General features: G+C 50.0%; 1 protein-coding gene across 2 annotated transcripts; it reads left to right on the top strand.

Moving 5' to 3' along the window:
- Positions 1–32,823: 32,823 nt before the first annotated feature.
- Znf362 (zinc finger protein 362) lies at positions 32,824–65,634 on the top strand. Of its 2 annotated transcripts, XM_059254997.1 has the most exons (9): positions 32,825–32,952; positions 44,334–44,458; positions 48,928–48,991; positions 49,132–49,378; positions 52,532–52,859; positions 53,585–53,809; positions 61,272–61,350; positions 61,475–61,633; positions 63,846–65,634. In XM_059254997.1, the coding sequence occupies exons 2-9, from the start codon at positions 44,421–44,423 to the stop codon at positions 63,960–63,962; spliced, it is 1,257 nt and encodes a 418-aa protein (XP_059110980.1). In that variant the 5' UTR covers positions 32,825–32,952; positions 44,334–44,420; the 3' UTR covers positions 63,963–65,634. The 2 variants fall into 2 exon arrangements, with proteins under 2 accessions (XP_059110981.1, XP_059110980.1); XM_059254998.1 differs by lacking the exon at positions 44,334–44,458 and having other exon boundaries at positions 32,824–32,952.
- Positions 65,635–70,501: the final 4,867 nt, after the last annotated feature.

Below are 70,501 nucleotides of genomic sequence, written 5' to 3'. Positions count from 1 at the left end.
TTTCTCATTTCAAGGATGGTGTGAGGTGGATGCTGGATGTGACATCTGTGAGGCTCCTGCTACGGGCAATGCGGAGCCTCTGTGTGTGACTCTGGACCAACCCCTCAACTGCCAACCCCTCAGCTTTTGCTCCCTGTATACCAAGAGATAATGACTAATTTCCCCATGTGCCGTTGTGATGATTACCTAAGTGCTCGTTCAAATCACATGCTCAGGACAATGGCTGACACACAGGCCAGCTCAGTAAGCCGTACCCATTGTCATCTTTTTCTCTACACTCAAAGCTGTTGACTTGTGTCGGCCGTCTGTTGTTTGAATGCAGCAGCGGAACCCAGGTTGCTGGAACACAGTTCCCCGGAGCCCTAAAGTGACCCGAAGGCCAGCTCTGTTAAGGCTCTGCCACCTGACAAGCTTGGGCTCAGCTTCTAGCTGTGTGACCCTGAGCAACTTTCTTCATCTCCCTACACGTCCATTTCCTCATCTGTGAAACCAAGAAACAATACCTCCCGTGAAAGAGTGTCTGCGAAAGATTCACCTGGCACCAAGCCCAGCGTATAGCAGATTTTTTTTTTTCTTGCCAAGGGCCACATCAGAAGAAGGAATGTTAGGGAATTGGCTTTGGTCCACTTAAAATCTCACAGAATAAAGAAGTCTTTGTGACTTAAAGACCCCCGTCTCCTGCTTGTACTGTCCAGATCCCAGACCATCCAGGGGCCTTTGAACTCACTCAGTTTTGGCAGGAAGTGGACCCTTCCACAGCAGAGAGTTAGCCTTCCCTGCAGGCTCCCTGCTGGAAGACCAGAAGGAATGGGGGAGGGGGCCCCACCAAGCGAGCACTGTGGCCTGGATGCTGGTCCTCACTTGTCCATGTTGGCTCCCTGTGTGACCTTGACTAAGGCCTGGGTCTCTCAGGATTCCACTGGCCTCATCTGTCCAGTGGGGCCAGACTCCATGACCTCGGCAGTCTCTCCTGCGGAGAGGCATTCTGGGATGCAGGAAGCAGGACTCCTGGCTGCTGGGGAGATCAAAGGATGTTCTCCCAGAGGAGGCCTTGCAGCTGCCTGCCCTCTGAGTAGCTCTTGGCTTCCTGCTCTGAATTGCCTGCTGTGCAGCCCTGGGAACAGCAGAGGTCTCCGCTGACGTCAGATGTTGGGTTTCCTCAACCTTCTTGCCCCAGTCCTGGGTCATGGGTTTGAGATTCTTGTTTGCATTTTCTCTTGTGCTGTTGAGTTCTAGGCACACCTACCTGAACCTTAGGGGACCAAAGATTTCCTCTTTACCTTCGAAAACCGCTCCTTTGATCTCCGTGGTTAATGATCTCATCTATATTCTGACTGGCCACTGAGACCAAATAGTGTCTACCAAGTCTGGCTTCTCATCGGTGTGAGAGTTCTGTAGACAGGTTTATTAGATTGGTTACATGACATGGGCTGGGTAGTCAAACAGTAGAGATATTCGAATTCTGGAGAGGTTGAGGACACTGTAGCTTCCCAGTCCATGAAGCTGGATGTCTCAGCAGTCCTGATCTGGTGCTGAAAGCCTGAAAGAGTCCTAGAGAAGCCCTGGTCTACCTTGGAAAGCCGGAAGAGCTGAGTTCTGATACCAGCAAGGCATCACAATAGAGGAGCTGCATGCATCAACAAGGATTGAAGGTGAGCGGCAGAAAGCAGCACCCACCCCCTACCCCCTACCCCCCACCCCCCCACCCCCGCCACCAGACATCTTTACATTTGGACCATTGCCAGAAGGGAATGCCCACTCTGAGAGAAGGTCCTACTCCTATCAGTTAATCCTTCCTAGAAATGCCCTCCCAGACCCTCCCTGAGGCCTGTCTCTTAGTTGATTCCAGATTCAGTCAAGTTGACAATCGTCCCTCCATCCTGGATCTCAGCTGGCTCTTCTCTCCTGGGTCTGGCCAGCAAGTCTATATTTTTGTCCCTGCTGGGCTAGAGACAGGCCTGGCATCTGAGGAAGGCATTATCTGAGGGAACAGAGACCAGGAAGGCACGGTATCCTTTGGAAGGTCTCCACCAAGCTCTAGGCTGAGCCTGGTTCGGGACCTGCCTCCTGTACCTTGTTAAAAAGATAAATCAGCAGTACCTGCTAAAGGAAGGACAGGAAGGCAGACTTCATTCAGGACCATCACCATGGATATGGACCACTTTAGAGGGAGCTGCGATAGGGAAGAAGTTTAGACTCAGCCACAAGTGCAGTGGGAACAAGAGGGAATTTGTGGGCCGGGGCAGGGTGGCATCAGAGGGTAGAAAATGACTGAGAGGAAGTATCGGGGGAAGTTGGAGCTTAAACTGATCTAACAGGCTTCTTCCTGGAGACAGGCCAGGATGGTCAGACATCAGCTCAGAGAGAGGGGACGATGGGGGCTGGTAGGATATCAAGGATGATCAGATATCCAGGATGGGACTTGTTGCCAACCTGCCTTAGCCGGGTGCCTGTGAAACTGGATCTACAAGGGAACGTGAAGACAGGTCCAGGAGGGGCATCAGGAGCCTGACTGAAGTTTGGGCAAGCCAAGAATCTTCCTCAGCCCTTCCAGACTCTCCTCACTCACTCAATTATTTAGGGTGCTTGGGTATGCACAAGACAGAGATCTGCCTTGAAGATGCTTAGAGCCGAGGAGAGCCACCGATGTATGAGAGGACGTTATGCCCAGTTACCACAGCAGTGTCAACAGGCAGGCTGGCCCGCGAGTCCTGACTATGCCACTTTCTGCTTTGGAACAGAGCAAGTGAGCTCACCTCTTGCCGCTTCTACTTCCTTATCTACAGGGCAGGGTTTAGAATAACCCCTCATTCCTGGCATCTTTGAAGTCAGTGAGTGAGGTAGAGACCTCAGCCCTCAGGAAGAAAATTGGCACGTGGCATGAGCCAAGACAGAGACACACACATGTACAATGCAAGTCCATGAAACAGTTTCTTTTTACTACATGTGAAATGCTGTGATGGTTTTGATTCTAGTTTAGTCTGTTCTAGAATAATCTATTATTTAAAAAATATATATCGAGGGCTAGAGACACAGCTAAGTGATAGAACACTTGTGTAGCATGTATAAGGAAGGCCCTAGGCTCAATTCTTGGGAGAGAGAGAGAGGAAAAGGAAGGAGGAAGGGAGAGAGGGAGGGAGGGAGGGATGTAAATTTCTTCCATAGTACAGCATGGTGTCACGTGTACTAGCACTCAGGAAGCTGAGGCAGGAGGCTCATGAGTTTGAGACTAGTCTGGGCTACACAGCAAACAAAAACAAAGTGCTGAGTTTACCAATCATTTGGTGACTCCTCTCCTTGCTGTAAGTTGGGTTTGAGTGTAAAACTTAGTAAGGTTGGCCTGGAGAAGCAGCTCAGCAGGGGCAGTGCTTGGTGGACGAACCCAAGGATCTGCGTTTGGATCCCACACTCATGTTACAAGCCCACACGTGCATGGAACTCCAGGGACCTGGGGCTGAGAACAGGAGGGTTGTTGGGGCTTACCAACTTCCCAGCCTAGCCAAAAAAAAAAAAAAAAAATGTCCCAGGGAGAGACCCTGACTCAAGAGAATAAGACGGAGAGTGAGAGGGGACATCTAAATCCCTCCTCTGTTCTCTGTGTGCACACACAAGGCACACCCACAAGTGCACGCATGCACGCATGCACGCACACACACACACACACACACACACACACACACACACAAATATAGTAAATAGAGTGTTTTCTTTGTAAACACAGTCAAATCCTAACACACACATAAAATGTTGGGCATGGGGGCTCAATGGTTAAGAACACTTGCCACTCTTGTAGAGGACTGAGGTTCCCAGCACCCATCTGTAACTCCCATCCCAGGGCTTCTAGTGTCCCCTCCTGGCATCTGCAGGCACTGTACCCATGTGGTGCCCTTACATATGTGCTTGGCAAACATTCATACACAGAATATAAATAAATCTTTAAGAAAAAAGTGGGGCGTGGTTGTGCATGCCTGCAACCCATGGAAAAGGCATATCTAGAGAGCTTGTTAGCCAGACATTCCGGGTAAAACGGTAAGCTTCTAGATCAACAAGAGATCCTGTCTCCAGGTAATAAGGTGAATATTCTTTCTTGCAAGAACAGGGTATAACACAAAACTAAGTTCATGGTACAGTATATGTAACCCTTTCCAGAATCTCAGTCATTTTCACTCTGCTGCAACAGAATACCCGAAACTGGATAATTTATTATTTTTTTCTGTTTTTGCTTTCATCTAAATAGATTTTTTCCATACATTATGGTCTGATTATGGTTTATCCCTCCTCCTCTTCCTCCCAATTCCTCCCTATCTCCCTTTCCATCCAGATTCATATCCTTTCTTTCTCTCCTTAGACTACAAACAGGCATCTAAAGAACAATGGTAAAATAACATAAAATGAAAACAAGCAAATTGGAATATGACAAAACAACCAAACAAGTAAAAGAGACAAAGAAAAAGCACAAGGAACACATGCAGACACAGAGACACGCGTGCTCACACACATGGAAATCCTACCAAACCCCCAAACCAGGAGACACGGTACATACACAAAGGACCTGTAAGGTAGAAAAGGTACCCTGACAACGTGATGAGACAAAGAACCTCCAGAGATGCCATTGAGTTCGTTTTGCGTTGGCCCATCTACTGCTGGGTGTGTGGCCTGCCCTTAAGAGTGGCTTGTTTCCTCAGTGAGACTTTGAGAAAACTAGTTTTTGATTTGCAGGTGGCTTTCATCTCACATAGCTTCTGGGTTGGGGATGGGGCCATGTCTCGGCTTCTCCTTTCAGGTCCACTTCCCCTTTCAGACCTGGGCAGGCCCTGGGCATGCTGTCTTGTGAGTTCATGTGTGTTCCAACCCTGGTGTTTCTAGAAGGCCTTAATCCCACAGTAATTAGTGTTCTCTGTCCCCTCTGGCTCTCCCACTCATCCCACATTCTTTTCTCCCGGGTTCCCTGGGCCCTGAGGGGAGGGATTTGATGGAGACACCCCTTTTAGGACCGAATGTTCGAAGGTCTCTCAGTCTCTGTGTATTGTCTGGCTGTGGAGAGCCACCAACAGCCTTGGCAATAGCCTGGGTTGTTTGGGGGATTCTGTGGAACCCATTTGGCCAAAAAAACTGGATTAGATGCAACCTAGTCCCTGTACAGGAAGCTTCATTTGTACAGTTGGGGCTCTGTCTTATTTGATGATTATTATTTGGTGGTTTCATTTAGATTCCCTTCATATATGTGTATTTTAGGAAGCTTCTACTGTATCAGGTTTCCATGACTCCTCAAATAGCCCTCGGTGTTAGCTGTCACTCCCTGTATTCTTGCCATCAGTATTTCTTGTCTCCCCATCCCGGTTTGGTCCTCCCATTCTAGCACCCCCCATCTACCCATAACTGCTTATTCTATCTTCTCTTCCTAGAGAGATCTATCCCTCCACTCTAGCCCCTTACTCTCTACCTAAACTCTGTGGTTATATGGATTGTAGCTTGCTTATCAATGACTTAACAGCTAACATCCACATATAAGTGAATATATTCCATATTTGTCTTTCTGGGTCTGAGTTACCTTATTCAGGATGTTTTTTTCTAGTTCTTTCCATTTACCTGCATATTTCATTATTTCATTTTGTATGGTTCAGTAATGTTTGATTTTTTTTAATCCATTCATCCACTGGCAGACATCTAGGTTGTTTCCAATTTTAAGCTATTATGAATAGAGCAGTGATATACATGGCTGAGCAGGTCCTTCTGTATTAGGATGAAGTGTCCTTTAGTATATTCCCAAGAGTGGTATAGCTGGATCTTGAGGTAGATGGGTTTCCATCTTTCTGATGAACCACCACACTGGTTTCCATAGTTACTGTACAAGCTTACATTCCCACCAACAATGGATGAGTGTTCCCCTTACTTCACATCCTCACCGGCATGATCTCTCATTTGGTTTTGTTGTTGTTTGTTAGTTTTGTTATGTCGGGATCTTGGCCATTCTGATTGGTATAAGATAGAATCTCAAAGTAGTTTTGATTTTCATTTTCCTAATGACTAAGCAAGTTGAACATTTCTTTAAGTGTTTCTCAGACATTTGAGTTTCCTCTTTTGAGAACTCTTTGCTTAGAGATGTACCCCATTTTAAAATTGAGTTATTTGTTTTCTCAATACCCAGTTTATTTAAATATGTATTTTGGATATTAGCCTTCTATTGGTGTAGTTGGTAAAAAGTCTTTTTCTATTCTGTAGGCTGCCTCTTTGTCCTAATGATGGTGTTCTGTAGCTTGAGTTTTCCTGCCTGGCCCACAGTCAGGACAAATCTCTGTCACCTGCCAGTCCCACAGACACTCAGACCCAACCAAGCAAACACAGAGACTTATATTGGTTACAAACTGTATGGCCGTGGCAGGCTTCTTGCTAACTGTTCTTATATCTTAAATTAATCCATTTCCATTAATCTATACCTTGCCACGTAGCTCGTGGCTTACCGGCATCTTCACATGCTGTTTGTCCTGGTGGCGGCTGGCAGTGTCTCTCTGACTCAGCCACTTCCCAGCTTTATTTTCCTCCTTGTCCCGCCTACACTTCCTGCCTAGCCAATGGCCAATCAGTGTTTTATTTATTGACTAATTAGCAACACATTTGCCATACAGAACATCCCACAGGACTTCCTTTTTTTTGGGGGGGGGGAAGGAAAGGGTTTATTTCTTCTTACAACTCTTCAGGTCACACTTTATCACCAAGGGAATTCAGGGCAGGAATTTGAGGTGGGAACCTGGGGGGCCAGACTGAAACAGAGATCACAGAGGAGGGCTGCACCTTCTATTGGTGTAGTTGGTAAAAAGTCTTTTTCTATTCTGTAGGCTGCCTCTTTGTCCTAATGATGGTGTTCTTTGTCCTACAGAAGATTTTCAGTTTCACGAGGCCTCATTTATTATTTGTTGTTCTTAGTGCCTGTGCTAATGGTGTTCAGTTCAGAAAGTTTTTTCCTGTGCCAGTGAGTTCAAGACTATTCCCTTCCTTCTCTTTTATCAGATTCAGTGTATTTGGCCTTATATTGAGGTTTTTGATCCATTAGGTGTTGAGTTTTATGCAGGGTAGTAAGTATGGATCTGTTTGCATTCTTCTACATGCAGCGATTTGACCAGCACCACCTGTTGAGGGTGGTGTCTTTTTTCTAGTGTGTGTGTTTCTGGCTTCTTTATAAAAAAGCATCAGGTGTCCATAGGTATGTGGACTTATTTCTGGATCTTCAATTCTATTCCATTGATCAGTGTGTCTGTTTTTGTGGCAATACCGTGATGTTTACTACTATAGCTCTGTGGTACAATTTGAGATTGGGGTTGGTGATACCTCCAGCAGCTCTTTTATCATTCAGGAATGTTTTAACTATCCTTGGGTTTTTGTGTTCTGTGAATAATTGTGTGGGAACTTTGATGGGGATTGCTTTGGATCTACAGCTTGCCTTCAGTACGACAGTCATTTTTACTATATTAATTCTACTGACCCGTGAGTATGGGAGATCTTTTGATTTTCTGATATCTTCTTCAATTTCTTTCTTCAGTGTCTTCAGGTTATTATTATTATTTTTAATAGAAGCGTTTCACTTGCTTGGTTAGAGTTACCCCAAGATATTTTATATTATTTGAGGCTATTGTGAAAGGTATTGTTTCCCTTATTTCTTTCTCAGTCCATTTGTCGTGTGTGTATAGGAAGGCTGCTGATTTCTGAGTGTTAATTTTGTACCCTGCTACTTTGCTGAAGGTGTTTATTAGCTACAGGAGTTTCTTAATGGAATTTTGGGGGTCGCTTATGTATACTGTTGTATCATCTGCAAATAAAGATAATTTGCCTTCTCCCCTTCCTGCTTGTATTCCCTTGATCTCCTCAGTTGTCTTATTGCTCTAGCTAATACTTCAAGTACTGTATCGGATAGGAATGGAGAGAGTGCACCAACTTGTCTTATTCCTCTTTTGAGTGGAATTGTTTCGAGTTTTCTTCATTTAAGTTGATGTTGGGTATGGGCTTTCTGTAACTGCCTTTATTATGTTGAGGTATGTCCTGTGTATCTCTAATCTCTCTAGGACTTTTATTATGAAGGGGTGTTAGATTTTTGTCAAAAGCTTTTTTTTTTAAGATTTATTTATTTATTATGTATACAGTGTTCTGCCTGCATGTTTGTCTGCATGCCAGAAGAAGGCACCAGATCTCATTATAGATGGTTGTGAGCCACCATGTGGTTGCTGGGCATTGAACTCAGGACCTCTGGCAGAGAAGCCAGTGCTCTGGTTGCAGGTTTTTAAAGTATGTCCTTGCTGCGTGGTGGTGGTCCACACCTTTAATCCCAGCACTCAGGAGGCAGAGGCAGGTGGATCTCTGTGAGTTCGAGGCCAGCCTGGTCTACAGAGCAATTTCCAGGAAAAGCTCCAAAGCTACACAGAGAAACCCTGTCTCAAATTAATTAATTAATTAATCAATCAATCACTCAATTAATTATGTCCTTATTCTCTGGATTTCCTTGGTATCTGTGGCTATATCCCCCTTTTGGTTTCTGATTTGTTAATTTGGATCTTCTCTCTGCCTTTTAGTTAAAATTTGGCTGAGGGTTTGCCAATCTTACTGATTTTTCTCAAAGAATCAATTCATTGTTTTATTGATTCTTCATATTTTTTTGCTTGTTTGTTTTTTTCTATTTTATTGATGTCATCCCTGAGTTTGGTTATTTCTTGCCTTATGATGCCCTTCCTCTCTTCCTCCCTTTCTTTCTTCCTTCCTTCCTTTTTTTTTTTTTTTTTTTAAAGAGAAAGCATCATTTTCCTTTTATATTTACCTGTAATCTCTGGAATTTCACTGGCTTCTCCATGCCTCCCTACAACATAATATTTTTATAAGCATTTTATACGATGCACCCTGATCATACTTGCTTCACATTTCTCCCAGGTCCACCCTCCCATCCTTGTGACCTCCCCCCACCCCACCCCGCAAAAAGAAAAGAAAAGGAAAGAAAAACATACACCAGGTCCAATTTGTGTTGCCCCTATACTCACTGGAGCATGCTCAAACTCCCAGTGCCAGCCCCTTAAAGAAAACTGAGCCCTTTGCCCACCCCCATGGCCGCCAAAAGCCATCAACTGTGAAGAGCAGCCCTTCAGTATCTTTATCACAATTTTTTTTGTTGTTTTGTTTTTTGAGACAAGGTTTCTCTGTGTAGCTTTGCGCCTTTCCTGGAACTCACTTGGTAGTCCAGGCTGGCCTCGAACTCACAGAGATCCGCCTGCCTCTGCCTCCCGAGTGCTGGGATTAAAGGCGTGCGCCACCACCGCCCAGCCTATCACAATTTTTAAGGACTCTCTTTAATCACTTCTTGTCTGGATTGTTTTGTTTGTTTGTTTTGTTGTTTTGGGCCGGGGATGGGGGCAGGGATATCGTCACAGGAGCCTTCAATGTCTCTCATTCTCAGTTATGAGTCTGCAGTCATTGATATCACGGCAAAAGAAGCTTCCTGGTCCGTAACAGTCGGCCGAAGCATCGATCATGGACTTCCACACCGTTTCCTTCGGAAGCACTGACCACAGACATCAACATGGACCCCAGCGGCAGCACAGATCACGGACACCAACCTGGCTTCATGCTGCAGCACAGATCGTGGAGGTCTTTTGAGGAGGCATAATCCAGAAAATGAACTGTTCTTCATCTCAGACATCTTGTTGCTCAGAGCCAGGGTGATTGTGGGACTAGGCAGCATGTTCGGGGACAGTTCCTGCAGAAGCATCAGGCTACTGCACACTACCCTACTCTCAGCACGGGCTGCCCTGCCGGTACCCCTGGCATGACCATCATGTGTGCAGCCGGTGGGCAGCCCCGCCGCTTCATGCTCTCCTCCCCTCAGCAGGGCGAGCAGTGCCAGCAGCAGCAGCAGCAGCAGCAGTCTCCAGAATGGCGGAGGACCAGCCCCACTGGACATGCTCCTTTGTCCAACATGGCTGCACTCCCATACCTGCTGCCCCTGTGGAATCTCCAGTCCCACTTCTCTCCAGCACATGTGCCACTCCAGCTGTGTGTGTGTGTGTGTGTGTGTGTGTGTGTGTGTGTGTGTGTGTGTGTGCGCGCGCGCGCGCTCTGTCTGCAGGCCAGAAGAAGGCATCAGATCTCATTACAGATGGCTGTGAGCCACCATGTGGTTGCTGGGAATTGAACTCAGGATTTCTGGATGAGCAGCCAGTGCTCTTAACCACGGAGATTTGCCTCTTTTTAGTTGTTCTGGTGTGGAAGATTCCTTTACATTGTGTGAATATCTGTTGCTGTGATTGGTATAATAAAGAAGCTGACTGGCCAATAGCTGGACAGGATGAGATTAGGCAGGAGAACCAGACTAAGGACACTGGGAAGAAGGGCAAAGAGAGAGGAGTTGCCAGCCAGACACAGAGAGGGAACAGGAGGTGAGAGATAAAAGAGAGGAAATGCCACATGGCAGACTGTAGATGAATAGAAATGGGTTAATTTAAGTGTAAGCTAGTTAGTAATAAGCCTGAGCTATCAGCTGAGCATTTATAATTAATAATAAGTCTTTGAGTGGTTATTTGGACAGTGGCTGGCAGAACAGAGCTGACAGAGGTCCCAACGAAAAACTTCGCCTACATTTTGGAGATACTGCATGCTCTGCAGGCTCAGCCTTCCCAACCACATATCCCCTGGAAGCCTCCTTGGGTCTCTCAGGCTCCTCTGAGTGGTCCTGTGACCCCACAGGTGTCACCAGCTCCTGCTGTCTTGAATCCAGGAATCAAGACTCCTGGTGTTATCTCTTGGGTCTTTCAGGTGGGATGTTAACCTCCTTGTGTGCGGGTTGATATGGGACTTGAGTTGTAGTGGTGTTTCTTTTATGAACTTGAGTGACTTTGTGTTTGGTGCATTGGTGTTAAAAATTGCAATATCCTTTTGGTGGATTTTTCCATTGTAGTATCCTTCCCCATCTCTTCTGATTCGTTTTGGTTTGAAGCCTATTTTATCAGATATTAAAATGGCTACACTATCTTCCTTTTTAAGTCCGTTTGCTTAGAATATATTTTTATATCCTTTTACCCTGAGGTGATATCTCTCTTTGATGTTAAGGTGTGTTTCTTGGATGCAGCAGAAGGATGGATCTTGTTTTTTTAAACCAGTCTCTTATTCTGTGTCTTTTTATTGGGGGATTGATGTTATCAGTGAGCAGTGTTTATTGATTTTTGTTATTTTTGTCAAGGTGGTGTGGGCCCCCCCTCAATTCTTTCGATTTGCTGGTCTGATATTGTTTATTCCTTGTCTTTCATGAGTGTGGTTAGCCTCGTTAGGTTGAAGTTTTCCTTCTAGCACCTTCTGTAGTGCTGGATTTGTTGAAAGTTATTGCTCAAATTTGTTTTTTTATGTATTTCTTTTTCCTTATATTGTGGTTGGGTAGTCTAGGCTGGCATCTGTGGCCTCGTAGGGTTTGTAGAACATCTGTCCAGGTCCTTCTGGCTTTAAAGTATCCATTGAGAGGTCAGGTGTAATTCTAATAGGTCTTCCTATACTTGTTACTTGGTCTTTTTTCTCTTGCAGCTCTTAATATCTTTCATTATTCTGTACATTTAGTGTTTTGGTTATTATGTGACATGGGGAATTTCTTTTCTGGTCCAGTTCTATTTGGTGCTCTATATGTTTCTTGTACATAGGCATCTCCTTCTTTAGGTTGGGGAATTTTTTTTCTGTGATTTCAACATAAAATATTTTCTGTGAGTCTGACCTAGGTTTCTTCTCCTTCCTCTATTCCTGTTACTTATAGGTTTGCTCTTTTTATAGAATCCCAGATTTCCTGGATGTTTTGTGCCTGGGTTTTTTAGACTTAACATTTTCTTTGACTATGGTATCTATTTCTTTTGTCTTCAGTTACTGAGATTCTCTTCCAGCTCTTATATTCTGTTGGTAAGGTTTGCCTCTGCAGTTCCTGTATGAGTTTCCTTTTTAGTTTTCCCTTAGTTTGGGTTTTCTTTATTGATTCTATTTCCATTTGCACGTCTTGAGCTATTTTCTCATTTCATTCCACTGCTCACTTGTGTTTTCATGTATTTCTTTAATAGATTTATTCATTTCTGCTTTCAGGACCTCTAACATACTCATACAGGCTCTTTTGAGGTCTTTATTTTATGCTTCACAGCTATGCTGCATGTCTTAGGACCTGCTGTGGCGGGCTTTCTGGGCTCTAATGGAGACATAATGTCCTGGGTGTTCTTAGTTGTGTTTTTACACTGGTGTTTAGGCAACTGGGTTTGGGATGATTGTCGTTCTAGGTGCTGCTGTCTTGTCTTGTCTTTGTTGGATGTGTGTTCCATCCCTTTGTTTCTGTTGCACTCTCTGAATCTTCAGGAGAGTGTGGTGGCTATAGGTTACCTGGTAGGTGTCTTTGTTAGGGTTTTATTGCTGTGAAGAGATGCCATGGCAACTCTTATAAAGGAAAACATTTAATCGGGTGGCTTACAGTCCAGAGGTTCAGTCCATTATCATGGCAGGAAGCATGGCAGCATGCAGGTAGACATGGTGCTGAAGAGGTATCTGAGAGTTCTGCATCCAGATGGGCGGGCAGCAGGAAGAGGGAGAGACACTGGGGGGGCTGGCTTGGACTTCTGAAACTCCAAAGCATATCCCCAGTGACACGCTTCCTCCAACAAAGCCATACCTACTTCAACAAGGTCACACCTCCCAATAGTGCCACTCCGGGTGAGTTTATCAGGGCCATTTTCTTTCAAACCACCACAGTAGGGAATGCCTCTGAGATCCTGCCAGGTTTGGTCACTGGGGGTTCCAGTTAGAATGAGTTTCTTGGTATTGAGAGATGACACTTGGGGAGGGAGATGGGGTAGAAGTGAAATGGAGGGATATGCTGAGGGGATCCATGGAAAGATGAAGGCAGGGTGTGCCACCAGGACCGGTTCCCCTGGCTTATCTGCTTCCCTGCCCAGTGTGTTCCCAGAGAGTGGCTGCGGAAGTTGGCAGCTGAGACAACGGGATGGGGTGGTGAGGAAGGCTGCAGGGGAAGAGCTGCATGGTCTCCTGGAGATGGGAAGAGAGAAGAAGAGAAGGTCGCTGCAGGTGGGCTGCTACAGAGCTGGGGATGAGACCGGGGGACTGGATGTGGAGGAGAGGAGGGAAAGAAAAGGTCTGAAAACAGCCTACCTGCTTCCCTAGCTTTATCAATTCCCATGACTGGGTAATCTATAATGGGCATGAAGTTACTGGCTCACAGCTCTAATGCATGGGAAGTCTGATATTTGTAGTCATATTTTTCTTTGGGCCATCAGCTCACAAATAATGACACAGAGACTTATTATTAATTATGAAAGCTTAGCCATTAGCTTTGGCTTTTCCCATTACCTCTTAAAACTTAAATTAGCCCATATTTTCATTAATCTATATTCTACCTCATGGCTTTTACTTCTCTTCCATTCTGTGTGTCTGACTCATCCCACATCTCCATGGCATCTCCTGTGTGCCTCAATTATCTCCTCTTCCTCTCTCTGCCTGGAAGTCCCACCTATCTCTCCCACCTAGCTACTGACTGTTCAGCTTTTAACTACACAGTCACATCTTCACACAGTGTACAAATATTCCACAACTTTTCCCCCTTTTTGTCTAAATAAAAAGGAAAGGTTTTAACTCTAACATAGTAAAACATTCACAATAAAAACAATTATCAGGTAAGGATTACATTCACAATGTCCAGTCCATTTGTATTTGGCAAATTTGGAGAAATTATTATCTATTTTACCTTGATGAATCCAATGTTTCATACCTAAACCATTTTTATCATAACTTGTATTACCATCCTAAAAATATCCTTTTAGACCTTAAACCATCCTCTTAGATAAAACAGCTTCAGCTTTTATGTCTCTCAACCTTTATAAACGTTACATCTCTTATGTGAGTTTTTTTGGCATCCATGAAAGCAGTCTTGAAGCGTGATGATATAGTGGAAGGGGAGTGCAGGGAGACTGAACTGCCTCTTTTATAACAGTGCCCCCACAACCCTGGAAGCCCCTGTGACCTCATCACTTCTCAAAAGTCTCACCTCTTCATACTGGTTACAATGGCAATTGAAGTCCAACTTGAATTTTAGAGGGGACATTTGAATGATAGACCCCAACCCATGCCAGGATCATTTATTATCTATATTTTTAAAAGTATGATTCCTGTTTTTTAATAAATAAATAAGTCCTTTAACTAAAAATATAAAACAAAACAGAATTCCCCTTGAAACGGGACTTTCAGTCTCTGGATCTGTGGAAAGTCGGCTTGAGTTGTGTTCCCTTAGCTAGACCAATCACGTTAGCTGAAGAGAAGTGGAGTGTAGTGATTGGCTCCCTTGGCTTGGGAAAACTGGATCACACAGCTAGAGCAAAGGGAGAGAGATACTACGGACTCTCATCCCTTAATCATATGAAGTCCTAGACCCAGGTAATTATGGCTAAATGAGGTCACAAGGATGGGGTCCGAATCCCACAGGACTGATGTGAGTGGGGCTGTCTCTGACTCTTTTACCTGCTCTTGGGACTCTTTACTTCTGTTTTAAGGTATCTATTGCTGTGAAGAGGCACCATGACCATGGCAACTCTTATAAAGGAAAAATATTTAGTTGGGGTGGCTTACCTTTCAGAGGTTTAATCCATTATCTTCATAGTGCAACATGGTGGCATGCAGGCAGGCCTGGTGCTAGAGAAATACCCAAGTGCCCTACATTTTTACTTGCAGGCGACAGGAAGTGGTCTGAGACACTGGGCATGGCTTGAGCATATATGAGACCTCAAAGCCTGTCTCCACACTGACACACTTCCATCAACAAGACCACATCTACTTCAACAAGGCCACACCTCCTAATAGTGTCATTCCATTCAAGGGCCATTTTTTTCAAACCACCACATCCTCCTACTGGGTTCCCTCATCCAGCCTGATATGAGGGGTTGTGCATAGTCTTATTGCATCTTGTTATGCCATGTTTGGTTGATATCCCTGGGATGTCTGCTCTTTTCTCAAGGGAAAAGGAGGAGCAGTGGATCTGGGGGAGGGGAGGTGAGGGGAATGAGAGGAGTAGAGGGGGGATGGGAGGAGTGGAGGGGGGATAGGAAGACTGGAGGGGAGATGGGAGGAGTGGAGGGGAGATGGGAGGATTGGAGGGGAGATGGGAGGAGTGGAGGGGAGATGGGAGGAGTGGAGGGGAAATTGCAGTCAGAATGTACTGTATGGAGATATGGAGATGACTAAATAGAAAGAAAGGGGGGAAGAAGAGAGTGTGTGTTACCTACCCCTCACCTGCCTCTGTGCACAAAGAGAAGGGGGAAATGAAGAAATAATGGGACAACTTTCCTCACAGGCTGCAGAGACGCTGCCTCAGAATCCAACCCTGTGGCACCTTGATATTGAGTTTCCATCCTCCAGACCTGTGGACTGGAACACTTGCTGTCTAATCTACTTGGTCTATAGGTTTTTGTTACGACAGCCCGAACAGATGGATATAGACGTGGTTTCCCAAAGTGCATGGGTCACCTGAGGGCAGGAGTGGGGTGGGGTGGGGTGGGGGCAGGGGGGGTGGAGGTGGCACAGGTGTGCTGGCTTAGGGCTGGGAGGATCGCTGGGAGCCAGGCGACACTCTCAACTCCAAATTTGTGGCTGCAACACTATCACCAAATGCTGCCGGTGGGGGAGTACCTACAGGAATATGGGTAAGGTGAGGCAGTACCACACTCCAATAGGGGTCTGTAGAGGAGGTGGCTCTCACTTGCTTTCCCCTCCCCCAGTGCTCCTGCACATGGGCTCCCACAGTGACTCCACACACTTCTGGGGTCCTTTAGGTCATTTACCCACGGTGTCGGTGCATATACACACAGTGTGCTCACACACACACTGGTTCACACTGGAAAATCAGGAGAGTGCTCAAAAGACTGTTGGGAATGTGTGCAGAGGTGCTAACTCGAAGGGGTTTACACTGGTCAAATCAAGGACAGCTTGAAATCAAAATTAATAATGACAGGGCCAGGGAGATGGCTCAGGGAGTGACACGAAGTTTGACACTCAGAATTCCTCATAAACCTGACACACAGAAAAAACTGGAGGTGGTGGCACACACCTGTAATCCTAGCATCGGGAGACAGAGACTGGCAAACCCTTGAGGCTTGATGGTCAATCACCCTAGTGAGAGATCCTTCTCAGAAAAAAAAGAAACGAAGAGAAAGAAAGGAAAGGAAAGGAGAGAGAGAGAAGAAAAGAGAAGAGAAGAGAAGAGAAGAGAAGAGAAGAGAAGAGAAGAGAAGAGAAGAGAAGAGAAGGAGGAGAAGGAGAAAGAAAAAGGAAAAGGAAAAAACAGGACCTGAGAGATGGCTCGTCAGGTTAAGGTACCTGTGGCCATGCCTGACCTCCTGCGCCCCATCTCCAGAACCCACTCGGTAGAAAGAAAGACCAGTCCCGGCACACAGTCCTCTAACCTCCACATGTGTACTGCGGCATGCATAACCTCCCAACAGAAACAAGTAAATTTAATTTTAAAGGTGGACAGCATCTGAGGAAGGACACTGTAGTTGTCCTCAGTCTGCCTGCCACACACTGACATGGACACACATACCTGAACATACATATTCACGCACACACATACACAAACACACACACACACACACACACACACACACACACAGAGAGAGAGAGAGAGAGAGAGAGAGAGAGAGAGAGAGAGAGAGAAACAAATACACAGTGACAGCAATGAATTAGAAGCTACTGTAAAAAATAAATAAAGATCTATAGGCCCACACTGGTAGAAAAAAAGTAAATAAAAGGAGGGGAAGAGTCCTCTATGTAGTGGCACACAGCAGTCACAAGACTGAGGGACAGGATGACAAGTGTGAGGTCAGCCTGGACTCCACAGCAAGACCCTGTGTCAAAACAAACTAACTAGTCAATCAAGGAGCAAGAAATGTTTTTCCCTTGCAATGAAATTCCAACTACTAACTACAGAAAGACTGAGTCAGAACGTCTCCAATGGACAAGAGAACTCATAGGTGACAGTCTAGCACGGGACAAGATATCAGAGAGGCCTCAGAGGGTCACTCCGTGTTACTAGCTGCAGAGGAGAACATGGTGGCTTTAGAGAGGACTCCGCCCTCATCAAGGGGCCAAAGTCAATATGACCTGTCGGGTCAGACAGGTCCACGGCGTCACGGCTGTGCCGAAGGGGAGGCTGCGCTTGGGAGTCCTCTCATGTCTACACAGCCATACTGGATCCACGGTGCTTTCTAAGAGTTTAGAAAACGGTCTTATTTCGGTGTGAGTGTGTGTGTGTGTGTGTGTGTGTGTGTGTGTTGTATGTGTGTGTGTGTTTATGTGTGTGTGTGGTGTATGTGTGTGTGTGTGTTTGTGTGTGTGTGTGTGTGGTGTATGTGTGTGTGTGTGTTTGTGTGTGTGTGTGTGTGTGGTGTTTGTCTGTGAGTGCTTGCACGAGTTGCCAGAAGAAGCCAGATTTCCTGCTCTAACTCTCCACCATATTCCCTTGGGACAGGGACTCACACTGAACTTCTTAGGTTTTTGGCAATCCCATTGTCTCCATCCTCCACAGCCCTGGGGTTAAAAGCATGGGTTGCCAGGCTCAGCTTTTTCTGTGGGTGCTGAGGATTCAAACTTAGGTCCTCCTGCTTCTGCAGCAGGAGCTTTACACATGGAGCCATCTCTTCCGGTCTCAGATTTGAAAATCTAACAAAATGGACTGAACTTCACTTGCTTTTGATGCCCAGCATGTGCTGAGAATTTGGTGATCGAACAGCTATCCTTGGAAACATGAAGCAATTGCTACAAACGCGTGGGACGCTCACAGCCCACACAATTTAGCAAAGGTTTCAGTTGTTTTCCTTCTGCAGTGTAGGTCGTAGGGATGGAGCCCAACGCCCAGTACGTGCTAGGCAATGCTACTCTATTGAGCTATACCCCAGTCACCACTGGTAAATTTTTTTTTGTTTTTTGTTTTTCGTTTTGTTTTGTTTTGTTTCTCGAAACAGGGTTTCTCTGTGTGGTTTTGGTGCCTGTCCTGGATCTTGCTCTGTAGACCAAGCTGGCCTTGAACTCACAGAGATCCGCCTGGCTCTGCCTCCCGAGTGCTGGGATTAAAGGTGTGCACCACTGCCGCCTGCCTAAATTGTAATTACTTATTTAGTAAATGCTGTACTCAAAGTGCAGGTGTGAGTTTAGCTTGGTATCTTTTTGCATCCCATAAGTCCCAGCAGCCAAGGCTCATGCAAGAGTCATACAAAGTTGAGGCACTGTATGTTTCTTTTCATAGTGACACTCTAGCATTAAAAACAAAAACAAAAACAAACAAAGAAAAAAAGCCAGGCAGTGGCGCAGGCCTTTAATCCCAGCACTTGGGAGGCAGAGGCAGGTGGATCTCTGAGTTGGAGGCCAACCTGGTCTACAGAGTGAGTTCCAGGACAGCCAGGGCTACACGGAAAAAACCTGTCCGGAAAAACTAACCTCCGCCCCCCAAAATCATGAGGCTATGATAAGCCCAGATTCATAGTCAACTGTGGTGGCATATGCGGATTCTACAAAAAAGCCTGTGTGCTTTTCATCTGCTTTGTGACATGGCTCAGTTGTCTTCTTTCAGGCAAGCCAGCTCGGGTGCAGACTGTCCCCAGCCCCTGTGGGGTTATGCATCTCTGTGTGTAAGGTGGACACTGGAAAACAGGCAAGCAGAATGTTGACCAAGAGACTGAGGATTCTAGCGTCTGTGTGACCTGGAGTTTTTCTCTCCCACAGGTGACAATGTGGGGCACTTGGGGGACGCTCATTCATGCTTTTCAGTTTTACTTCACTGATGGGAAACGCTGCAGAATACAGTTGGAAGAGTGAAAAGCCTTCCACAGACAAAAAACGATGTCTCTGCACGGAACTGAGCCTGCAGCAGCGAACTCTGGTGTGTGGAAAGTTAACCTCGCGTTTGAAGTGCGGTGTCGTCTGAAGGGAGGGCCCTTCGAGTTTGCGGATTTGCGCTCTGCCAAACCAGATGGCTTTTTCCACCCACTGAGCTGTCTTTTTTTTTTTCAAGAGGGAAGTTTCAGGGGAGGTCAATCAGACACAAAAATATTCGGGATCCACTGCAATCAGTCGTTTCAGTAAAACAGCAAGCTTTGACGAAATTGCTCCTTGGGGGTTGGTTCCAGCGGTCCGCTGGCTACGTACTGGATGGCAACGCGAAGGAAGTGAGCATTTACACAATAAGAACAATCAGCCGGCAAAGAAGGGAGCCGCAGAAAAACAGCAGTGCTAGTCCTAGGCTGTCAGAAGAGATACGGGGGAAGTCCTGATAGGCACAGGCATCTTCAAGAACTGGATCCTCTTAGAGACTAGGGAGGATCAATTAATCCAGGCTGACCTCAATTAATACCAGTATGCAGCCATTTTTAATGTTCTTGCAAAAGAGAAACACAACAGTCTTTTTAATCTATTTACATGTGTGCGAGTTTTGAGGTAAGAGGACTACTTATAGGAGTAGGTTCTCTCCCGCAGCCAGGTTGATCCTTGGGATTGAAATAAAGTTTTCAGGCTTGGTGGTGATACTTTTGCCCACTGAGCCATCTGACTGGTGTGTGTGTGTGTGTGTGTGTGTGTGTGTGTGTGTGTGTGTGTTATTGGGGTTTTTTTGTCATTTTTTTTAACCATATAATAGAAATAGTTGATGAATTTGTGGTGTACATTAAATTAATTTTTTTTTTCTTTTTGGAGACAGGGTTTCTCTGTGTAGTTTTGGTGCCTCTCCTGGATCTCGCTCTGTAAACCAGGCTGGCCTCAAACTCACAGAGATCTGCCTGGCTCTGCCTCCTGAGTGCTGGGATTAAAGGTGTGTGCCACCACTGCCTGCCTATTAATTAATTTATGTGTATATGCATTCATGGGGGGGTTGCACGTGTGTGGGTACACAAACACTTGTGTGTGTTTGTGCATGTTTATAGAGCTAGAGGTTGACATCAGGTTCATGTATTGTTTTATTTACTGAGACAGTATCTCCCACAGAACCCAGAACTCACTAATTATTTGAATCTTAGGTAGTTTTTCAATAAAAAACAAAACAAAACAAAACAAAAACACCAGAGCCAGATACAGGGTGAAAGCTGAAAGATCAGAGAAACAGAGCAGGCCACAACCACCACCTATTACCTCACCAACTCCACGAATCCGCTAACTGAAATCCTCTGAGTCCTCACCCAAAAAGGTCTCAGCTGAACTGCTTTAGTTTCTGTCTCCTCACGCCTTATATACCTTTCTCTGCCCTGCCGTCACTTCCTGGGATTAAAGGCGTGTGTGCTTCCCAGTACTGAGATTAAAGGTGTGTGCCACCACTGCCTGGCTCTGTTTCCAGTGTGGCCTTGAACTCATAGTGATCCGGACAGATCTCTACCCCCCCAAGAGATAGGATTAAGGGTGTGTGCCACCACTGTCAGGCCTGTATGTCTAATCTAGTTGCTGGCTCTGCCCTCTGGTCCTCAGGCAAGCTTTATTAGTGTACACAATATATTGCCACATTTCCTCTTTTTTTTCTCTAAAATAATAAAAGAAAGTTATAACTAAATAAGAAAACTATATCCAATAAGTACAATAAATATATACAATATGTACAATCAAGAGTTACATTAACAATGTTCAGTCCATAAACATTTGACAAATTCAGACAAAATGCTCCATTATTTATCCTGTTTTGGTGAGTGCAAAATGTTATTCCTAATTCACTTTCTATCCTAACTTGTATTACCAACCGAAAACTATCTTTTGATGTCTTTCAAACTTATACACTTTACACATCTTTAGTGAGTTTCTTTTCTGAGTTTGTTAACAAGGAAAACTATAACTATAACTGTCTAATCTTCAACTCCCTCAGAGACCCGAGAAGGAAATAATATTAACTGAGTAAGCAGGAAGTGTAAACAAGCAACTTCCCAAAAAAACCATGAGAAATGACAGAAATAGCCAGCTGCCTGGACAGTCACCACAGGTTTCTCTGCAATGTTGGGGCATCCATCTTTGGGCTACAGGCCTAGCATATCTGACAGACTCATCTGTGAAGCATGATTTTCTAAAGGGCTGTCCTACCTTGTCTTGGTAAGGTTCATCAGTCCTTTCTTTTGTGTCCTACTTGTCCATTTGGACAGCATACTGTCAGCAGTAGAGGCGAGGGCACTTTCTTGCCCAGTGGCTAACTTGCCACAAAGAAAGTAAACTCCACAAGGAGTTTCTTTGATGCCCACCATTTTCTCTGAAGCAGATTGGTGCTGCCAGGAGCAGAGATGTCTCATTGTCATTTAAAAAAATCTGTTATTAAAACATCTTAAATGCCATATTCTGTAGATCTCTAAAGTGTTTGAAGATGACCTGTTTATCTAAAAAAATATTTCTGTTTGACCTTTCAAAAACTGTACCAACAAGGTATAAATGGAGGCAGAACTTTCTGTCCAGTACACTTGATTATACCTGGTGGTTGCTTCCCAAATTACTACACAGAGACGTATGTTAGTTATGCTTGACTACTGGCTCAGGCTTATTACTAACTAGCTCTTACAACTTAACCCATTTTTAATAATCCATGTACTGTCTCAAGGCTTATTGCCTTTACCTCTATCCCATTTTGTATGTCTGACTAACTCTCTGTCTGGCTTGCCCCTCTTCTCTCTGTATCTTTGTTTGACTTTCCTGCCCAGCTTCATTCTGCCTGGCTATTGGCCAAATCAGCTTTTATTATCAACCAATGAGAGCAACACACATTCACAGCAACAAGGTTGGGAATCATAAATCTGGGTGGGTAAACCATTTGCTGTGCAAGTATGAGGAGCTGAGTTCAAATCCCCAGAACCCAGGTGAAGTTGTATGGAGTGGCATGTGTCTATAGACTCAGCACACTCCTGTGGGAGACAGGAAGGGGAGACAGGAAAATCCCAGGAGCTCATGGACTGGTTTTCCTGGCATATACATGAGCAAATAGTAGGAAACACAGTGGATATCTAAGGCTGTCTTTTGACCTCCATACTGAGGCTCCATGCTGTGGCTCAAGTGTGCCCACACCCACACACACAAACATACACACACCATACACATGTGAGCACACACACATCATAAAATTGTAAAAAAAAAAAAATCACAAATCTGTTATTTTGTGTGTGTTAAAAATATTTTACTTTCTGCTGCTGTTACTGGCACCTCTGTGTTTCTTCTGTAGCCATTTGTCATTCATGTAACTTCATGATTAGTTCTGAAAATATTGGTGTCATATAGAAGAGAGAATATACTAACAAATTCTTTGACCTGGGTATTGAATGCCTTAGAACAGTCACCAAGGATGCAGCTTTTGCCCAATACCTATGAAAAGTGTACAGTCCGCTTCACTTCTGAGCACAAGGACACACCAGACAACAAACTGAAGGACATTTATGAAGTGACTGGCCTAGAGAACCTTCAAAAGGTCAAGTTCGAGAAAGACAGAAAAATGTCAAGTTGAAGGAAGATGGAAAAGGTCGGTGACTGTTTCAGATTAAAGGCGGCCAGAGAGAGTTCAGGAGTAAACGTGGACACACCGTCTCGGATTATACTCTCAACAGGAGACCGATCGTTAGCCAGGGCTTCGCTGGGGAGACTGACAACATCGGAGTGTGGGCTGTGGTTTAAACAACAGCGCTGCAGCCCGGCTCTGACTCCCATTTTCTGTGATTGTATTTTTGTTTCTTCTGGGAACTTTGTTCTTAGGGAACACAGTCTGAAATAGTTAGTGGAAAGTAGGCACGATGCTTTCCTATGCATATTTTTATGTGAAAAATATGTGTTTAGAGAAAGTTGGAGTGAATGAGGCCAAACCCGGATAAAAGACACTCGGGGGTTCTTATGCTAGCTTGCAACTTTTCTATAAAATCGGAGTTACCTTAACGTGAACGTTTAACTCTTCCACAAACGAAAGAAAACAAAGCAATCCAAACCCCAAACAGACTGTCCTCGGTGGTGTGTGACACTGAGCCGCTTTTGTTTGGGTCTACAAGGGGAGGGGGGACAGGCTGGCTACAGTGGGTTCTGCGGTTATTCCCCAAAGATATGTGTTCACATCCTGCCTCCCAGAACTGGAAAAAAAAAAGTGAATTTATTTGGTAAAAGGATCTTTGCAAATGGAATGAAGGTGATCTTTTAAGACATGTTTTATTTATTATTAGCGTGTGTCTATAGGAGTACTCGATATATGAGTGCAGGCATGTACATAACAGACCACATGAGGTCAAAGGTCAACTCTCAGGCGTTGATTCTCCTCTTCTATCCTGGGGCTTGAACTCAGGCCTCCAGGCTACCAGTAAATGCTTTTACCCACTGGGCTGTCTTTGTGGCAGGAGTTTAGGGAATCTTAAGATGAACTCATTTGGGTTGGTACATAGCTCAGTGGCAGAGTATTTGTCCAGCATACGCAAAGCCCTGGGTTCAACCTCTAGTACCATGAGAAAGAAAAACAAACAAAAATCATTCTGAATTTCCCATTTGAATCCTAACCCGCTGACTGGAGTCCCTAAGAGTAAAAAAAATGGAGTAGGGCCATGAGAAGACGAAGATCAGAGCTGAGCCCACGCGAGGGCTAAAGGACTCTCTTCTAGAGCCAGAGGCTTGAGACGGGCTTATAGACACCTGCATTTGGACTCCTGGCCTCCAGAAGTGAGAGAATAAGTCCCCGTTGTTTCCAGCTACCACTATGGTAACTTACTGTAACAGCCCTCAGACGCTAACCCAGCCACCCAAAGGGAAATTTGAATGTAGCCAAAACAAGGGAGGAGGCCAGTGGCATGGCTGCACTCTGGGGCAGCTGCGGTGCTTCTGGGCCCGCGGCTTTGGGCGGCTCCAAAGGAAAAGCCAGGAAAGATGGCGATGGCTACTGGGCTGGCCTGTGTCCCGGGATCCACTAGTCCCCACTAGAGTCATTCCTGTGGGCCATAGAGAAACCCAGAAAAGTGGTTCTCTCCACAGAGGGTGCCCAGCTAGGAGGAGTGGCCTGCCTTGGAACCCTCCCCTCCTCTTCCTCCTCCTGGGTAAGCCTCTAGTATTTCTGCATTCCTGGAAGTTTCTGTTGTCACTTTGGGTTAATGACATTCTGCCTTCCCCAATGGGCAGGCCACAGGCAGAACATTTATTTCAGCTGTGAAGATACCTACCTTTGGGCTCCTACTTCTTTTGGCCCTGGCCTCTTCTCTTCCCACAGCCCTGAAGGGACCATAGGGCACTCCAAACGCTGCCCGTGGCCGCAGCTGACCAGTCCAAAGGTGGTCCCTGACTGAGGCCGGCCAACGACAGCAGATGCCCTTAGGTGTGGCTCTGAACTGCAGTTTTCAGGGAGAGAGAGAGACAAGTTTATCTGAATCGTGGGCCTGGAGAGTTCAGTTCATGGTCTGATGGACCCGTTGCTTTTGGACCACATCACAGCAGGGCGGGACAGCACTTCTCACTCCGTGGGCAGGATGCGAAAAGAGATGGTGGGACCAAGGTCTCCACATCCCCCCTCAAGAGCACGCACCCAACTGCAGAAGACCCCTCACTAGGCCTCACCTCTTCAAGTTCCCACCCTCCCCAAGAACGCTGGATGGGACCGAGCGTTCACCGAGGGCCCGGGGGCCAGTCCACATCCAAATGGGAACAGTGAGACCCTCGCTTTGTTCGTAGCTTTGCTGTTCACCCCCCTCCTCCTTTTTGGATTTCGCTTTTTTGCCACCATAAGAGATTTCTGTCTTTTGCAACATGAAAGATGCAAAAAGATGGTGTGTGGGCTGAATGAAACCCAGCACCGTCCACAGTAGCTAGGGAAGGTGGCCGTGAAGCCACCCTGGTGGCCTCAGCTCACTCTGCAGGTCGGGGAGCTGAGGCCGAGAGTGAGGAGTTGACCTCCCCAGGCCACAAGCATTTGCGCAGGGGACCTCCAACACAGGGGCTCACTTGCCTGCCACCGTGAATCTCTTTTTAAGGACTTCCTCTAACTCGGGGATTTGTGTGTAACTTAGGGTGGCTGGCTTTATTTTTCTCTGCCTCGGTTTCCCTATCCTGTCCCTATGGGCTTTCCATTCCTGGTAGAAGGGAGCCAGATGTGAGCACGCAGGCTGTTTTTAGTTCTCTGGGGACAAAGGCCATTATTATTTAATTACTGTGAGTGGTAATTAGAAGGGAAAGTAATTGCCTGTCCTTTCATTATGGCACTTGTACCCTTCTCCGCTCACAGCCCCAGGCCAGCCATAAAAGGGAGCCGGCAAGCTCGGCTGGGAGGGTTCCTCCAGAGGACATGGCCCAGCTCTGGAGAAAGCTGTGAAGGATACTGCCAGGGGTCTCACCTCCCAAAGGTGGTTTGTGGGTGACCCACCCTTCCTATGCCCAGGAGTTCCTCCAATCCCCTAGGCATAGGGGGCCCTGAGCATGTCCAGGGCACAGGCATAGGTACTCCCTTCTCTGGGCAAGATCCTTCCACCAGAAGCCCAATAGATGCCTTGCTTACAGCTGATGCTTGGCATATGGTGGTGTGTTCTAATCCCCACTGCCTGCTGATTACTGCACCCATTTACAGACGAGAAAACTAGTATCTCAGGGCTGGAGGAAGAGCTCCCTTGGCAGAATATTTACCTAGAGGCACAACATAGCTTGCCTTGACTCACTCAGGGATTTAACAGTGTTGGGACTTAGTGTCCCATGTCCTGCCCTGTCTGGATGAGGCTCTGGCCTGTCGCTGGCTCTGCTCTGTTGGTCTGCCTTCTCCCCTGCCACTCATCTCAATCCCCAATCCCAGCCCTACTGATGTCGGAGACAGGAGGATGGCTAAAATGAGAGCTTTGCCTCTGGGCAAGTGAGAACTGAACTGAACTACAGAGCTGGAGTTATGGACTCCTGGTGGCTTCTGGCGATCATTGCAGGCTGCAGGTGGCAGCCACCACTAACCAGTGAGAGCATTCCTCCAGTTCCAGCCCTGACTCCTCAGCCTTCCAGATCTGGGTAATAGTCAACTAGAATTTCTTACCTGTGCCTTGGTAGAAATCCAGTAGTGTGCTCAAGATGTCTTCAATTTCCAATGATTTACAAAGTCCTGATCACTTCTAGCTCCTACTCTCCGCACCCAGCCCATCTCCACCTGTCTTTAATCTCAGCTCAACCTTCCCACTCCACTCCCCAGTGCCAAGCCAGGCCACCTGATGCCACCTGAACATAGTGTGTGGCTCATTTCGCTAACTATTCAAGGTGACAGGTGCCGCTTTCAGGGCAAGGGGCAACAAGCTGAAGAAGAGATCTGCTCTCTCTTAGAGGTCACTGAGCCACAGACTCCAGGACACTGCTCCCCTCAGTCTCCCCTTTTCCCAGTCACCCCATTAAGTCAATGTTGGCTCACAGATTTCAGCTCATTCATTCTGAGCACCTTTCACACTCACTGTTTTGATACGTATCACATTCTTATGAAACGAATGAGCACAGAAGCATTGAATGTGTGATCCGAGGGTAAGTCCAATTGCTAGTGATCTGGAGGCAGAATTACGGATGGAATAGTTGTGCAAGAAGAGGAGAGGCCTGTGAAGCTATGGGAGCAACCTGAAGGTGGTATAGGCTGCCCTTAGGATGCAGCTATGGGCCGAGATACGGTGGGTAAGCAAAGGTTCCCTAGGTCAAGAGATTGTGGGTGTGGTCAGGTGGAGCATCCGTTCTGAGCGGAGCAGGGCTGCACGTGGAAAGCCTTGCTGTAAAAGGAAATGATATGCTTTGCTCGGGTTTGGTAATTGTAGATGAAGACAAAGAGATCAGTAGGGGCCAAGGTGTGAGATTTTCAAGGCCCATCATGTAAATCAATGTAGATCTTTTCTCGTTCACCTCGCAGACAACTGTGATTTATCCCAAGTTCTGAAGATGTGCCTGCCTAATGAGGGGCTGGAGGGGGTGGGCTTGTGGGTGAAGAGCCTGCCACATGTGATGCTTGACAGCCTTAACTGTCAACTCAGCACAAGCTCCAATCACAGGGAAGAGGTTCGCAGTGGGAGGCGGTCCGTGTTGAGTTGGCCCATGGGCATGTCTGTGGGAGGTGTCTTGACGGCCTTAAATGATGAGGAAGGACCCACCTCAACGTCGGTGGCACTTTCACCTACCCTGTTTCCGTCCAAGCTGATTCCTTTGCTGATATTAAAACTGGCTTCTTCGGGCTTCCAAAGTGGACTGAAGGCCAGAAGCTCTCCAGGAATCTCCTAGGCCTGGTTTATCAGGCTCACTCACAGGAGTGTGGGTGAGGGGCCCATTGGTGATCCCCAAACAGCCACATCACGGAAAAGCCCTTCTCAACCAAGGGTGATGCTCTTAAAAAAAAATTAAATTAAATTAAAAAAAAAAAAAGGCTTTATTGGAGTGCCCACTCCAGTTAGCTAGCCATCACCTCTTATGAACTCTAGGTGGCACCTCCCAAGGCCAGATGCAGCTCAGGCAGGATTGCAGGTATCTTGGAGGGGTTAGGCAGGAGTGGGTCTCCTTTATCTATTTCCTTATTTCTATAAAACTGAAGCTCTAAGCCCTCACCTCCCAGGGCCCACATGAAGCATCCCTCCCTTGGTATCATGTCACAGTAGCCTTACTCAGTCTCTTCCCTGTGACAAGCTCTTCCTTGCTCTGGGCCTCCACGTGCCATTCCCTCACCTAGAATCACTGTTCTCTTCCTGGTTTCAGTTTAAACCTCTTTTCCTCTGGAAAGTTCTCCATGACCTCTTATCCTGTCCCCCAGGCACTTCGGATCTCTCCTCTGTAGCGCTCATGGGCCCTAAACATAACCAAGTAAAGGAATTCTTTGCTAAACCCTATGTCTGGGAACAGACTTTTGAAGAGTTCACTCACATCACAAATACCTACCTCTCTTTCTCACAGGGAACTCTACCTCCCAGCTTCCATTGTGGTTGGGCAGGCCATGTGACTAGTCTTGGCCAATGGATGGTGAGCAGTGATGAGTCACTCCTAGGCAAGAGCAGTAGAAAACCGATGCACATGGTCATTGAGACAGTCTTAAGTTCCAGTGGGTACTGTTCAAAGATGTCAGTGACTGGCCAGTCTAAGGTCCTAGGTGAGTAGGGCAGAGGATCCATGTGGGTCTGTGGTACAAGCCAGCAGCAAACTGCTGTTATTTTCTACACCTGAGGTTTGGAGTTCCTTGCTACTGCAACACATTCTGGCTAGTACTGTGTTCTATCTGAATGTGGACCAGGGTTTGTCTTCTGCTGCCTTGGCAGAACCTCAGTCCCTGAATGAGACACCTGAGTAGGCCCTTCACGAATGTGTTCTGAATTATTGAAGATGTAAAACATGTTTCCTTCTTCAAACAGTTTACTGTGGCCTGGTATGAGGGCACATGCTTTTAATCCTAGCACTCAGGAGACCGAGGCAGGCAGGTTTCTGTGAGTTTGAGGCCAGCCTGATCTACATAAAGAGTTCCAGGTTAGCTAGGGTTATACAGTGAGATCCTGTCATTTTTTTTTTCTCTTAGACTCAGACTCAAGGAACAAATATATCTACACAGTAGATAGAATGTAGTTAGGCAGTACACTGTCCACATTTGAGAAATGGGGGAATCCACCTCAGCCACAGAGGGCTTCCTAAGGGAGAGTAAGGAGACTTGCAGAATCAGAGAGAATGTGCATAGGTTTGCCTCCCCCCCTCATCATTCACCCATCGGTTCAGTGAGCATTTATTCTGATGTACCACAGGCAGTTGGCTAACAGGGTGTCTAGTGGCCCATGGAGGTCTGTAGAACCAGGGGAAGCTCTTCTTCCCACGCAGGAGATCTACAGTGACTTCATAGAGAAGATGCTATCTGAGCATAGGCTTAACAAATAGGTGTTTACCAGACAGAAGAAATGAAAAAAGGGGTTGGGATCCCAGACAGATGGAGGAGTGTGAGCAGAGGCGGAGAGGTGAACAGTGTGGTGAGGGACAGAGAATCACCTACCTGGGCTTAGCGGGAGGAGATTGAAGGCCAGTGGCAAAGAGCTGAGAATCCTCATTCCTGGCTTCCAGGTGTCTTGCCACATCATATACATTCAGGCCACACTAATAGCATTCTGGAAGGTCCTGGATAGATTTTATTTTGTCAATTTTGTGTACAAGTGTGTCTGCGTGCGGGTTTATACATATGAGAGTGCAGTTGCCCACAGAGTCCAGAAGAGGGCAGCAGATTCTCTGGAGCTAGAGTTACAGGCAGCTGTGAGCCTCCCATTGTTGATCCTCTTAACAGCTGAGCTACCTGCCCAGCACCCCTCCCCCATAGCTTTTAAATGTCTCAACTGCAATCTGAAGGATGAGTTGAAGGTAGTGAGGGAGGGTGCTGTGGAAAGACAGTTGAGTGAGTGAGTCCCAGATGGAGGGAATCACATATGAAAAGGGATATGGCAAGGGTGGAATGGCAGCTTGTGTTGGCTGAAGCAGCTTTCTAGGTGGTCAGAGAGGAGGCTGGCAGGGCAAGGATGAGCCAGGCAACATGACCTGCACTCCACAGATCTCCTCTAAAGGCCCCAGCTCAGCAGTCAATGCCTTTAGTCTTCTGTATCCTTGATTGTTGGCCCTAATACCAGGGATATTCTTAGGGTCAGTGATGATGACACAGTCACTTTTGAAGTCCCCTAGAATGTTCAGCGCAGTGGCGAGTTGTACCTTTCAGCAATGCCGCAATCAGTACACTCAGGATTTCGTTTTCTTTTTTGACTTAATATTTATTTATTTGAGATAGGGTCTCACTGTGTAGCTCTGGTTGGCCTGGAATTTGCTATGTAGATCAAACTCACAGAGGTCCTTCTGTCTCTGACTCAGAATACTGGGATTAAAGTCATGCAACACCACACCCAGTTAGACGTTATTTTTAAAGGATTTTTTATATTTACCAAAATTTTGAGCATATGGTAGAAAATCTCCCTTTATAGACTTTTATATACTCTCCCCGTTAGTACCATATTATGACTAGGTGATACAATTTTCCACAGTTATTGGTAGATACTTCTATTGACATAATTAACTAGAATCTATAGTCTATTTAGAGATCTGCTCCCGTACCTCACCTAGGCCAATCACATTACATTTAGATGTCATGGCTCTTCAGGCTCTGCCAGGCTAGGAGTTTCAGACTCTCCTTGTTTTTTTTTTTTCTTAGTTAGATGTATTTATTTATGTATGTGAGTGGTGTTCTACTTGCATGTATGCCTGCATGACAAAAGAGGGCACCCGATCTCATTATAGGTGGTTGTGAGCCACCATGTGGTTGCTGGGAATTGAGCTCAGGACCTCTGGAAGAACAGTCAGTGCTCTTAACCACTGAGCCATTTATCCAGCCCCCCTTGGTTTTTTTCCTTTGTTTGTTTTTTGTTTTTGTTTGTTTGTTTTTAATGATCTTGACAGGTCTGAGAAGTAAGATATTTTGTATTTCACCACTAGTGGACTGTCTGATATTTTTTCTCATAGGAAGAAATACTACAGAGGTAACTATTTTTAAAAAGATTTCTCTCTGTGTCTCTCTCTTTCTCTGATTCTGTCTCTGTCTCTCTGTCTCTGTCTGTCTGTGTGTGTGTGTGTGTGTGTGTGTGTGTGTGTGTGTGCGCGTGCTCACGCATGCACACAGGCACCCATGGCCAGGGAGGCCAGGAGAGAGCGTCAGATCCCCTGGAACTGGAGTTACAGCCATTGGTGAGCTGCTGAACATGGGTGCTGGAATCTGAACTTCAGTCCTCTGAAAAAGGAGCAAGCCCTCTTAACTGGGGAGTCATCTCTCCAACCCCTAAAGTGTTGCTTTTTAAAAAAAGAATGTTTACTATTTTTAATTATGTTTGGGGGGCAGTGTGTATACACATCAGAGTGCAGGTTCTGAAAGAGTCCAGAAGAGGGCATCAGATCCCCTGGAGCTGAAGTTCCAGGCAGTTTTGAGCTACCCGACATGGGTGGTAGAAACCACTCGGGTCCTCTCCAAGAGCAGTCTGTACTCTTACCTGCTGAGTCATCTCCCTGGCCCCCAAAGGTGTTGCTTTTATCACACGTCAAGTGTACACACTACCAGCATGATTCATGACTGCTGATGTGGCCTTCATTGATGATTCATGACTGCTAATGTGGCCTTCATCCCTCGGCTGAGGTGGCAGTGGGCAGACTTTTCCACTCTGACGTCACATTTCCCTGCCCTTCTCATACTGTGCTCCTTAGAAGGAAGTCCCTGTGAAACCCACACCTGTGTACCCCACCTCCCCCCCCCCCCCCCCAGCACTCATTCTCCCGCATGGGTGATTTGTCTCATCGCTCTGGTTACTTGCTGGTGTTTCCTCATAGAACGTCTCAACAACGGGCTAGTAATTTTTTCACCCTTGTTTTGGACACCAGAAGGCCTTCCTCTCTCCTCCACCAGGCTCGCCCCAGATCCATGTTCTGAAAACAGCCCCCATCTCTCCCGGTGAGTGGCCTTTTCTGTATACTCAATACCGTATCATTCCAGCTAATTCGTGTCACGTGCTTATTGTGCCTCTGCCTAATGCCAGGAACTAATGCTCGAGAAGGAACTAACGACCTCTGTGGGTCCCACCCTCCAGCTGTCTCAGCGTGTGACATCCTGTGCTAGACTGGAATCTCCAGGAGGGCAGGGACTTTGTCCTGTCTTCAGAACTGTGCTCCCAGCCAACCAACAGTGTCTCTCTACATTTTTACTTCCTAGAAGACAGGATGGTTTATGTGTCCATCTTTCCCTGGGGTGCTTCCTCAGGGCGGAGGCAGCCTTGATCTTCTAGGCCTGCAGGTGGATGACAGATTGTATTCAGAAATCTAAGCCGGTTTGGAGTCAGGAATGTCCGCCTCTTCAGGTAGAAGTGAAGTTTAGAAGTTGACACAGCCCGCGAGGCCGAATCAAGAGGACTTGGTGACTGATTGGCTGGGGAGGGTGAGGCGGGAGGAGGAGTCACGCAGATGGCTCTGAGGTCTGGAGCTGGGGGACAGCCGGTGCCACCTCTGATAGACTTGGAGAACTGCTGTCAGCCCCAGGCCGCCCCACGGCTGCGGCTCAGGCCTAGGGCTAGGAAGCGGTGTCCTGGCCTGTGCAAACTTCTGCACCTCCCGCCCCACCCCCGCCCCCATGGCCTTGTTCTTCAAAAATAAATAACATTCATCTTAGTCTGCATTTTGAGCACGGCCGTTGGTCACTAGGTGTGGGGGGCCACCGTGGGGGGCCGCACCAGCCTGCGGTTTCTCAGGGAGGGACACCCCCAGCCCCCACCCTGGGGGCAGCCTAGCTTGCCAGTCCCGGATCCCCAGGCCACCGCCACTCGGGAGCGGAGCCTGGGCGGGACAATGGCCGCGGCCGCCCGGGCCCCGGGAGCCCCCGTGCTGGGGAAGGGGCTGTCCTAGGGCCGGGCGCCGGTGCCCTCCCCGCGCGGCTCGGGCGGGCGGAGGGGGGCGCGGAGTTCCTTTGTGGCTCAGCCTCCGGCGCGGCGCGGCGCGGGCAGGGGGCGCCGCGCAACTTTGCTTGGCGGCGGCAGCGGCGGCGGCGGCGGCGGGCGAGAGCGAGACGAGGCCCCGGGGCCGAGCGGGGGCCCCCAGCGCGCGGCCCGTCCCCGCCCCGCCGGCCCCCTCCCCTCGCCGTCGCCAGCGCCGGGCGCTGCCCACTCGCCAGAGCCCCGGGGCCGGGCGGGCTGCGCAGCCGAGAGGCGGGGGGCCGGACGCGGCTCGCTCGCGGGGCCCAGCGCACCGGGGCCGCGCGGCTGCACACCCGGCCTCCGCCGCCGCCGCCGTCGCGGCGCCTGCAGAACCCAGAAGTGAACAGCAGGCGACCCGGAAGGTTTGCGCGCCGCTCCGCACCGAGCCCTAGCCGCGCGCCGCTGCCGGAGCCGGGAGCCCCCAGCCCGGCCCTGCTCGGGCCGCCGGGCTCGGGGCTGCGGCCACATCCCGGAGCTCCGCCAGCACTGCCAGGTCCGTGCGGGCCCGGGGCGCGCGGGGGAGCGGGCCCGCCCGCGGGAAAGTTGCGCCGAGTTGCGGGGCGGGGGCCGGGCCGGCGCGAGCGCTGTCAGCGCGGGGCGGCCGCGCTGCGAGGGCCCGGGGGTCGCCGGTGCCTTGGGCCCGGCCCGGGGCTGCCGCGGCGGCGGCGGCGGCGGCGGCTGCGCGCGCGGGGTAGGCAGCGTCTCCCGCGGCGTGTCTGGGGCTAGTCTCCGAGTGTGTGCGTGTGTGTTTTCCTAAGCCGGGCTATTCAAACCTGCTGCAATTCTCCGGTAAACAATGATTCATGGGGCTTAATGCAAATAAACGGATTGCAAACGGCGCGGTTCGCACACTTTGCAGCCGGCCCGGTGGAGCGGCCAGTGCCGGATTTCTCCGTTTTTTTGCAGATCTGCAGAATATGGCGTCCCTGTCCTGTTTTAAAAATAAGCCAGGCTGCCATTTTTGTTTTTCTTTTGTCTGAAGATTTTAATAAAACTGTCTGAGAATGTGGGAGAGGCGGCTGGAAGCAGAGGGGGCACCCGAAGGGTTGGCTTTTTTCCTTTTCTTTAGAGAGAGCCGGGAGCCTTTCGGGGAGGTGAGACACAATACAATTACACTTTAAAGGAAAAATAAGGGGGAGAGAGGCTGCCGGGTGATTTGGGGGGAGGGGGCTGGGAATTTAAAGTTAACTCTGAAAGTTTTCTTTTCTTTTTTTTTTTTGCTTTTTTTTTTTAAAGATTTTTTTTTTCTTCCCCCGAGGGCTGTGAGATGCCGCGAAAGGATGTGGGGGCCCATTTCTCTGTTTCTTCTCCTTGCTAGCCGCCTTTGCAGGGTTTTTGGGAAAAGTTAACTGCCGGTTTCCCCAGAGCTGCGTGGGTGGGGGTGGGGAGTGTGTGTGTGTGTGTGTGTGTGTGTGTGTGTGTGTGTGTGTAGGGTTGAGGTGAGAGTTTTTGGGAGGAGTCGTTTGGATGAGGCTCTCTATCCAAGGGGCATTGTAAGGAACTATACTCTTAACCCCAGATTTGGGGGAGGTGGCTGGCACTGGGGGTTTAGAGTGGACCCAGGGTTTGGAGCTAAGACCTCTGTCATGACGACATGACCCTTCTCTCTCACCACCCTGTCCTCCAGCAGGGTGGCTCCCTTAGGAGTTGTGTGTGTTGGGGGTGGAGGGAGGCTTGTCCCTTCATGGGTGGCCAGAGCCCCTTGTGGACAGGAAGTTTTGGTAGGCCCCCTCTTGGGGCAAGTCTGGTTGACTGCAGTTGAAGAACCCTCTTTAGGTATGGGTGGCCTTCTTGGCCTCCAGAGATGGCTTCTGTTGATGAATGTTCTTGGTGGTGGGTTTTTGGCTGGGTACAGGCCTGCAGCTCCTGTGGGTCCCAATACACACAGGGGTAGCTGGTTGCCTGGCCCCTGTAACATGGGCCTCTCCTCTGTGTTCTTAACCCCTTTCTGTCACCCCACCTGCCACTTTGAAGTCTTACTGATTGGACATCAGTTGAGTTTCTGAAGTGTCCGGCTGGACAGGTCCGAACCTGCTGGCTCTGCTGGCAGCGGAGTGGTCTGAGGCCAGGCCTATGACATCCGAACCTGGGCTTTTCCCCTTTTGGGAGAATCTGCCCTAGGAGGATCCTGGGCTGTGCTCAGAGCCTCTGTGCTTATCTAGTGCTCTTCCCCCCCCCCCCCCCCCCCCCGCCCCATTTCCTGGAGGGAAAGCGCTCAAGTCTCCCTCTAGATCTGTGTCCTGGCTCTAGTAGACTGTGTGAACTCTCTCCCTCAGGACAGAATCAGGGGTGCGAGGTCTGGGAATGTTAAGCTGCAGAGCGCGGCTTGCCTAGATCACAGGCTTCTGAACCAACAAGGTTCTAGATGGAGAAACTGAGGCCCAGAGTCACAGTATACTGCCCAGTAAGAAGAGAGCTGCAGCCGGGATCCGCTTGGTTCCCGCCAGTGTTCTCTCTTCGGGAGCTCTCACACCGGGGTGTTTTGTTGCAGAGAGGCCTGAACAGGAGTAGGACAGTGTGACCCCCTTCGTTTTCCCCAGGCCCTATCATCCTAACCTTCCAGGAAATCGAACTGTACAGTTTGTACAATGTCATATGCAGTTGCTCTGTCAGGCTCGCCCCAAAACTGAGTTGCGGTCAGATGTTCGGGTAGGGACAGTTGACTCCCATTCTAAAATCTAAGAAACTGAGGCATGGAGAGGTTGAGCAGTGACAGAGGAAGGCTTTAACTCAGGCCTGCAGACTCCCTGTGTGGGCCTTTCCTAAGTGGGTGGTACTGTGGGCAGGACCTTTCCCAACTTCTAGTTTTTGGTCTGAAATTCTTCTGCTGACCCCAGTGGTTGTGTAAAAATCCAGAGGCTCACCCCCACCCCAAAGAATGTCAGAGATGGAAAGGTCCCAGGAGGTCATCTGGACTCGGAGAGAGGAAGCCACTGGCTGAAAGTCTGGTCCTGGACTAGAGACTGGAGCCTTGGTCTTCTGTGAAGAGCTCAGAGAGCTAGTGACCCACTGGGCCTGTGGAGTGGTGCTAGCCGGCTCAGGGGCCGGGGAATAATGGCCACACTAGATGGAGACATAGGTTGGTCCCAGGGGCTAAAGGATCGTCTGCATGTGACCCTGGGGAATGGAGGCGAGCCTGGTCGAAGGTGGGAAGCTGGTGTAGGAGAGAGCTGTGGCCTGGGTCTGAAGCTAGCATAGCCCCGGCCCTTCCCTGGGCAAGCATGTCCTTGCTTCTCTCTCCGGGCCTTGCTCATTACTCTTGCCATTTGTAGATCTGTTTATTTGTTGTTAGGCCCTTCATTTATCCTCCCACTGTCCACTCATTGGTTTATTGGTTAGTCATTTCAGTAGTCTGCCTGTCTGTCCCATCATCCATCCATCCATCCATCCATCCTTCCATCCATCCAGCTCCCCCAGCCCGGGTTGGACAGATAGGAGATGCAAATGTAGCCCTGTGATTCAAGGGAGAAAAGCCAAGGTTTCAGGTGAGTCTGCAGGGATTGTCTCCCCACAGATCAGAGTTTCAGAGACTCTCCGCAGTGGGCCTGCGTCCTAAGCTGAGGTCCCACTTGTGTCTCAGGGCTCTGAGCATGCTCCTTACTTCTGTGAGCTTCAGGCTGCGCACCTGTAAAGTGGGGTGTTCTGCTTGATCTCACTGATAATGGATGGGGGAGATAATAACAGCGTCTTGGATGTCTCCTGCCCCTGGCCAGGCATGTGCTGGGATCTCTGGACATGTGCATTGACCCATAAGGATGGTTACTTACTTTTCTAGGCCCTGTCTTGACTTTGTAAACCATAGTGGGGGTTTTCAGAATACCAAGTGATCTGGGGACCCTGACTAGCGATTCTGTTTCTTTAGCCCCTTGTTAAAAGTTCTGCTGTTGCCTAAACGGTTAGAAGAAAATAAATAAGTAACCGGAACTCCTCTTTGGGCCCACAGGGCCTTTCATGTCCCAGCTTTGCCCGCTTCTCAACCTATGCTTCCCTGCTCTTCCCTGTGTCCTGCCGTGCCCTGCTCACTCCCTTATCTTAGCACCTCTGGCCACGCCAACTTCTTTGTGCACCTTCCCTGGCCTGGCATGGTTTTTCCTGAGTCCTTGCCTAGCTGGTGGCACCATGGGACATCACCTCCTCAAAGGGGCCTTTGCTGACCGTTTGTTGTGAAAAGCTTCCCCGCTGTCACATGAGCCCCTTCTTGTTTTCTTTTGTGGCTCTGGGCATCTGAAACCTTCTCATCCGTTTGTTTATTTGTGTTTCTGACTGTCTGCCCGGGGGGAACGTGTTTTAAGTTCTATGCAGGCTTAAGCTCACCTCAAGCTTCCAGTGAGGTGTGGCTGGGGCTTCAGCAGAGGTGAGGAACAGCTGTGGAGCCAGGTGTGGTGGCAGCCCCGGTGTCCTGGCAGTGCCTGGGAGATGAAGTTACACTGAGGTCTGTCATCTTCCCCCGGGAGTCTCGGGGCTGTTGTTAGGAAATAATGAGATGATTAAATTGTGGAATCTCAGAATCTTAGCCTCTCTCAAACTCAGAACTGTAGCATCTGAGCAGCTTTCCCACTCAGCACCTTTGACACTTTGACCGTGACCCCATCTTGGACTGTCACAGGTGTGGTTGGAGTGGATGCAGGAGTGTTTGCTTTGGGCCAGAACATGCCCTCCAAGGCTTTGTGCACATGGAAATACACAGTCGTCATTGTTATCATCCTCTTTTGCAGCCTAGGAAGTGTAGGCATGGAGAAGTCAGGGAACTTATCCCTGGGGAGGCAGGGGTGGGGTGGGGATGGAGGTGGGGGCACTCCTGGGTCTGGAAATCAGCGCTGTGTGGCTGCTTAAGATCCCACGGCTGTTGTGGAGAAGCCCAGCCTTACCCGATCCCTGCCCGCATCCTGACGGAAGAGCCTCTGCTCTCTCACAGAACCCCCCTCCACTGAGCTCTTTCCTCCCCAGGATCCTTGTCACTGCTAGGACACTTACTTCTTTCCAAACTTAGAGTTCCCGAACCTCCCAGTGAATGACCCTGGAAGCCAAGTTACAGGAGCAGCTTCCGGGAGCTTTGACCCTGTGGTTTCATGGGCTTCGGTGGCTTCTTTCTCTCCACTGGGCCAGTCTGATGGCCTTGGTGCGTGGTATTGAGCATAGGAGTGAATGAATGAATGAATGAATGAATGAATGAATGAATGAAGAGTCCATCGAGACTGCTAAGTATTTCCGGAACCCCTCCGGTCTCTGTGGCACCATGCTGACTCTTGTTTGGGGTCTCTGGACAGGCTTGATGTCCTCAGGGAAAGGAGACTCGCTTTCCACTCCTGTAGTGGGCATCTGTAGTTTGGTAAGCCAGAGGTCTTCTTCCCCACTGGGGAAATGCAGGGTTGGGGGAGAAGAGGGGGCTGTGTCCAGTATGTATCTCCTGAGGTTTTACCTGCTGAGCTCTCTGCTCGTCAGCTCTCAACAGGCTGCCCAGCTTTTGCCTTGGGGTTTGAGGGCAGGAGGAAGCACTGGTTGGAGTAGCTGTACCCCTTCAGGACCACCCTCTTCTCCACCATGGGGCAATATTCCTGGTGCACAGGGCTACGCCTGGCACCAAGGAAGCTAACTGTTGTGTGAGTGTGTTGGGGCTGTGGTGGTGAGAGAATTTTCTGGAACCCAAGACCTGAAGTGGGCTGTAGAGACTGACCTGGTCTGGGCAGGTACCTGAGTAGTGTCATTAGTCGGTCAGGTGTGAGGGACAGGCTGAGGGACTTGGCTCTGAGGCCTAAGGAGCCCTCAGAGTGTTGGTTTCTGTCTCGCCAGCAAGAATGTTCCGATTTGAGCTTTGGGCAAGGGTCTTAGGCGCCTCAGACTGCAGTGGTTCTCAACCTGTGGGTTATGACCCCATGGGGGGGTTGAATGACCCTTTCACAGGGGTTGCATGTCAGCTATCCTGAATATCGGATATTTACATTACGATTCATAGCAGTAGCAAAATTACAGTTATGAAGTAGCAATGAAAATAATTTTATGGTTGGGGGTCACCACAACATGAGGAACTGTATTGAAGGACTGAGCATTAGGTAGGTTGAGAACCCCTGCCTTAGAGGATAATCTAGTTAGCCAGGTACTGGGGTTCTGACGGGGGACACCTGGCTGTGGTAGGGAGACTCCCCCCCATCACACTCAAACATACACATCCGTGCATATATAGTCACACATCCACATCCATACATACACATCCGTACATATATAGTCACACATACACATCCATACATACACATCCGTGCATATATAGTCACACATCCACATCCATACATACACATCCGTACATATATAGTCACCATTCCTGAGCGAGTACTCAGTATCCCCTTGCATTCCTGTGGGTAAATGCCCACTCTTTGCCTGCATCTGTCTAAAGAAATGGAGCCACTCACAAACACGAGACGACAGTAGCCCTGAGAGCCCAGCGTGGGTGTGGGCCACCAGGTGGGGCTGGGGACAGTGTGGTCCAGTTTGTAGTTCATCTTCCCTGGGCTCTCCCCCACCCACATGGCCACCCAGTCCTGCTTGGGCTCCATACTGTTTGCTGGCCCTGAGCCTTGCCTAACCTGACCACACACGGCATACACGGGAGGGGGAATGGGACTACTTCGTGGAGGGGTTATGATCACACGCTGGGGTTCCCAGTTTGGGACCTGTCTTGAAAGACAGATGGATCCATGTTAGCAGAGCAGCCCTGGTATGGGGAGAAATCAGAAGAACCACAGGAGGCTCCTTTACCCCAAACACCGGGACACTAATGTAAGGCCCCTTATACTCAGGTGAGCATGTGCACTGACGTTGTACCGTAGAGCTGGGCACCGTCCTGAAACCCGAAACATGTTGACCTGTACTGTCTTCGCAGCAGCCTCACACACACCCCACTCTTACCTGTCAGTTACAAATGGCAGCTTTGCGCTCTGGGCTTTGCTGCTATTCCAAGGCCCAAGCCTGGGCTCTCTGGCTGTAAGATCCATCCTTTCGGCCTTCTTGTGAAGGCCTAGGCTCATCCCTTCCCAATGGTGATTGGTTGAGCCCACTTCCTAGAGAAGGACTCAGAAGACCCAGAAAAGCTTGCCAGAAGTTTCTGGTCCCTCAGCCCTCACCAGCTCAGTACTAATGTGGACTTAAGTGGTTAGTACCCACAGAGCCTCATTCCTGACCCCAAATCAGAGGGTACCCCGAGAACCAGGTGGGCAGGGCTTGGGGGCTGGGCAGAACTGTAATAGAAGGACAGGATAAGGACCCCCAGGTGCCCTGGCAGTATGCTTTTTGACACATTAGCGTGGTGCCCAGGTATGTCTTAGGCATCTTTCTGAGAGTGTACCACATTTCAAACTATTCATAGATCCTTTCTTGTGAGGTTGGGAGGAGTTTGAGAATTGCCCAGGAAGCATCTAAAGGGACCTAGGTGGAGGGAGTGTTAGTCATTGCCACCCTCTCCCGCCTGTCCTCCCTGGGGCAGCTGGCAGCAGAGAAAGTCCCATGCTCTGTGTCTGTGAGATGGTGGAGTCTCGGCCTGGAGAAGGTTCGTGGTCCGGGACATCTCTGGGTGTCTGGAGGTGGGAGTGGAGTTGCTGAGGATAAAGGGATGGAGAATGAGGGAGGGCACTGGGTGCAGACCTCAGCTCCCTCTGCTGTCACAGTGGAAACAGCCCTTCCAGGGCCTGTGGGGCTGCAAAAACCTGCCCTAATTGAATCCAGGATCCTTAGCCTTGCTCGTCACAGGAAGTTCACAGAAGCCAGTTTCTGGGGCTGGCCCGGCTGGAGTCTTAGAGACAGGGTCGGAGGAGCAGCAGCAGCGAGGGCTTTGGGCTTCATGGGAAGGGGACTGTGGAGGGCAGAGGGGCTGTGGGAGGGAGCCTTTGAGCATAGGTGGGTGGGCGGGTCTCAAAGAGCCAGGTAGAGGCCGGCTCACCTCAGCCTCTGTCTGGCAAAGCCTCTCGCCTGTCCTTTCTCAGCCATCCCCGTGGCCACAGAAGGATTTGTCTGCTGGAAACTTTGCCCTCGGTTGCTCAGGGTATCACCCTCCCGCCTTGCATGAACTCTGGCTACCAGCCTTGTGCCTCCCCGACACCCTACCTACTCCAGACCAGCATGCTGCTCCCGGCCCTCCTGCCTCCTGGCCTGTGCAGTTCCTTCTGTTCATCTGGGGAGCTAGCTGTGTTCCCTCTCTGTCCTGGGAATGATCCTGCACCCTTCTGCTCCACTGGCACAGAGAGACCCTGCCCTATGGGTCCCTCAGGGCCTTGTGGAGTACTAATGTGGACTGGGCCCTGTCCAACTCTAATTTGGTGGGTGCATGGCTCTGCCATGATCCTAGTCTTGAGGGTAACTCTTGGCTGCTGGGGAGACTAGTATGTTTAGAGGTATGGGAAAGGAAAAGTAGAAGACACGGGAGTGTGGAACTGGGTGGCCTGATTCCTGTTAGGTAGGGAAATGATCAGAAAAAATGGCCTTGAACTTAAGACCTGTCAGTTGAGCCATGAGACCTGACTGAGGAACAGGGAATGTTACTATGAGCCTTCAAATAAGCTGTCCTCAGCCAGCCCATTGCTTACATGGGCAGCTGGATAGACAAATGACCAGACCATCTACCCATGGCAGTGTGACCCGAGCTGAGGTCTGATGCCAGGGTTCTAGCTCAGGATGTAGCCTTCAGATGGATGGACCTGCTGGCATAGGAAAGCAGCTTGTTTGGGGTGGGAGCCGCAGGAGCTATAGGGCAGAAGGATGAGGGCAAGGCTGGATGATAGGGATGAATGTGGCCAACAGGACCTTGCAGAGGCCTTGGCTGACCAGCTGTGGGGTTAGGACTTCCCCCAAGCAATGGCACCTATCAAGGGCTTTCAGCGGGAGAATGGGTGACAGGCGGGCTGGCTGTCCCTTGGTCTGTCTTCCTGGCTGGAGCCCCTGGATGTGATGGGACTTGAGTCCCTTCCTAACTGCCCCGCCCCCACCGCGTGCCTGGGGGGCCTGGTGGGGCTGGAGCTTGTAGTGGAACCCTTAGCTTATCTTCTGGGGACATTGGGAGAGTGTGGCTCTTTGAATAGGAAGCAAGGGTGCCTTACTTTGCCAAACAAAGCTTACTACAAAAGCTTTAATTTTATTAAAAGAAAACATTCCTCAAGACAGCTACATAGCCACACTGTAGGAAAGTCATAAAAGATGATGTCAAGCACTTCAACCCCCAGTCCCGTCTCTGCCCTGTTCCAAACCTCATGCACCCCCACTGTTAGCATGCAGGTTCTCTTTCCTCCCAGCATCCAGTCTTGGGTGGTATTTTCTCTTTTGTTGTCCTCCTGGCTCTATATCCTGAGTGTCTCCTAACTGCCCAGGGAGTTTTATCAACCCTGCTTTTCAATGGGTATGGACTCCATATCCCATATAGATAGTCTGGATCAGAATCCCACATTCCCTGCTTGGCTTTGGGCAGTTCCGTAGTCCCTCTGTGCCCCTGGTTCCTCTTAGGCTCATGTGCACGTGGAACAAGTGACAGCAGTGCCACTATGGGCTGTCACAGAGGAGAACCATTTCAGGGCTATCTCCCTATTGCTGGCAAGGTTGGCTGTTCCAGGTCTTTGCTCATGAGAACCCATGGACACAGGCAGTGTTGTGCATGGATCTTTGGGCTGTTTTCTAGGGGTGGATGACCTGGACTGGACACATTAGGCCAGGAGGTCTGGCTATTTTTAGAGCTCTTGACACACTAAGGGTAGATTCTGCTCACAGACGTGTGTTCCAGTTTACACTCCCACTGATCATCACGGGAGTGCCAGCCTCACCACATCCTCGCCAGTGTGGGATGTTAGCATTTTCATAGTCTTTTTGCTCCTGTAGCAGGTGAAGCTCGTTGACTTTTCGTGGCTAGTGAGGCAGAACTGGTGACTGTGTTCACTAGCTGTTTACATCTTTTAGGGTCAGTGCACAATCAGCCCCTCCTCGTGTCAATCAGAATGAGATCGGGTAGATATGGGCCCCAGGACCGAGTGTGATGCAGGGGGTCACTTGGGAGGACACTTTCTTCTGTCTAGGCTGTAATATCTTTAGTTCTTTTCACTAATCATGCATGTACACTGTCATTCATTCATTCCTTCATTCATCCATCCATTCAGGCACTAGATGTTGCCAGCTTAAAAGGCCTCTGCTGTGGACAGTGCTCTGCTGATGGACATGCAGGGCACACAGGGAACAGATCCCAGTGGGGTAGCAGACCCCATATGTTTCCAGGTAGAACAGCCTGTGCCCCAGGACCCATGGGAGGAGTTGGGATCATTCATCCCCTTCAAGGATGCCGGAAGTGGCCCTGGCATCCTTAACTGGGAGGAAGCAAGAAGGAAGTGGACACTGGTGAGAGGAACTGTCAGTTTGGCCAGTCAGTGTACAGTGGGACAAGCAGTGAGTCCAGAAGGTGGTAGGAGCTGGTCACATTGTCTGCCATAAGGAGCCATGGAAGCTTCTAGGTAGGACAGGATACAGTGACTGCAGTAGAGCTTAGAGTAGGCTGAGGGTGGAGATGGAGAACCTGCGGGAGGTAGCTGAGGCCAGAGCTGAAGGCCTGGACCAGAAGACTAGGGTAGGGACAGAGACCTGCTTTGTCCCCTGCCCCAACCTGTGGAATCCTAATCAGGGTCCAAGACATTCTCCGGCAGCTGGGTCTTAGGAGGAGGCTGTCAAAGGCCCCATGTGTGGTGGCCCTGGAGTGCCCCCATCGGCTGAGCTGACTTTCCCATGAGCCTCCTCGCTTCCTCCCTTAGGCTCCCAAGCACTTTCTTTCTCTCTCTCTCTCTCTCTCTCTCTCTCTCTCTCTCTCTCTCTCTCTCTCTTTAATAATAAATTTATTGTTTTCATTTTAAAAGAAACTGAATGCCATGACTGAGAATTTGGAAATCAGAGAAACAAAGACAAAACCCCAATCAGCGGAGGCTAGCACCTCCCCCTGGGCTCCTGGCCCTTGTGGGCGTGGTTCCCTGAAGCCTCCTTATAATCACAGAGTCTCGCTTTAAGGGTCCGGCTCCTCCCACTTCCCCATCCCTACCCACCCATCCCCACCCCCTTTTGCTTTGTTGGAAGCCTGCTCCCGTGTGGCCATGGGGACGGGGCAGATCTCAGTTTTAATGTCTGTGGCTTTGGGGGGGGGGGGAGGGGGCAGGGCCTAAATTGTTGAACTGACAACACCCACTTCCTCCACCCTGGCAGCAATGACCCCCTGTCCCCAACCCGCTCCTTACAACCCACTGTGGGCTGTGTGTCCTCTGTGTCTCCCGGTCTAAGTCTGTGTTTTCCCCACGCGGCAGAGCCTGGCCGATAGTGCCCTTCCTTCTGGAGTTTTCTAAACCAGCCTCAGAGGCTTTCTGGGAAAAAGTGACAGGAGGATCTGCTTTGAAGTCTGTACTTAGTTCCATAGCCTCAGCCAGGTTGCTTAACCTCTCTGGACCTCAGTTTCTTCATCTGTACCATGGGTCTGTTGTTGCAGTAAGTAATAACTGTAACTGTCCTGCCACGGCCCCCAGCCTGTTGGAGGTGGCCACCTTGGGTCAGTTGCTGGCCCAGGTGAGGTACCAGATACCATCCTACCTGGGAAGAGCTAGCAGATTCTCCCAGCCGCTGAGTATTAACCACACCAGAGTGCATGCGACTCTGCAGGGCCGGGTCAGGGCTGGGTGGCCAACCTTACTCCCTTGCTTGCTGTGTGACTGGGCAAGTTGATTGACATCTCTGAGCTGTGTTTCTGTTAAATGCTCATTTCACAGAGTCATTGGGAAGATTCAGTAACTCGAATCATAATATGCTCAGCACATTGGTGTTTAAATCAACAGTAGCTGTCATTTTATTATTATTGTTATTGTTATTCCCATATACAAGGTGCTGTTGGGAACACAGAGAAGTGGCTGACTGGGGGTTCAGGGAAAGCTCCGTAGAAGAGGGAACACTTGAGCTGGGTCTTGAAGGATGAGTAGAAGTTCACCAAGTGGGAAAGGACCTTCTAGGTAAGGAACCTGTGATTCTAGGCTGCGGGTCTGTCGATAAGGGGTTTGTTCTTTGGGGATCAAGGCATTGTGTTCATAAAAGTCCTGAGTGCCCCTCACTGCTATCCTCTGGGGGTGTCATGGGGGAGGTATGCTTGCCCTTGTAGTGTTGGTGGCTTTGGCTTCCTGTGTCCATGGGTCCATGCTTGTGGCCACAAGTCTGTGTCTGTCCCCTGTCTGGGTTTGGTTCTGTCTGCATGTTGTGTTGACTGTGTTTGTCTCGTCGATGTCCAGAGATCTGGGCCACACTGTGGGGACAGCCTGTATACTTCCCCGGCCACCAGCTCCTCTGAGTAGCCAGGACCCTTTGATGACTCCCCTCTGGGCCAGGTACAGCCCTAGCCTCATACCTCTCACTGGGAATTCCCCTGCCACCGACTCCTAGCCTCTCTAGAACCTGCTACGTCTGGTAGTCATAGGGGTCTTACAAATCACCTATTCCAGCCGCAAACATCTGGACTCTGGGCCTAAGACCTAGGGATGAGCCTCGGAGCAAGGCCCTGGCTGACTGTCCAGCCTAATCTCTGTTTGCCAGTCTCTCTGGGAGGCCACCCCCCTCACACTAGTGCATTGCTGGTCTACAGGCGTTAGCTAACACTGTCACTTTACCTGAATGCCTGCCCCCTCTCTTGGCTCACTCCCACTCACTCTTGGAGACTCAAGGCAGGCCTCATCTCCCCCGAATCCTCCCTGGCTCACGCCTGCAGGGTGGGCCAGCCTCTAAGCAGCTTGTCCCTCACTTGGAAGCTGGGCAGGTGACTTGGCCAAGGACACACATTCAGTGAAGTGGAATCAGGATTTGAACCAGAGCCCGCTTGTTCCCTGGTGGGGCGGGAGGTGTTCATAGCCAGGACTGGTGGGGAGGCAAGGGTGGATTGGAGAGTGTCTGGAAACGGCCTCCCCACCCATGTCAGCTGTGGCTGGTCTGAGGTGGGAGGGTCACTATGTTGTGTATGACCTGTATGAGGTGAGTGACTGGAGGAAGGGCTTGCCACAGGAGAAAGTCAAGGCCGGCACTGGCTGACTGAAGCAGAGACAATCTGAGGGAAGGGCAGGGGTAGCAGGGAGCTGGGCCCAAACTCTAGGTGAGGCTTAGGCTTGTTGGTACTTAGAGTTCCCAAGTAGATGGGCCATTGGTACTAGGGAATAGGGAGTCCTGCTCCCTGCTGCCAGGGGCTGGGCAGGGAGTTATGAAAGAGATCAAGAAGCCCCAGACACACAGGAACCCCTTCAATGGCCCAGGTGGCTCTGAAGGGAGTGGGCTGGTGATGTGTAGACGGCCCCATAGGTGGGAGCTCTTTCCCGTGAGTCTCCATTCACTATTTTGGAAGACAGGGCCCTGGATTCCCTGGTGCTGGTCTGGTTGGCCCAGTGTTTGTGAAACAGCTCCAGGAGACACATCACTCATCCACAGTTCAACTTCCTTTACCTTTTAGAACAAGAAAAGCAAGTGACAGTTGTGGGTGGATCGCAGGGGTCAGGGTGGGTGGCTCCTGGCTCCCAGGCTTGGCTTTCGCCCAGCGCTGGAGGCCCTCACTGATTATCAGTGTGTCTCCTCTGCCCACCCAGTGTGGACACTCAGCCCTGGGAGACTTGGCCCCTGCCTCGATCCCAGTATACTTCCCCCTGACCTTGGCATCCCCTCTGCCACACTGCCCCCTTGGCCCAGCATGCTCCTTGTTGCCTTCCCACCATGGGTGTCTCATCCCCTAGCTCATCTTGGCATTCAAGGCCCTAGAGCTGGCCTCGGTGTCCCATACCGCTGTGGCACTGGGAAGGTGTTCACCCTTTTCCACACTGTTACATCCCCATCCTCCTCCATCTGTCCTGAATGTTCACCCGGTCTTGCCTCTCTCCTGCATCATACCCTTCCTCAGGGCAGGGCTTACCCACATGCCAGTGAGTACCAGGCAATGGTAAGGGCTCGGTAGACACTCGGGCCCCGTCCTGCCCCCTGCATCTGGCACACAGTAGGCGGATACCAGGGCCAAAGTCATGGACAGACTTAACAGCTGGAGAAGGGTAGAGAGGAGAGGGCTGTGTGGAGCAGACCTGGTGCCCTGGGCAAAGCTTCCCTTGATGTGCCTGGCTCTGCAGCTAAGGCAAGGGCTAGCCCTGGCTACTCAGTGGCCTGATAGATGGTAGTGTATACTTTATCTCAGCGATGGGACTCCAGGCAAGCCCGCAGCTCCCTAACTGGGTTGGGATCTGGGAAGGCTAGACCCGGCCTTGAATCAGAGATGAGGGAAAGGAGGAGGAGGGGATTGCTTCCCCGGAATCGTCCGGAAGCAGCCTAGTGCCTGGGGCAGGGCAGCCTGCCTCACCCCATCTTAGTGATGAGGAGAACAGGTCAGGGGCTGTAGCCAGGCCCACCGCTGCTGTCCCTCAGCCTGAGCAGGTCTCCCTTCTGAAGACTGATGCGTTCTTCCATGGAGTGGGCACAGAAAGTCTACCCTGCTGATGCCCTCCTCCTGGGCTTCTGAAGAGCTCCCCAAGAGGGCACTCGGTAGATGGAGCAGCTAGAAGGCGGGTGGGCTTGCCTTTCAGAGAATTCAGAATCAGTCTCCATGCATTACTTCATTCAATTCCCGTGTGTGCCCATTCCCAAGCTACCTTCCGTTAGCTCCCCAGTCTCCCCTCCCCCATCTCTGCCTTGTCCACTCACGGGGTCACGACCATGCCACCCTCAGGCAGGACACCCCCACAAGCCTACAGCCAGAAGCTCTCTCTTCTCCCTGAATGCACTGGATTTGGAGTCAGGCTGCGGAGAGTGGAGTCTCTGGTATGCTCACTTGCTGTGTGATCTTGAGCCAATCGCTCTACCTCTCTGAACTTTTTCCTCCCTCCTAAAAGTGGGCATAGTGAGAGTTCCTGCTCTCGGTGTCAATGTGCCCAGTACAAGGTGGGCACTGGTAACTCGCAGCGTCCTCGCTGGTGGTCTTGCTTTGAGGATTTTCTGCGTGAGCAGTCCCAAAGGCCTGGGGACAGTCAGGGAGTTAGGCAGGCCGAGCATTGCTTTTTGTCTGTAAGAGGCTGCCATGGGGTTTGATGGACAGAGGGGAGGGCCTCCTCCTATGCCTTGGGGACCGAAGGCTGGGTCATCCCCCACCCACCCCCTCTCTGGTTGAGAGCAAACTCTCCCAGGTTGAGAGTGAAGAGTTAGGCCTCTCACAGCGGCCACTTGCTTCCTTGTGGCCGACTTTTGTTCTGCTGAGGACGAGAATTTACAAAGCAAATGGCCTGGGAAAGCAGTTTGAGTAATCTGACTTCCCAACCCTAGCACCCTGGAGGTGTGGCAGGGCCTCTTCCTTCTCTCCAAGCCCCTGTTTCTTCACCTATATGAAGAGATAAGGCTGCCTTTTGTGCCTGCTTATCAAGTCAAGATCGCAAAAGGTGATCCCCCTAAAAGTTCTTTCTGGAAACACTCACATTGGATTGTGTTCCTGTGGAGGGCTCTCTCCTCAAACTCCACCGAGATTCCAGTAGGGACTTCTCAAGCTCATTGGGGCAGAAGAGGTCGTAGGCATTCCTTTTTGGTCTAAAGCTGCAATACCAGGTAGGGAAGTAATTTCTGAAAGATGACTCAGTCCACATGGATAGGAAGCAATGAATAATACCCCTGTGCAGCCGATCCCTGTAAGTCTCTTCTAAACTTATTCTAGAGTCACAGAAAACTCAACCCCCCACACACACGTCCCCACCCTCCCCAGAGGACAGAGCTAGCCTCAAGGGCCTGGCCTTTGTCTTGGCCTGCTCTGATTGAAAAGGCTCTCCAGCCCACAGGCTGCCATGGAACTTGCCAGCGGTGGGGCACTGGTGCCCTGGTCACACTGTGCTGACCCCTGGGCTCCCCAGCCTCCTCCCCTGAAGCACAGCACTCTGACAGCCCCAACTTTGCAGGTCAGACCTTACACCTGTGCACCTGTCCGTGCTTGAATTTTCCAGAGTGTAATTCTTGAGTCAAAGGGAATGCTTATTTGGGTCTGTGGAAATTGTTCTACCACGGGCCCTTCAGCGAGGCTGCAGCTTTGCCCCAACTCATGTGTTCAGATGAGGATGTCTTCTCTCGGGAGGAAGTGGAAGGGCAAGGATCCCAAACGGGTAGATTCGTGGCTATTTATAAAAGTGTTCTCAGGGTTCTCCAGGTTGTCTCCGGGTCGGAGAGGGTTCTATGTAGGGTCCACGGGGTTGGCTCTAGGGGATGGAAACTGGCCTGGCAGCATGGGCGGTGGGCAGGTACTGGGAGCACTCGGGTCTGAATGTGACCTTTGCCCCTTGAGGTCCTCCCAGGGAGACACTGAATTCCTGACTTTTCAACCTGGGGATGTGGGTCTCTGGGCCTGGTGGGAGGCCCACTTGGCTGAGGAATTTGGGTCCCAAGGGGTAAGGAGATCTCATAGCTGATAGTGACAGCCATTCTCTCCCTGCAGGATGGCCGAACCTCGATTTAACAACCCCTACTTCTGGCCCCCTCCTCCCACCATGCCCAGCCAGGTAAGACTTTCGCTCCCGCTGCCTGCCTTCCGCATTGAAGCTGCTATTCTTTGCCTGGGTTTGGGCTGTAGCTTGCTTGCAGCGAGAGGGTCCGGGAGTGTGGCCTGCCCACCCCAACCTGGCTCCTCCCCCTTCTGCAGCTGGACAACCTGGTCCTGATTAACAAGATCAAAGAGCAGCTGATGGCCGAGAAGATCCGGCCGCCTCACCTGCCACCCACCTCAGCCTCATCACAGCAGCCACTGCTGGTGCCCCCCGCGCCCGCCGAGAGCAGTCAGGCCGTCATGTCTCTGCCCAAGCTGCAGCAGGTGCCGGGGCTGCACCCGCAGTCTGTGCCGCAGCCCGACGTGGCGCTGCATGCGAGGCCGGCCACCAGTACTGTCACAGGTAGGCTGAGTGGGCGGGCCTGGAGGAGGTAGGGAGATTAGGTGGAGTCTTTGGAGTGGGCAGGGCTGGCAAGGTCTGTAAAGAACGTTGGGGCCGGAGCTGGTCCAGGTGGGACTTGGTGGTGGTAGGACCTGACCAGATGAGAACAGAGTGGGCAGGACCCAGGGTTCGAGGGGAAGCTTGGTGGAGGGGCTAGTGGGCCTAGCCATAGCTCCCAGGCTTCCTCTGACCTCGAACTATGAGATAACCTTCCCAACAGCTGGAAGCTTGCTAGGAAAGTGAGATCCACAGAGGACTCAGCACCCTGTAAGTTTCAACAGATAGAGGAGGCCAGACGACTTCCATGGAGAAGAAAAGGAAAGACTCAAGGCAGACTTGGGGGTGGTGGAGCCGGAGGATGGAAGGGCCCTGGCGGAGGGAGCGGTGTGTAGAAGGCCGGAGGGCAGGTTGTTTAGTTGGGGAGGACTGGAGGATTCTGGTGTGGTAGTGACTTCAGTTAACACCTGTGTGTGCCTAGTCTTTCCTCACAGCAGCCTGGTGAAGGGGTTTGCCAGTGCTGGGGTGAAGAACAGGCAGTGTTTGGTACTAAATCAGCGTCTCCATGCAGTCCAGCCAGCCTGCTGTCTCCATTCAGCAGAGGAGAAAAGCAAGGCAGAAGTCACTGTGGTCCACACTCAGCAGTTTGGACTTTCCCCCGGTAACAGCGGGGAGCCAAGGCTTTAGGAAATCTAGTCTGGTCGTGAGGTGGAGACGGGGTTCTGGGCCCAGCACAGAGGCAGGGAGAGCTTCTGGAGAAGATAGTGAGGTGGACCACACAGAGCTGTGGGGATGCGGAGACGTGGATAGATCCTTACAGTGAGAAGGCATGGAGAGGCGTCTCTGCTGGTCAGGATGTAAAGAGGGCGGAGAAGGAGGTGTGTGGGAGACTCCCAGGGCTGTGCTCCTGGGATAGGATCAGCTGAGGAACAGCTCGGTGTTGAGTAGGTTGAGACTGGGGTGCAGGGGAACACCCAGGAAGGCTCAGGAGACCACCAAGGCCGGGTCTGCTCCCTCAGCGGCTCACCTCTGCCACCAGCCAAGTGGCTTTCTCCCTCTTCTCTTAGAGATGCCCCCAAATTATGGGCCTTGTGAGCCTCCCCAGGCCCCAGCTGCACTCTGCATGTCTCCCGTTATTATGATTTTATTAAATTTATTTTTTCATTGTAAAAGTAATATTAAAAAAGCAATATAAGCATATTAAGGGAAATTTGGAAAAAGGAGGAACTAAGAAAAAATTACTCATAATCCCCAGTGCCTAACCCAGAATCTTTTTTTTCCTCTTAACCCAGAATCTTAGAGACTCTTTTAAGTGCATTTTTTCCTTTTCCATATTTTTGTTTGTTTTTTAATATGTACATGTTTGCTGTGTGTGTGGCAGGATTGTGTCAATGATTTAACTTTTTTTCCTATTTGCCATTCTATCCCAGACATCTGTATTGTACTTTCATTGTAAAGGTAATAACATGGCCATTACTGAAAACCTAGAAATATCAGAGAACCTGAAAGCAGAGATGTTTAGCCTTGGTTCTGCTATTGTTACCATTCTTATGTATATTTCCCCTGTAATTTATTTTACCCTTTAATCACAGATATTTAAAAATGGGTGACTTCACCAAATAAAAGATTCAAATAATTTTGAAGCAGACAGACAAAGTATGAAAATCCCCCATGACCAAAAATTCCCCTCCTTTGTTAAAGAGAACTGTGTTAGCCGGCGGGAGCACATAGGGTCTGCCTCCCTCCGTGTTGGCACACTCATGGTGTGGTGTCTGGGGTAGATGGGCCCTTGTGAGCTTGCACAGTCTGGCATTTCCCTGTGTGCCTCGCATTACAACTGTCCTGTTTTGGTGGCCGTCAAGGTCCCATTTCCATATCCACAGCCCTTGTTGAGGACACTTTATATCGTGTGTGGAATCACAGCTTTGTGTGGAAAACCCCTGCATCTTTGTGCTCATGCACAATTGTTTCCTTATGATGGTTTCTAGAAGTAGAATCAATTGCCTGGTTAAAAATTATGAGCATTTAAACTTTTAATATCTACTGCCAGCTGTCCTCAGTGGAGGCTGCATAAGTATACATTCTTGCTACCAGTGTGTGGCCCAAATGATACCCACACCAACCCTGGATTTTATTTTGATGCACAGATTTTTGCATATTTAAAAAATATAGAGAAATAGATTTAAAAAAATGAGTCAGATGGTACACACTAGCATCCTATTTTACCTACTAAAGTTACTGTTACAGATGTTTGTAGCCCCTTCTTCCCTTCTCCCTGAGTAGTCTAGGCTGGCCTGGACCTGGCCACCCGAGCTCAGCCTCCCAAGTGGATGATCCAGGCAGCAATGACACCATTCCAGCCTTCTTCTTTCAAAGAATGACTTTTCGCCTGGGCGGGCACAGTAGTTCACGTGGGAGACCAAGGCAAGAGGTTTAGGACTTCAAGGCCAGGCCAGCCTGGGCTACACGAGACCCTGTCTCAAGAAGCAAAACTAAGCAAATAAATAAAAACTGTCGTTACGGAGTTTGGGGGGTTTTCTCTTTTAAACTTCATTGCTGTGGGACCAGAAAACAGTTAAACCATCGCTTTTACAGCTTGCCCTGCCCCCACACCTGTGCACGTCGCCTGTTTGTTTTTCCTGGGCGTGCATACACAGCCTTTTGAAACAAAGATAATGGGAAGTTAGGAAGAGGAGGCTGACCACTGTTTACCCAGCCCTTCCCCAATTTGCATAATTCAGTTGCCTCTGAAATTTTGCTATTATAAATAACATGGAGGTGAATGTCTGCGTGCCTGGGACTTTTTCTGTGGGTGGAATTCTCTCTAAAGTGCTTCTTGGTTTCTGTAGTGCTGCGGATCAAACCCAAGGCCTTGTGCTGGACCAGCGCTCTATGAGCTGGATCTTCAGCCCTTAAACTGACTTCTTAATCTAAGCTGCCTTCAGCTTCTCTAAGGCATTTTACACAGCTGTAAGCTGTCATTTAGGTACCCCTGAATAATAATTTAGGATTGGGAATAGCTCAGAAGGGCAAGAGGACCTGTCAGTCACAGAGCTGGGTGGCCGGTGCTAGCTGTCCTCATGTCCTCATCCTGCCCCCGTGTGTGTGTCTTCCCAGGTCTGGGGCTTTCCTCTCGGACCCCTGCTGTGAGCACGTCTGAGTCAACTCCAGGCACTGGCACAGGCACCAGTACCCCGTCCACACCTACCACCACCAGCCAGAGCCGCCTCATCGCCTCATCCCCCACCCTCATCTCAGGGATCACCAGCCCCCCCCTCCTGGACTCCATCAAGACAATCCAGGGCCATGGCCTCCTTGGCCCCCCCAAGTCTGAACGCGGCCGCAAAAAGATCAAGGCAGAGAACCCAGGAGGTCCCCCTGTCCTTGTTGTCCCCTACCCCATCCTGGCCTCTGGTGAGACCGCAAAGGAGGGCAAGACATACAGGTGAGGGTCTCTCCATACGGGGGCGGGGCGGGGTGGGGTTGTGGTGGAGATGTGTGCCTAGAGCTAGAGAGTGGGACCCCAGGGGATAAGGAGGGGGAGCTAAGGTTCAAAGAGCAGGGTAGAGTGCCACCAACATACCAGGCCATCAGGGAGAAGGCAGGAAGAGGAACAGAGTTTAGCTCCATCGGTCCAGGGCAGGTAGCACCCTGGAGTTTTAAGAGTCCTGGCTCTCCTTGTCCCATGAGAGTTGTCTGGACTATGTCAAAACATCTAATGAGCTTTCACAACATACTACTGCCAGGGCTGGACCTCCAGAAGTTCCTAGTTAGCTGGGTGGCAGTAGGGAGCTAGGCATCTGTACTTGTCAAAAGGTTCCAGAAGATTCTAACACACAGCCAGGTCAGAATGACTTAGCTTGTGAGAACCTCCTCCCCCGGGACCACAGGTGTGGCTGTAGGCAAGGTCTTTCCTGGCTTCCCTGTGGTTGTATGTAGCCCTTTTCCCCAGACAGCTGCAGATGTTCCCAGATGTCAGAGCTCCCTCCAGACTAGAAAGTGCCTGTGCTAGAACTTGCCTCTGACTCTCCCAAGTGGATGCCTGTCCTCTGGACTCCACAAGTAGACCCTGCTCCATGCACATGGTCTCTTGGCTAGAGAAGGTCTCCCTGGAGATGGACTGAAGCGGGTGGGGATCTTCCCAGGCGTGAAGTTGCCTCTTGCCTGCAGGTGTAAGGTGTGCCCGCTCACCTTTTTCACCAAGTCTGAGATGCAGATCCACTCCAAGTCACACACAGAGGCCAAGCCCCACAAGTGCCCACACTGCTCCAAGTCCTTTGCCAACGCCTCCTACCTGGCTCAGCACCTGCGCATCCACCTGGGGGTCAAGCCCTACCACTGCTCCTACTGTGACAAGTCTTTTCGACAGCTCTCCCACCTCCAGCAGCACACCAGGTAGGTGCCTCCCTCCCGTCCTCTGCCGTGCCCCCCCTCCCACCCCCACCCCCCACCCCCAGCTCAGCGCCTGATGCTTGGTGCTGGAACTGCTGCAGGGAGGGGCGGGGGCTTTCAGGGGTCTGTTGCCCCCAGGGTCAAGTCCAGATTCCTCTGATGAGGCTTTTAGTCCATACTGGATAAAGCTCTTCCACTTCCCTAGCCCTCCTCTCACTACTACACAACCCTCTCATCTCCTGGTCTTGGCACTTATCAGTGCCCTTTACTTGAGATATCCTGGCCACCTCCTCTGCACCCCTGGGTCCTGCTTCCTCCATCATAGCTGGTTCAGGTGCAGCTTCTGTGAGCCCATAGGTCCCGCACATCCAAGGACTATTTGCCTCCATTCAGTCAGGGGTGGGCCATCTCATACTTGCCTGTGTGTTTTTCTACTTCCGTCAGTATTTTGGGAGCTGTGGAAAGCAAGGGCTTGGTGTCCTGCATTTCTGTATCCCCCGTGGGTGGCAACGCACACAAGTGTTTAGGCATTTGTTAAGTATTTGTGGAATAGATAGACCTAGTTTGAACAGAGAACATGATTCATCCATTTAACAGACATTGTGGAGCCCCTGAGCTGTGCCAGATGGAATTCTAGGAACAAACCAGACAAAAATCCCTGCCTGGTGGCGTATATAGTCTAAGGTGACTTAAGGAAATCAAAGTGTGTGTGAGGGAGAGTAGAGACTAGATACAATGGCCAGAGGAGTTAAAGAAACAAGTTCGGAAGACTGGAGTCAGTGTGTTCCATGTGCTCCGACCCGAAGTCCAGCTTGTTCATGTGACTATCATGTCTGAAAGTGAGGTCGGGTGTTTCTAGTGTCCACTGGACCAAAGTCAGTGAAGGGACTGTTTGATTGTGGAGCCTGTAACTGCTGACAGCTGAGGTTTCCCTTTCCTGGAAGGGACCAAACCTATATAGGGAACTCTGTATTCTATTCTTAGTATTACTCTAAAAATTGTCTTGTGGTGTTGGGAGTCAAACCTATGGCCTCGTGTGTGCTAGACAAGGGTTCTACCACTGAGCCATATCCCCAGCCCTGGTAAATTTTGTTGTGATTTTTTCTTAAAAGCAGGGATTAAGCCCAGAGCCTTGTGTGTGCTAAGCAAGTTAGGTACCACGGAGCTACATCCCAGTCCTTTTAAAATTTCTCTTTTTCTTTTGAAACAGGGACCTGTTCTGTACCCAGGCCAACGTTGAACTTGCTCTCTTCCTGCCTCTGCTTCCTAGTAGCTAGGATTATGGTGTGGGCCACCAGGCCCGGTAACGTTGTTGTTAGTGTTTATCTGTCGCGGGGACCTTTGCATCCTTCATCCCAGGGTGCAAATGTTTTGCCTTGTGTGTTTCTCTGGTGTGGGGCATAATATGTAGGTTTAATAGTAAGAGTGAATGACAGTGTGGCCCGGGGCAGGCTGTCAGCTTGATTTCCCATTTCCATGCCTCCTCAGGCACAGTTCGGACTGTGTAAGTGTGTTTCAGTAATTTTCTTTTTTTTTCATGCCTTGATTTTTAAAAATTTGGCTGGTGTGATGTGCATAGGTGTGCAGGACCTGGTATTGATGAATAAGCAAAGATCTGCTGGTAGCCTGGGTTGTAGAATTAGAGCATATGATACAAAATGCTGTCAGAAGACAGCCAAGCCCCTGGGCCAGAATTTTAATCACTGTGTGTATGTGAATTTTTCCCTTATATTATTAGGCATCAGTGTACTGAGAATTAACTGATTTCACCTCTGCCAGACTGTGTGACAGGAGGACGCCTCCCTTTTGGAGACTAAGTCTCAGTGTATCAAGGCTCCTGGATTATTTTCTTGTTTTGTTTTATTTGTCATTATAAAGGGGTGATAACACACAAGTAGCAGAGGCAGGAGGATTGGGAGTTCAAGGCTAGCCTCAGTTACATAGTCAGTTCAAGGCTAGCCTGGGCTACATGAGATCCTGTCTCCAAGGCAGAATAAAACCAATCAACAAATGTAAAAAGCCGGGAATGGGGGTGGGTGGGAGGTGGGGGGAGAGGCTTTGATGTCACACGATGTGGAACAGGTCCAGCCTTGTGCCAAGGCAGCCTCATTCTCACGAGGTACTGTCATGCCTAATTAAGTGAGATTTGTCTTTAAGTGTGACATTTCTGGAATGGTCACGGCTACAAATTTGATTTAGACAATTATATCCCGTTAGGAAGGAGAGCAGATTCCTTTTGAGCCTACTTAGGGAACTAATGATGTTAGAAAGGAGGGGGTCTCACTCGAGCTGAGAGGGACCCTGCTAAGCACTGCAATTGTTGTGTGGGTTTGTACATGAGGTCAGTCATATGTGTTGTTTCTGAGCGAGGCATGACTTTAAATTTCCCTTGATAATTAGTATATAGGGATGGGAAATTTCTGTAGCCCTTCTCCCACATGGATCTGAAGGGTTAAGTGAAGCAGGTCATCTATTTGGAGACTGTTTTATTCTATTTTGTTAAATATAGCTTCCTAAATGAAGGGTCAGAGACAGACCAAGTCGAGGCTGCTTCTCATGGGCCCTTTTAAAAAATGAAATATTAACCATAATGAAATTAGCTTCATTCACCTTGGTGACAATTCCTGTCCTCTTACCCCATGTCATCAGTCAGTCCACTGGGCTGTGCTGCCCTCTTCTAGACCAAAGCCTTAGGCAGTGTCTGGCCTTAGGCTGGTGTCACATTTGAAACACAAGGAACCGAGGTCTGTTCCAGGCTTCTCTCAGGCTTCATTCACTAGATGTTCTTCAGGAAGATTCCAGAAGTTTCTGACCTGCTGTTCAGAGCAGAAGCCTTAAGGCAAATGTGAGCGGGCCCAGAGGCCTGTTGACAGGACTGCATAATTCTGCCCAGTCCACCGTAAGAAGCAGCAAGATCAAAGGGAGAATAGAATCTGCTACTCAGGGCTCGTACATGCCACTCACTGTGTAAAGACATGATGCACACAGTAGGGCTCACCTTCAGGGCCTTTACTTTATCCCGTATAGTTAGTTGAGAAAGGTATTTTACATTTAGAAAGAATTTTTGTGTGTGTCTGTGGTTCAGGGGATCAAACCCAAGGCCTTAGGCATACTAGGCAAGCATCTACCACTAAGCTGCATGCCTGCCCGAGACACTATGTGCATGCATGGGTGGGTGACCAAGACACTATGTGCATGCATGGGTGGGTGATGAGAGGGTGGGTGGTATGTGTGTCTGGTTTATACACATGTGTATATGAGCACAAGTATGGAGGCCAGAGGATATCTGGTCCTTTCCTGTCTGCTTTGGTCTCTGGCTGAGCTTGGAGTTAGTCATCCTGGCAGTCCTCTGCCTCTGCCCCCACCTCCAGTCCTAGGATCATGAGGGTGTGTGTTTAGCTAGCTAGATCCAGCTGTCATGTCAGTGCTGGGGATTCATGCAGAAGAAACTGGGGTACTTTATTATTCTGAACTAAGGGTCTAGACCTGAGAAAGGCCACCGAGCTCAAAGTTGGCAGAAATGCATGGAAGCATTAGTTAAAAATAGACACAGTTGGGCCTCAGTGGTGAAGAGCACTTACAGCTCTTCGGGAAGACTTGAGGTGAGTGATCCCCACCACCCACATCAGGTGGCCCATGACTGCCTGTAACGCCAGCTCCACGAGGATAGAATTCCTCTGGCCTCTCTGTGGGCACCTGCACTCACATGCACACACACACACACACACAAAATACATCATTTTTTAAAAGTTAATAAAAAGAAAATAGATACTGTAGCAAGAAGTAATAATGATTAAGAATTCTGGTTTTTTTTCATAAGTAGACTTTGTTTAAGCATATTTAAGAATGAATATGGGGCCGGGCGGTGGTGGCTCACGCCTTTAATCCCAGCACTTGGGAGGCAGAGGCAGGCGGATCTCTGTGAGTTCGAGGCCAGCCTGGGCTACCAAGTGAGTTCCAGGAAAGGCATAAAGCTACACAGAGAAACCTTGTCTCGAAAAACCAAAAAAAAAAAAAAAAAAAAAAAAAAAGAATGAATATGGGAGGGCTCATATTTGTAACCCCAGCTCTTGAGAGGCAGGAGGATTGCTGAAAATTTGAGGCCAGCCTAGAGCTGCAGAGTAAGATCCTGCTGAAAGTAAGTAAACACACGAAATGGGGAGGAAGAATGTGAGCGAGAAAACAAAACAGAAATGAACTGGCCCTTGGAGGGGACTGTTTTGCCAGAATATTCCCAGACCCTGGGGATCGCTTCTGTTTCTGAGGGCTTCTTTCTTTCTTTCTTTCTTTCTTTTTTTTTTTTTAATCTCTGTCTCTCTCTTTCTTTCCCTCATTTGTGTGACTCAAGTTTGAAATAGGCAGGAAACAAAACAGCATGAGAGGAATCTGTCAACACTTAGGAGATAATTACAAGTCACAGGGCACCAGCACATACAGTTAAGCACCGAGTCTTAACCCAGTGGCAAAGAGATGGGTTTATAAGGCTCCCCAGCCCCAGGACCCCTAGACAACCACCAGATCAAGGAATCAACCCCGTTCCGTCTGCAGAGACCATGTCCTGTCTTCCTGCCCTTGACAACCAACCCACCAGGGCCTGTAAGAAACCCAGCCTGAACTCCCAGTGTTATTGTCAGGGCGGGAGTGAAAGGGCGAATCCAGAGCAGAAGCTGTGCCGGACACACCACAGATGCACAGTCAGCAAAGGGCTGTGCCGTGCACCCTGGGAGCTGAAGGAGCTGTCCCCAGACCACTGTTGGGATGCTCCTATTTAGTGACGCTCAGAAGAAACTTGTGTTTGAAAGGGAGGCACATGTGACGAGCACATGACTCCCAAACTGTCCCACAAGCCCAGATTCGGGACGATCATCTGACTAAATGATACACACCCCATGCATGTATCAGCATTGTAAGCAGGACATTCTCTACTGTGGTCTGTTTATGGTGGGCTCACAGCACGTGTCTTACGCAGTTGTGGCAGAGAGATGCACACGGGAAAGGTACCACATGTCTGCAGGTACCAGGGTGTGAAAGTCGGGGATGAAGCTGCTTCAGGAGGAATTGAGTACAGAAAGGGGCTTGGAGTCTGTCTATTTATGGAGGCTAGTGCCAGACAGGGTGACACTACCTGTGTGTGTTTGCTTATGCTGGGTGCAAACTGTCTCTTGGGCTTGTTTTTCTTTGCCTGGCTGTGTGATGTGATGTACATATATAATCATAACCGCAGCTGGGAACAGTGTCATTTGGCTTTCTTGAGTCTGATGACAATAATTATAATATTAAGAACAGCTATTCACAGCATCAAAGGGCTCCTGTGTGCTTGACACACAGCGCTTTAACACAAGACGGGCCCCGGAAGTCTTTATATGGGCTGAATGCGTGTCTTCCTAGGAGAGAATGAAAAAAGCCATGGAAAGGGATTCCCGCTCTGTGAATATTGACTTTCGCTGTGTCTACCCTTGTTTTAATTATGAACTACAAAGTGGTTCGAGCCATTCAGTGGAACCTGAGGGTGGAAGCGGACCAGCTGGGTGTTGTGGGGCCTCATGTTTGCCATCCCAGCACATAGAAGGCTGAGGCAGGAGGAATGCCTTGAGTTTCAGACCAGCTTGGGCCAGAGTGAGACCCTCAAAAAATAAAACAAAAAGGAGGCTGGTGAGGTGGCTCGGCTGGTCGAGGTGCTTTCCAGCAAGCTTAATGACCTGGGTTTGATCCCTGCAGCCCATGTGGTGGAGAATCAGTTTTCCTAACACTGAAAGTGCTGTGGGAGCAGCCTTAGATGGAGTTTTCTTTCCTCCTCACAATCTTCATCATTATTTTAGATATCCCTATTTTAGAGATGAGGAACTTGGGACTCAGGGAGACGAGAGGTGGGAGTGGATTCAAGCAGGAGCAGCCTGGCTCCAGGTGGAAGGGAGGGGGTGTTCTGGGTCTGGTGTGGAGGGGGCGAGCATTAGGTAAGAGAGCAGATCTGGTTTTGAAGTCCCCACATGCGGCTGGGGCAGTGGGGGTGGGGAGCAGGCAGGGCACCAGTTCCTGCCGGCTTTCCTTGAAGAGGCTGAAAAGGGGCCTCCCTGGGGTCAGGCTGAGCGTCCCCTCTCACAGATGTGGGAGTCAAGGCTGGAAACTCTGCTAGCGGAAGATGCTAGGGACAGGATCCTGGTGATGGGCGTGGCCTGAAATTCAGGGCCAGAAATTGAGAGCTTTGTGCATAGTGGGAAAAGGCAGCCTGGTCCTTTGTCCCGTGGCGAATGGTCTCCTTGAGTCCCTTTCTGAGGCAGCCCTGGCTGCCGCAGAGAGACAAGTTAGTGGTTAGAGGCAGGCCTTGGCCCCGAGGACCCCCATTATGACCCCACTGTGACAAAGCCTGTGTGTGTGGACCTGCCCGTGAAAGAGGCATGGAAAGGTGGGCTATCTGGGACGAGTATTGAAAGGCCCCACATGCCAGCCAGAGGGCAGAGGCCTTCTTTCTGGTAGAGGGAACAGAATGGACAAAGGCTCAGAGGCTTGAGGCTGTGTGTGCTGGGGAAGGAAGGGGGATACAGGAGGCTGAACATGAAGGACCCAGAAAGCTGGGGCAGGGCTGGGGATTGCTGAGCTCGGGCACCACCAGGGCAGGCCCCATGGGTGATAACATAGCAGAAGTCAGAAGGAGGGTACCGAGGCTGAGAACCCAGGGAGAAAGCTGGATAGTTGGCCTAGTTGGGTGGATGGAGGCCAGTGGGGTAGTTTGCTGGTCAAGAGGTTTGGTGTATCTCTACAGAAGAACCTAAGTCCTTAGAAGACTGTCTGTTAGTCAGTCAACAAACACTCAAGAAACACCTGGACAGGAGGCTGATGATAGAATCGTATTTCTGATATTAGTGGCTAACTTTTGAGCTGTCAGGCTGTTTATTGAGGCCTTCCTGAGCAGAACTTGGGTTAGGCACTGGAGAGGTAGCAGTGGATAAGACCAAGGAGGTCGTGCTTTCATGGAGGGAGCCAAGAAAACAGACAACTGCCAGGCCACGGTGGCGCACACCTTTAAATCCCAGTACTGGGGAGGCAGAGCCAGGCGGATCTCTGTGAGTTCGAGGCCAGCCTGGTCTACAGAGCGAGATCCAGGACAGGCACCAAAGCTACACAGAGAAACCCTGTCTCAAACCCCCCCCCCCCAAAAAAAAAGAAAGAAAGAAAGAAAGAAAGAAAGAAAGAAAGAAAGAAAGAAAGAAAGAAAAAAGAAAACAGCAAACAGAGACCCAGCACTGATAAGGAGGTTGCCACAGGGATTTGGGGGAGTGAGAAACTGGCCAGACCAGCAGCAGAGGGCAGAGAACGGTACGGTGGCCTCTGTAGGACCACTAGAGAACGTGAGAGGTGGACACAGGTGCTGGGCAGCAGAGGCCTAGCTGCGGCCAGGCAAGGGCTTGGGGACTGGAGCTGCCGGGGATGTGTCAGAACCACTCCCTCACGGGGGCTGCTCTTGCAGAATCCACACAGGCGACAGACCCTACAAGTGCCCACATCCTGGCTGTGAGAAGGCTTTCACTCAGCTCTCCAACCTCCAGGTGAGTGCCTCCCTGCCTCCTGCCCCCCAGGCGTACAACTGTGTCCCCACTTCCAGAGGGCCAGGAAGGGGGCGGAGTGGGAGAGAGTGGCCGCCTCATGACCTCCTTGCTATGCTCTTCACAGTCTCACCAACGCCAGCACAACAAGGACAAGCCCTACAAATGTCCCAACTGCTACAGGGCCTACTCAGACTCCGCCTCCCTCCAGATCCACCTCTCCGCCCACGCCATCAAGCACGCTAAAGCCTACTGCTGCAGCATGTGTGGGCGCGCCTACACCTCGGTGAGTCCTGCTGCCTGGCCCCAAGTTCCAGAGCCGCAAGGCCGGGCTGTGGGCCTAGATTCTGCTCTTCTGTGCTAGGGAATCCTACTCGGGGCAGCTGTAATCCCTGCCAGAGCCACCAGAGGGCACAGTACCATAGCCAGAGCTACCCATCCTTCAGGGAAAGGTGGCCAGAGATGGGTCCTGGGCAGGGGAAAAAAATCTTCCAAAGAAGGGCCTTGGGTACTCAGGTAACTCAGTTGTGTGCATGTTTCTAGTTCTTTAATTATTCTGGTACCAGGCCCCCATAGCCAGGAGTAGTCATGAGTATCAGTCTCTTCCTCTATGAAGTGGCTACTTACAGGGCAGCTGGCAGACAGGGCTATCAGTGAGCCAGTGACTGTTCCTTCAGTGTCCACTGGCCACCGAGTCAGGCACTGCGGAAGCAGGAAATACCGATCAGACATGGAAGTTAGGGACCCCTGATGGAGACGGGGAGTAAATACATAATTGCACATACGCTGTGGTTACTGCTTCCAAGCAGCACGGCTCCATTCTAGCCCCACACACCCTAGGCAGGACGCCCCTCTGTGGCAGGACACTTCCCTGTGTCTAGTAGGACGTCCATCAACCTCTGCATCGACCCACTGAGTGCCAGTAGCATCCTCTCCTCCCCAAGATGAGATCACCAGAAATGTCTCCAGACACTGTGTATGTCCACTAGAGGGGCAACCCTTTTTTCTGTCACAATAACAAAATACTTAAGAAAATTGATTTTAAAAGATGAAAGTTTTGGCTCCTGGAGTTGGAGGTTTCGGCCCATGGCCGGGTCCTCACATTTGCTCAGGAGGCTTGTCACTGACAGTACTATGTCTTCAACTGCTGCTTTCTGAAGCAGAACCCAGGCATCCTATTATTTTGTTTGTAAAAATCTTCATGTCTCACCAGGCAGTGGTGGCACACGCCTTTAGTCCCAGCACTTGGGAGGCAGAGGCAGGCGGATCTCTGTGAGTTTGAGGCCAGCCTGGTCTACAGAGTGAGTTCCAGGACAGCCAAGGCTACACAGAGAAACCCTGTCTTAAAAAATAAAAAAACAAAACTTTGTCTCTAAGGGCAATGAGTTCTTTTAAAAACTTACCCATAATGCCTTTATAATCCCTTATTCTAAGGGCCATACGCCATGGATATATTCATTTGTCTCTTAAATGCTGTATTTTTATGTACAGATTTAAAAAAAAAAAAAAAAAAAAAAAAAGAGAGATGCCTATATTGCCCTGGGTCAGTGTCTTTTAAGCCACAGCCTCCCTCCCCTCCAGCCCTTCTCTCTGCTGTGTGCTCACAAGTCAGCTTGGCTGTTGCTGACTTCTTCTGGCTTATGTAGCAGCTGGCCACGTTCACAGGCTCGCTCTGCCTGACTGCCCGTCTTGAGGTGTGAGGCCTGGAGTGGTAGCCAGGGACAGGGTATGTGTGTTACCTTGCTCCTGGCCGAGGCCAGTGGAGGATGTGGGCATGCAGACAGCCCAGGTCACATCACCCATCTACTCATGATGCCTCGGGGCAGGCATAGCAGAGCCTGTGGAGAATGGGGATGACTCCAATGTGGCCTCACCCCCAGAGGACCAACTGGAAGTTTACAGAGGCAAGGATTCCTGCTTCCAACTGGAATAAAATGTTGAGGCTGGGGAAGGAGTGGCCTCCTGGTCCCTCACTGTATGCCAAGGGCTCTAGGTAATGCCCTTGCTTCTTACAGAGGAGGAAATGGAGGCTTGGGAGCAGGTTGCCGGAGATGACTTGTCCTAATGCTAAAAAATGGCGGAACTCAACCCCAGCCAAGCCCCTGCCTCACAGGAGACACGACCAGATACAGACGTGGGTGTAGGGTGTGATGGCACGCAGGGCTGGGTTCACACTGTATATCTCCCTAAAGCTGTTGATGACGAGCTACTGGCTTGGCCCTTGGGGGATGCAGGGTTTGGGATGGGAACTGTTGAAGGTGAGCCTCATTGCCTGTCAGCCTTGTCCCACACCTCCAGCCAGCACGGAGTAGGACTGGACTCCAACAAAGAGCAGAATCACCCCCAGCAGCAGCAGCACCCCTAGAACCCATCCCATAGGGCCAACTGAACCCCAAGGCTGTGGCTGCAGCCCCAGGTGGGCTGCCCTCCCGTGGCCGCTTTGGGAACTGCAGCCTCTGTTGTGATAACGTCTGTGTCTTCCATCTGTCTGCCTGCAGGAGACCTACCTGATGAAGCACATGTCCAAACACACAGTGGTGGAACACCTGGTGAGCCATCACTCACCCCAGAGGACGGAGTCCCCCGGCATCCCGGTGCGAATCTCTCTGATCTGAGCCCACCTGTGGCGCCGCCCCGCCCACTTGGCCGACCCAGACCCAGGCAGCACCCAGCCTAACTCCTGCTGGGCCTTCAGGAACCACCAAGCTCTCTCATGATGACCTTTCCAACCTGCCAGAAAGCTTGGTCTGCAGAAGCCCTGCCTGGTCCGGCTCCTGGGCAGCCAGGCCAACTGCAAGATTCTGGACTGTTCTGGTGGCATCCAAAGACGATCTCGGAGCACTTTGAACCTGTCTGTTGGGTTTTCTTTTGTTTCCCTTCCCTAACTTGCTTCACTGTTTTCTTGTTTTTTGTTTTTTTTTTTTAAGTTTGTTTTGGAAATAACAAAAAGGATATTTATTGGCCAGAATGTTGGTGCTGCTAAGAACGAGAAATTAAAAGGACTGGACAGACGGATACAGAGAACCAGAGGGCAGCGTGGGACCTTCTCTGGCCATTGCCTCAGGTCTTGAGGGGAGGCTCAGGCCTGGGGTTCTGAACTTCAAAGGGGACCCTCCCCCAGGTGGGAGGATACAGGAGACAGCTGGAATGAGCCCTTCAGCCCCATCGCCCAGCTCAAACTGCCTGAGCCTTGTTCTAGCCTTCCCTGGGCAGAGGGCTCAGCAGCTGCCAGGGCTGCCTGGCTTCAGGGCATGGAAACAAGAGGGGTCTGGAGAGCCTCGGGACCAAAGGGTGCAGTGACGGCTGGGTGGCGAGCCCAGGGAAGTGGGTTGGGGAGGTGCCTGGTGAGGCCTGGCTCCTCCCCTGCTGCCCTGAAGACCACCCCAGTCTACCTCGGTGCTGGCCAGGAAACCTATCGGCTACCTCTCCCACCACTGCAGACTGTGGGCAGGGGGATGGGGATGGAGTGGGTCTGGGGCTAAGACTTCCTTCAGAATTCCCTCCAGAAGGGGACAGTGCCCAGGGAGGGGTTGTCTTTCTCGCCACAGAAGAGGACTCCCCAACCCAGACCCCAGGCCCTGCAGCAGGGATAGGATCCTCCAAAGGAGGTCCCAGGAGCAGACCCTGCCCCCAGTCCCCCCAGACATCCCAATCCGAAAGCCATGCGTGTCCATGTATATAGGAACTATGTACAGAGCCCAGAGAAGCCCTTCCACACCCCCCCAGAGAAGAAAACTAGACAAAACTCATCTATATATTCTGTATCTGGAGTCCATTTGAATATTAACTGTGTTATTTTTATACACTTTTTAAGCCTTAACTCGCCATTGATTTACCAGTTTAACGTTTCCTGGGGTTTCTTTTCCACGGGGGAGTTCTCTGCCCCCCACCCAATCCCTTTGTTTGACTGCGTTGTCTGATACTCAGTATTGTAGCTTTTCGTCCGCATGTTACTACCCTGTAAATACGCTGTTCCAATGCTGTTAACACCCTTGGCTTTTTTTTCTATGGGACCTCCAGGCCACCATATTTAGAAATAGTTACCTTATTAAAAAAGAGAAAATGGTCTGTGGCTTCTCAGTCTGCATCTCGGTGGCAGGGAGGCGAGGGAAGGTGGCCCTCGGAGCTTCAGGAGAGAAGCCGACGTGCTGTTTAAGGAAGGGGGTGAAGCCAAACGAGTCGGATGTGGGGGAGGATCACTAAAGGGGGCCAGAGTCGAAGGGACGCAACCCCTCCTGCTCTTTGTATGTCTCTGATGTGAAGAATAAACTGAACCTACACACCCGGGTGGTGGAGGTGTACGGAGTGCATGGTGCTGTGTCGGGTGCTGTGGGGGAGAGCGGGCTAGACCACCTCTGCCCTGCTCTGCCCCAAGGTTGGGAAGGGAGGCCGATGGCATGCTACACAATGCCCCGCGGAAGGGGCTGCAACCCAAGAGAAGCGTTTTGTGTCCAGTTGAGTGGCAGGGATGTTGCGCGTACCCGGTTTTTCTAGTTTTGAAACTTGTGTTAGGTATTCTAGGTTCTGTTCCCCCTCCGCCTTCTGGTCATCCGCCACAAGAGCCTGTTCTAGTGTTGGGGTAGGGGGAGGCTCATAGAGATACATTCACATATGTTTTTCTCCGTGGTGGAGTCAGTGTGTTGATGTCTCGGAGGGGCAGAAGGGAACTACAAGAGCAAATCCTCCCAAGTTTATCAAGGTTGGCCTTGCGAAGGTGTCCTAGTGGAGACAGGTGACCCAGCTCCGGTCACCACGGAGCCTCTCTGAAGTACATCTCCCCAGGAAGGAAGCAGAATGTGTGTCAGACTCGCTGCGACAGATACCCGGGAGAGTTCGTAGGAGGACTGATTGCTTTCGGCTTACGGTTTTAGTCCACCGGCTCTTGGCCATCAGGTTAGGACTGAGGCTTGAGCCTTGAGGAGAGCGGGTTGTATAGAGGACATGCTCGCTCTGTGGCAGCCAGGAAGCAGAGAGACAGAGGAAGAAGTGGGGACAAGACATGTCTTCTATTGTTTCTGGGCCTGTGTGGGGCCAATCAAGCATCGGTGTTGAAAGGTGTGGACGTGGGGGCCGGAAATGGGCAAATGCCCCGCCTGGCTGTGACAGGAGTGAGTCCAGCAGTACACCTGTCCCCTCCGAAACCCAGAGCGCACAGGGCTTTGTTTTCACAGTCCTGTCCTCATTCTGGGCTCTGCTGAAACTTCTACTAACTTTTCCAAATTCTTCCCACAAACCCTTCCCAAAGGCTGCAGATAGTCACAGTGATGGCCTAGTTCTCTGGTAGAAATTGTTTTGTGTGCAGACGTTTCATCCTGTGACAGATGGCGGATGGTTTACAGGAGGAGAGATGGGCTTGGATCGATGGTTTCTGTCAGCGGCACCGCCCATGGCTGGCTGGTTCCATTGTTTCGGGGTCTGTGGGAGGCAGAGCATCCCCATGGAAGGGCTTGGAAGAGCACAGTTGCTCACCTCAGAGTGAGAGAGACAGAAAAGTGTGAGAGGGACCATGCCCTTCAAAGGCCTCTCGGGGGGCCTGCTTCCTCCAATCAGGCTCCCCCCAAATGTCAGCAAATCATGAGTGTGAACGGATTAATCCAATGACTAGGTTAGAGCCTTCAAGCTACAGTTGTGTCTCAGGAGTTGGCTCCACCCTTGAGGACCAAGCCTTTTGGGGGTGCACTTCAAATTGATGTGATATCAGTGTTTTACCATTGAACCAAGAATGGATGAGCGGGTGGTCTTGCACAGAACCACCATGGTTTTGGTAACCTTACAGGCCTGGGGTCTTCCTCTAAGGTTGACCTTTGTGTTCTGCTGTGATGGAAAGAGCTGGACTCTGGCAGCCCTATCTGTCATGTTACCTCATTACTTATGTTATCCACACTTGATTGGCCAGAGGTGACTCAGTAAGTACACACACACACACACACACACACAGGCAGCCAGTGGTGCAGCAGCCGCCCTGGCCCATAAGAACAGATGGTACACACCTCTTCCCAATTACACATTCAGGAGTGTTGGTGGCTTGTCCTCAGCCATGACGTGTCCGCGTGTCCACCAGTGTGGCGGCCAAAGGCTGACCCTGAGTGCCAACCTTCAGGCTCTGTCCACTTCCTTAGTCTTTACTTTTTTGAGCCAGGCTCTCTCGTGTCCCGGAGGCTCACTGACTAGACTGGCTGGCCAGGAGCACAGGAACCTGCCTGTCTTTGCCTCCGCAGCCCTGGAGTTACTGCTACTCACCACACTCAGCTTTTTGGTATGTGTTCTAAGGATCGAACTCAGGTCCTCACACTTGCGCAGGAAGTGCTTGACCAACTGAACCGTCTCCTGTCTTCCTGAAGAGCCAGAGGCTAAGTATTTACCAGCTAGTCACTGTATGGTGCTGCCTCTCCAGTCGGCCTCTCCAATCCATGTGTCAGGAAAAAGTTAGGAGATGGTAGACAACTGTACTGGAAGACCCTAGAGACAAGGTGCTGGCGTGGCTGTGTTTGGCCAGACTCAAGCAGAAGAGAAAGGAGGCAGAGAATTTGGCCAGAGAAATGGCCCCAGGAGACTAGAGCAGTGATTGCCTCAGTTCCTGAGACTTTCGGTCTTCAATCTCTTGCCATATTTCATTTCCTATTTGTTCTGGTCCTCTAGTGGTGTGACAGTGACTTAGTTACTTGTGCCTGATTGCATCTTGTGTCAAATGCGATAGGTAATAGCAATCACTTAGTAGGGTGGATGCAAGGCCAAGTCAACCAGCGGGTTGAAATGCTTGAACCTGTGCCTGTCACGTAGCATCAATAGCCCTGCATGTAAGTCTGGACCTTGCTAGCATTCGGCCTAGCCCTTCTAGTCTCTAGACGGCTGGAGCTGTTCGGGAGTGTCTGGGCAGTGTAGGGTACCTGGGCCACACCTAGATTTTGCCTGTAGTGCTGATGCCCAAGGAACCAAGATTCTGATTTTCGTCTCCTCCCCTGGGGATGTGTGGGCAAGTCCTATAGACGCAAGGACAGTGGTGGCAACCAGAAAAATCTCTGTAGAAGTGAGGTTTTCCTGTTCCCGAGAAGGTGCCATCCTGTTCCACCCTACAGTTTCTTGCATCCTCTCCTTGATCCTCAGAGGGTCTCCCTCAGCAGCACATGGCTGCCCACGGTATGGGTCTTGGAAATCCTTGCTCATGCTCCTTACTCCCCTAGAAATCTGGGATCCTCTAGTCTTTTTTTTTTTTCCCCCGAGACAGGGTTTCTCTGTGTAACAGTCCTGGCTGTCCTGGAACTCACTTTGTACACCAGGATGGCCTCGAACTCACAGAGATCTACCTGCCTCTGCCTCCCAATTGCTGGGATTAAAGGCATGTGCCACCACTGTCCGGCTTTTTTTTTTTTAATTTTTTCTTAGATTTATTCATTTTATTTGTGAGTGTTCTATCTGCATGTACACCTTTATGCCAGAAATGGGCATCAAATCTTACTACAAGTGGTTGTGAGCCACAATGTGGTTGCTGAGAATTGAACTCAGGACATTTGGAAGAGTAGCCAGTGCTCTTAACCTCTGAGCCATCTCTCCAGCCCTGGGATCCTCTATTTTTAGGAGAATCCCTTACACTCCATGACCTTGCTTGCAATGGGGACAGGCAGAGATGGGGGAGGGCAAGATGTTTACTGAAGCGTCATGGCACCCCCCCCCCCCTGCAAGGAGGATTCCTGGCTTCCCCATGTTTCCTGTGAATAAGCTGATACCCTGCATAGGTAGGAAACTTGCCTACATCACACAGCGTTCATAGACTTGGGAAGGCTTACAAGATATTCCTGACTCATGGTCAGCGCTCCAGTGGGGCGGAGCTTGTTTAGAACTGGTGAAGGTTGCAGGGTGAGGTGGAGGGTGGGCATTGTCCCACGAGAGAAGGACTGTGCCAGCTCATAGCCAGCACCCACCTGCCTTTAAGCACACTTGGTCCATTCAGCCCCTCTTTCAGAGTCCAAGTCACTACGGGGCTTGGCGTTCATTCACCTGGTGAAGACCCCGGGAAGCAGAAAGGATGGATTGCTGAGTACTGGAATCAATACCAGAACCGGCTCGTAAACCATCATCAGAGTTGGGTCAGACAAACAGCTAGAGTGACTGCCCTACTTGAGAGCAGTGGGGGCTGCTAAAATACGAAGTCAGGCAGGGTCATCCTGTCTCCACAAGCATGTGCCAGCATGCCTGCTGGGTCCCTCGGATCCGAACTCAGGCATTCATGCTTGCTAGCAGACACATAGTTGAGTCTCCTCAGCACCCTGTGTCTTTCTTACAGAGAATAAGAACAGTAGTGTGGGCATGCATGAGGAAATTCAGCCACCACCTCTTCTTCCCCCTCCTCCCTCTTTCCTACTTTCCCTTTTCTGTTTCTTTTTTTTTTTTTTTTTTAATGTTCACTCTATAGTAGAAAATACTTTAAGGATCTTTTTGGTTTTTCAAGATAGGGTTTTTCTGTGTGGCTTTGGAGCTTGTCCTGGAACTCGCTCTGTAGACCAGGCTGGCCTCGAACTCACAGAGATCCACCTGCTTCTGTCTCCCGAGTGCTGGGATTAAAGGCGTGCGCCGCCGCTGCCCAGCTGCTATAAGGACCATTTTTAAATCGTTTGTTTATTATAGTATTCCTCAAATATGCACAAGCTATGCTGCAGACTGGGGGTGATACCACAGCAGAGCCCCCGACGGGAATGCCTGCTGTCCCCTCTCAGTGGCTAGTTCCTGAAGGATTGGGCTGGGCAAGAGGGATTAACCTCACTCTCCCGCTGCTGACATCAAGAACTTGAACAGATCCTGTGTCTGGGCAGTTTGGGTCCCTCTTTGTGCCCAGGTCTCCTAAGTACTTCAAAAGATGCACTCAGTGAGGTCAGAGGTGAAAGAGACTGGGGGAAGGGGACGCATCCCTTCCTGGGGCCCTGGATAGTGTGAAGCAATGTCAAAAATCTCTTAAAATCACTGCCATTGTTAATGGTAAATTCTTTGAGCCCTTATCTAAACATTCCCTCCGATGCTCATTGTCCTGTAAATAAGTGAAGCCATAGGGGAGGGGCAACTTGACTCCACATTAGCAGATGTCGGACTCTCCCTTGCTGCCTAAGCAAAGGATGTCAGCCAAACAGCCATCCAGACACCCTCATGCCAGCACCAGCCTCCA

Source organism: Peromyscus eremicus, chromosome 2 (assembly GCF_949786415.1).
Source record: "Peromyscus eremicus chromosome 2, PerEre_H2_v1, whole genome shotgun sequence".
Lineage (NCBI taxonomy): Eukaryota > Metazoa > Chordata > Mammalia > Rodentia > Cricetidae > Peromyscus > Peromyscus eremicus.
Note: the sequence above shows the minus strand (reverse complement) of the source record. Positions and strands in the feature narration are given on the sequence as shown.

What these genes read in the sequence shown, in the direction of transcription:
- Znf362 (XM_059254997.1), top strand. Translation starts at nt 44,421, where the DNA reads ATGAGTAGAAGTTCACCAAGTGGGAAAGGACCTTCTAG. An exon ending in CTCCCACCATGCCCAGCCAG is followed by an intron (nt 48,992 to 49,131) that starts GTAAGACTTTCG and finishes CCCCTTCTGCAG; the next exon opens with CTGGACAACCTGGTCCTGAT. An exon ending in AAGGAGGGCAAGACATACAG is followed by an intron (nt 52,860 to 53,584) that starts GTGAGGGTCTCT and finishes TCTTGCCTGCAG; the next exon opens with GTGTAAGGTGTGCCCGCTCA.